The 58,264-nt window shown below is 47.1% G+C and overlaps 1 protein-coding gene across 1 annotated transcript; it reads right to left on the bottom strand.

The window, feature by feature from the left end:
- Nucleotides 6,195-22,003, bottom strand: MEDAG (mesenteric estrogen dependent adipogenesis). The gene is made up of 5 exons (XM_018056618.1): nucleotides 21,546-22,003; nucleotides 11,635-11,744; nucleotides 10,626-10,738; nucleotides 9,890-10,175; nucleotides 6,195-7,439 (listed from the first exon to the last, which is right to left on the bottom strand). Exons 1-5 carry the CDS (start codon nucleotides 21,821-21,823, stop codon nucleotides 7,315-7,317), a joined length of 912 nt encoding a protein of 303 aa, XP_017912107.1. The 5' UTR covers nucleotides 21,824-22,003; the 3' UTR covers nucleotides 6,195-7,314.

The following is a 58,264-nucleotide window of genomic DNA, read 5'->3' as shown; positions in this document are numbered from 1 at the left end:
AATTCATGAAATGAGCTTTCCTGAGCACTGTCATACATTTGGGGAGAGGAGAAAAGGGGATTAGACTGAAAAGAAAGTAATATTGTCCGACTTTAACTGCAGATGTTCGTCTTTGCGCAGTTTTCAGCTTAAGCGAATGAAGGCTAAGTTGTCAGGGATCTTGCAGGCTCTGAGCTAGAGGAAGTAGGCATCGAGCAAGAAGACAAAATCACAAGTCATGTGTGTCAGTGGAACTAGAGCCAGAGTCTCTGAGATAGCGCCATGCTATCAAACGGGTGACCCCGGCCCAGGAATTAGGGGACAGTGGGAAGGTGGAAAGTGTGCTGGGAAAGAGGACTGAGCAGGGATGTGCGGGACCCCATTCTCCTCACCAGGCCATGTTCCTGGCACCAAAAACCGTGTTTTGTACTTGTTGATTTAACTGTTCTTCTGTCCCCGCAGATTGGACTATGTCTCCCCAGGTATGTTAGCATTTTCACAGCATGTAGAGGGTTTTATATTATTGGCAGCTACCTGGTAATCTGGTACATACTAGCTGTTTAGTAATATTGAATGTCTCCAAGTTAGGATATAGCTATTACCTACTTCCTTAGCTGGTAAAGAATCTGCCTGCAATGAGGGAGATCTGCGTTCTATCCCTGGGTTGAGAAGATCCCCTGGAGAAGGGAAAGGCTACGCACTCCAGTATTCTGGCCTAGAGAAGTCCATGGACTGTATAGTCCATGGGGTGGAAAGGAGTCGGACATGACTGAGCGACTTTCACTATCATTGCCCACTTAGGGCTTCCCAGGTGGCGCTAGTAGGTAAAGAACCTGACTGCCAATACAGGAGATGCCAAAGGCTCGGGTTCAATCCCTGGGTCAGGAAGATCCCCTGGAGAAGGGAATGGCTACCCATTCCAATATTGTCGCCTGGAGGAGTCCATGGATGGAGGAGCCTGGAAGGCTACAATCTAGGGGTCGCAAAGAGTCAAATGTGACTGAAGTGACTTAGCATGGGTTACCCACTTCGGTGCAAAGAGAAAACAGTAAATAAGCATTGGAGACTGCAAGCTCCACGTTTAAAAAGCAATTTACGACAATCCCTTATCCTTTCAAGGAGTTATTCTAACACAGACCTTGGATAAACATGTTTACATGCAAGTGCTTAAAAAGTCTTCATTTTTAGCCTAAAAATGAAGTGCTAAACAAGAATTTTCTGAGAGTAGAGTCCCATCTATGTAATGAAATGAATATAACACATTTAGACTCTGAAATTTGTTGCAATGAATGGTGGGACACACAGACTTCTGTCGATGTTATTAGAAGGAATGCATCTAAATTAAGATTTAGTAGTGAAGTCTAAATTAAGCAAGTAACACCCAATAACAGATTACTGTTGGGAAATAGTAGAGCTCCCTAGCATAGTATAATTTAAAAGAGGTATATTTTAAAAATAGAGCAGTGAGTATATAGAATTTTAAAAGTGATTTTTTGTTAATATCTTATGTTTGTCTTCTCCGGGCAGGCTGTGAAACGGGCAAGGGGTGGGGTGGGGTGGGTACACACTGAACTGAGAGCCAGAAGATCTGTCAGTTTTTACCTGGGGGCCTTGGGCTTAAAGCAGATACAGTTCCAAGTCTCAGCTTCCTTATCTGTAAAGTGAGTATACGAGTACCCACCTCGCTGGACTGTAATAATTCTAACGATACTTTATAAATCATAAAGTCATACACACCTATGGTATTGCTGTTTTGTCTTATTACTCTTCTGATCTTCATTCCTTTTTGTAGTCTTTCATTTCTGCTTCAAAATGGATGGTTCTTACAGGTCCATTTCATTGTGAGCAGTACAGTGCTCTTCTTGCCTTTGAATTTGGGTTCCTTGAGGCAACTAGAGACTTCCCTAGTGGCTCAGATGGTAAAGCGTCTGCCAACAATGCGGGAGACCCTGGTTCAAACCCTGGGTTGGGAAGATCTCCTGGAGAAGGAAATAGTAACCCATTCCAGTATTCTTGCCTGGAAAATCCCGTGGACAGAGGAGCCTGGTAGGCTACAGTCCATGGGGTCGCAAAGAGTCAGACACGACTGAGTGCCTTCACTTTCACTTTCACTTTCACTTGAGGCAAATCTGTTCAAGGATTAAGTAGAAATGTTTCCCTTTCTTCTTTCCCTTAACAGATACTAAGCACCGGAAGTGAGCGGTATGATGTGTGTTAGAGGCAGTAAGGGTTATTACTGGAGCTTTGGGGTGGGTGTGTGGGTGGGAGGCAGTGAAAGCAACCTAAAAGGAATTGACTGAGCTGAGCTCCCTTGGAGAGTAAGATCAAACCAGTCCATCCTAAAGGAAATCAGCCCTGAATATTCAGTGGAAGGACTGATGCTGAGGCTGAAGCTCCAATACTTTGGCCACCTGATGCAAAGAGCAGACTCACTGGAAAAGACCCTGGTGCTAGGAAAGATTGAAGGCAGGAGAAGAAGGGGTGACAGAGGTTGAGATGGTTGGATGGCATCACTGACTCAATGGACATGAGTCTGAGCAAGCTCCAGGAGATGGTGAAAGACAGGGAAGCCTGGCGTGCTGCAGTCCATGGTGCTGCAAAAAGTCAGACACAATTGAGTGACTGAACAAGCTTCCAAGGGCACTCAGAAGGCAACCAGGTGAAGAGGGAGTGGCACCCAAAGGCTGAGTGAGGTCCCAGAAGCAGGGACCTTCAAAACCCCTGAGAATTTGGTGTTGCCATTCTATGAAAGAGGAGGGGGAGAGCCTAGCAGAAGGCCCAGCGGCCACTCTGGGAAATTTGGGCTCCACCTGAATGTGAGGAGAATGCACTGAAGTGGATTAGGCAACAGTGTGAAGGGTCAGGTCGGCAGTAAGAGAGGCAAGGTTCCATATCCCCTGCCAAAGTGAGTCAATCACACAGAAACTAAGACATCAAGTCTTCCAATATGCCTTTGAAAGAGTTTTGAATTGATCAAAACCAAATGGGGGCTTCCCAGGTGGTGCTAGTGGTAAAGAACCCACCTGCCAATTCGGGAGACAGAGAGAGACAGGTTAATTCCCTGGGTCGAGAAGATCCCCTGGAGAAGGAAATGGCAACCCACTCGAGTATTCCCTAGAGAATCCCACGGATGGAGGATTCTCCCCGGCTGCAGTCCATGGGGTCACAAAGAGTAAGACGCCACTGAAGTGATTGGCACACAACACAAAACCAGTTGAGAGTAGCTGCATCGAATGGGTTAAATGTTAATTGGTTATTCCCAATTTAAATAATTACAATCAATTTCTGTCTGCCACGCACATGGACAGCAGCAGCATGAGATGAAGAAGTAAGGACAGGGTGGGTGGTGGAGGGAGGAGACAGCAAGGAAAGAACACTTGGATTTTGCCCGTGTAAGAGAAGAAAGCCTAGTGGGGGAAGAGGGAACGGGTCAGGTAAAGAGTTATTACCTGAAAGGAGAGAAGAGTAACCGAGTTCATAGGCTAAGGAGCCGCGAGAGAGAACTTGACCCTCCAGGGAGGGTGGATGGGGCCCCAGCCTGGAGGAAGTAGATGTGCCAGGAAGTGGTCCCCAAACAGAGCATGTCTGCCACCACCTGGGCATCTGGTAAGGACACGGGTTCTGAGTCAGCAAGTCAGGGCAGAGGGTGGGGAGAGGGTGAGATTCTGCTTTTCTAACAAGACCCGCAGGTGGTTCACAGCATTTGAGATGGATAGATCTAGAGCCTTGTCCCTGGGACCAGCATCCTTGGCATCACCTGGGAGCTTGTTAGAAACACAGACACTCAGGCTCCATCCAGACCTCCTGGATCAGGATCTGCAGGATCCCTCAAGAGATTCCAGGGCGCATTCCAGCCTGAGGAGCTCTGCTTCGGTTGACATGAGATTCGAGTTTGGAGAGGGAGTGGGAAAGAGTTGGTGGGAGACTCGGCCGCTGGCTGCTTCCAAAAGCCCAGAAAAGGTCACAGATATTCTTCAGCGATGCCAAGTGCCTTGGGTACCAATATGTTGAGTGGGGTTTTTCTGACTTGCTTGTTAAATTTGGGCTAGAGACTTCCTGTTACTATGTGGTATACAGTGCTTTTATTTTTATTCAAGTCTCTTCATGTAAAAAAATAAATACTGCCATTTCTTTTTAGCTGATTGATTACCTTGTAAAACATTTCCTCAATTTCTGTGATGGACTCTGTGTTATTAAGGGTTCTCTAGAGAAACAGAACCAATAGTATGTGTGTGTACAGAGAGAGAGACTTAGTTTAAGGACTTGGCTCCCACACTTATGGAGCCTGGCAATTCCTAAATCTGCAAAGAAGGCCAGCAGGCCAGAGGCCCAGGATGGCCGGTCACCTGGTTCCTGTCTGCCACCAAGAGGGGTTGTGGTTAAGCAATCCAAGAATGACTGCTGTCTTTCCACTTGAAAAATCCAGAAAAGAAAATCCCATACTAGTCTCTATTAGGACAGTCCAGTTTAACAGGGTAAATTCTAAGCTCTGCTTCTAACTTCCCACTCACCAAACTCACATTTTATTCAAATAAAGCCATAACAGCAAGTTCAGACCTTTAATTCTATCAAAACCTTGTCAATTGTACACACATGTCACCTCCCTCCCGGGCCATCTCTGTGGTCTCTGATTCCTGAGTTTTTGTCTTCTCTGAACTCTTAAGAGTAATTATTCATGCCTTACACTGTTGGTTCTCTCAAGTTTATTCAAACCATGAGTATCAAGTGTGAACATTCATTTAAAATCTGTTGGACCAGCATTTATCCTTCCAAATGAATGTTCTCTTCTTCAAAGTAATCATTTATTATAATGACACTGCTATTGCTTAAAGCATCTTTGAAATGCGTTAGAAACTCCGTTCAGAAATTGATGCACATTCTTTTGAATTTCTTAAATATGGGTATAACTTTGCTCTTTGAAGATAGAGTACTTGAAACAGAAGACGTTTGAGCTGATAATTAAGGTAGGCAATCGAGTTAGGCAGTGTTATCCTTTGGCCAAAATTCAAACTCTAACCATGAGGTAATAAGAGAAAAATTCCCTCCTGTAGATAATGTCTGGATTTGCATTCTTTTGGAACAAATTAATAGCTTCCAAGGTGACTCATTCACTGAGAGCTTCTGTAATCTGTCACTTGGATAAATCAATCATTATGTGTTTATTTTAAAACTAAATTTTACACTTACTGTCATTAATTTTATCACCAAAACTGGATCATAAGCATTTTAGATGCTTTCATTTCTGAATCTGTCCCTGAGCACTGGTACTATTGTTCTTATTAGCTGAGCACCTGTCTGTTACAAGACTGGACGCTCCTTGAAAGCAAGGGCCACGTTTTAGGCACCATTACTCACCAGCCCTCGGCTTCCCTGGTGGCTCAGATGGTAAAGAATCCACCTATAATGCAGGAGACCTGGGTTCAATTCCTAGGACGGGAAGATCCCCTTGAGGAGGGCATGGCAACCCCCTACAGTATTCTTGCCCGGAGAATTCCATGGACAGAGGAGCCTCGCAGGCTAAGTCCATGGGGTTTCAAAGAGTCAGACATGACTGACCAACTAAGCATACACACATATTTCCTTAGAGGCAGTGGATAAAACTTCGCTAAGTGAATATCGAATGAGTGAATGCATTTGGTTCCAAGTCAACTGATAACAAATTTTAATGATAAAAGAAAACTTTTAGATCTTTAGTCCATTTCTGGAGTGATAACTGATGGCTTTTCAAAAAATGGACTTGGTCAATTTTTGTGAATAGAGTTTCTATTCCCTTTGGGAAGCATATACTATTGGATATCCACCTAAGGTTTGTTTGCTCTGGTATAAAACTTATTTGATTGTTAATACTCTTCATTTTGCACTGAATTTGAATAATAAACATTTATCATTTTCTGTTATTAAGGAAGACTCCCCTTTTCTGAAACATCATCACTTTTTTTCCTCCAAATACTTCATAGACTTGTTATTCAAAAAAGGCTCTTCTGTTTAAGAATTTTTCTTTATTTATTTTTGGGTGTGCCCTGCAGCATGTGTGATTCTTGTTCCCTGACCAGAGATCAAACCTGCGCTCCCTGCATTGGAAGCACAGTCTTAACCACTGGACCACTGGGCAAGTCCCCCAAAAGGCTCTTCCTGAGAAAGTAGCTATAAAACCACAGTTCTTACTGTAAGTTCGTAAATTAGAAGGCCAACATACCACCTGCATAGCATGATGGAATGGTCACACATATTGGTCACAAATTTAATCAATTCTATATTAAATGCTAAGGAGACATTTAATTGCACAAATATGGGACATACCATTTCAAATACAAATGAAAGGACAATCGGTGATGCTATCAAAATGTATCATACAGGAACATTCTTTAAAAGGATAAGAAAATTATACTCGGGACCCATAAATCTTTCTCATTAGAAGCCTATGTAGCAATTCATTCATGCAGGTGTTTTTATGTAGATAGGATTGTTTTTTTTTCTTTTTGAAGAACTCCACTGTAGCTATGAGATGAAAAATGTATTGATGTGACTACAATGTATTATGGTAATGTATAGCTTTCTTCTGTTTTGCTTTTAGTGTTAGGATTGCTAAAAGCTTATAAAATACCCAACTGACATTATGTGCTTTTAATAGAGAGGACACGGCCGCATACATTATCCTCCCATCATGTGTGGCGTTGCATCACTTGGCCTCTCTCTACACAGGCCGCTTTGTTAAGAGGGAGACCACGGGGGTTCAGGTTTCAGGCAGCGGGGGCAGGCTTGCAGTCCTACCAGCCTGGCCAGTGCTCCGCCAAGCCTCAGCTCCGATGTTTGTCCTAAGGTCTCATCCTACCAGCAGGATGAGAAACAGACTTGACTTCTGGAGAAAGATGTCCTGGACTTTTTGCTCAGCCACATTTGCAAGACCGTGGCACTGCTAACCTCATACTTGCTGGGTTTAGGTTCAGACAGGGATGTCCCCAAGCAGAGGGCCAAACCTGGAAATAGGAAGCGCCTTGGGGCAAAACCTGGTAAGATGGCTCCGCCTGTGGAGCCCCTAGGATGCCAGGGTATGAGGTGCCAGGGTATGCCAGGGTATGATGCCTGCTGCTTCCCTCTGGCTCTTTGCAGAAGCATTCAAAGGAGAGGAACCTTCCAGCCGTGGGGCCAAAGCCTCCCATCCTGAAGTCAGCTGCATCGGGCTGCCAAGGCATCGCCCTCAGAAATGCAAGGAAGGGGCCTCTGTCGGAGGAGAGGGTCTGGAGGTACCTGCCTCCCCACTCTCTCACTTCCCCTTAGCCCTAGATGCTGGCACAGGCCTGGGGTGTAGGAGGAACTGCGGAACATCCAGCCCAATCAGATAAATGGGTTTGGTGTCTCCTCAGATTCCAGAACGCATGGAAATGGCAATTCTGCCACAAGAGGCTCCATCAGAGATGATCTGGGTGACAGATTGCAGTTAAAAACTTCATCTATTGAACCTGAAAAGAAAGTTAAAAGGGCCTGCATTATTACCATCTCTGGAAAACCAAAACCAAAACCCAACAGTACTTAAAACCCACACAACATCCAACGTAACCATTTCAATGAGAACGGAGAATCCTGGCTTCCCCAGAAAAACTCAAAAGACAGAACACGCTGCTTGCTGTTCACCAAGAGGACGCGGATGGCTACCTGCCTCTCCATGGACTGGGCATGCAGGTATCGTTTCCACTTGATGATAGAAGGCCCACAGGTGGGGACCAGATGCCAAGAACAAAGGTCAGTTTCTGAGAAGGAGACTAACTGATCACCAGGGCAGAGCCAGTGGAGATGCCTGCCTGGCCACTGATGTGTTGTGGCTAGACCACCTCAGGTGCATAATTATGGCTCAGATGAGCCTTGAGAAATCCTCCCTCCCCAGCTCTGGAGTGGAAGGGGGCCCCAGGGCTGGCTCAGAGTAAACTTGCAAGGAAGCACTGCCCAACTTCACACGCCCCTCGGTGTCCCCGGGATAACCAGTGGATGCCTAGGCAGCCTGTAGGACAGAGAGTGAGCAATGGTAAAACAGAGAAAGCCTGCCCAGGCTGCCCCGGTCAGGGGGGAGGCTGGAGGGCGTCCAAGGGAGGACCGGGCATCTGGTGTGCGCACAACCAGGCAAGGTAATCTTCCCCCAAAAGGATGAACATATAAACCTCCCCTTCTTCCCACCACCACACAGGGCTGCAATGGAACAGAACATAAAGGCATCTTTTTAAGGAACACCCAGACAGAGAACATAAAGCAACACGGAGGGAGAGAGGAGGGGGAGCCGGGAAGGCAGGAGGGAGGGGGAGACACACAGAGACAGAGGGAAGCTGCCTCCAGGACAAGAAATAACTGGGAATAAGCTTCCCTGGTGGCTCAAGTGGTAAACAATCCGCCTGCAATGCAGGAGACCTGGGTTCAATCCCTGGGTCAGGAAGATCCTGGAGAAGGGAATGGCAACCCACTCCAGTATTCTTGCCTGGAGAAGTCCACGGACAGAGGAGCCTGGCAGGCTATAGTCTTTGGGGTTGCAAAGAGTCAGACATGACTAAACAATTAATACACACTTCAAGCATTTTTGCTAGAAACATTGGAAGAAAGCAACTGTCATTAAAAACAGTTAGTGAAGCATCTGTATTAAAAAAAAATTTTTTTTTAAACTGCAGGTTCATAGAGACTGGTGGATTTTCTGTCTTGTTTGAGTGTTTTCCTTTGTTGGCAATTAGCCACAAGAGTCCTGGTTCAAGGAAGTTGCCTTTCAGCACAGACTAGCCTGGGACAGAGGGCAGGCTCAGCAGAAGACAAATCCAGACAAGACTTGACTGGTGTCACTGCCTTAGCCACACCACCTGAAAAGTCTTGCCAAATCCTGGGGAGGAGCTGCTGGATAGAAAATCCAGAATGCACCAGATATGACCTGTAGTTTGTTAAGAGAAGAAGTCTCAAGGGTTATTCTTTAGTGGCCTTAGAAATCCTGGAGAACCTTCCAAATATATTTTTTATAATTGTATTGATCTTATTTATTTTCTGGCTGTGCTAAGTCTCTGTTGCTGCAGTGGGCTTTTCTCTAGTTGTGGTGAGTGCAGGCGACTCTCTAGGTATGACGGGAGGGCTTCTCGTTGTAGTGGTTTCTCCCGTTGCAGAACACAGGCTCAGTAATTGTGGCGCAGGGCTTAATTGCTCTGAGGCATGTGGGATCTTCCCAGACCAGGAATGGAGCCCGTGCCTCCTGCACTGGGAGGCAGATTCTTTACCACTGGGCCACCAGGGAAGCCCTCAAACGTTTTTAAAGATGGATGTCTCGACCATGTGTCCTCCTCCCCTAACTAACACATTTCCCTAACATTCTACTGCCCTGAATATGCACATCAGGAAAGCATCATTCTTCTTTAGTTAAATTATTGTTAGAAATACTTCAGAGCATTAACATGTATTTATGTTAACAATATATTTTAAAATTATTTTCTGAGTGTCCTGCACAGTGAAACCACTGAGAGAAAACCTTAAGGAGCCTAAAAGGAAAAGTCACTATATTCTTTTTTAAAAAAATTTATTGGAGTGCAGTTGATTTACAGTGTTGTGTTTACTATATTTCCTTTTGGTAGTAAATGTTTCTCACTTCTTACGTTCTGAAAAATGTGATATTATATTTCCCCTTTATCAAGAGGCCTTTCCTTTTCCATTAATTGATTCTTTTCTCCCATGATATTATTCTACCCTTTAACTGTCGTTCTGGGGGTACTTGAGAACTTTTTTTAAAGGTCAGATTTATTTTTTCATTTTTAAGAATTTTCTGGCCCCTCCACGTGGCATGTGGGATCTTAGTCCCCTGATCAGGGACTGAACCTCTCTCCCTGCCGTGGAAGTGCAGAATCTTAACCACTGGAGCACCGGAGAAGCCCCTACTTGAGAATTTTTAACATACCTCTAGAAGTTACGCTGAATTTTCGATCAGAAAAACTGCTCCTTCGGATTAAAGGTTCACTCATTTTTTCCAGAAATAATTTAATGGTCTCCTTCTTTTCTGGGCTTGTACTTGACAAATTTAGAACTTTTCCATTCACTTTTACAGTGGAATTGCTGAGCCCAAACCAATAGAAGAAATCAAACAATGCATCGGCTTTGAATTCATATGCAAAGCTCAAATCTTCTCCGTTAACAACCTTGTTTCCTGGAGGGAAAAAATTCTTTACTGCCTCTTGAAAATCAAACTGAAAGAGAAAGGAGTATTTAATTAATTACATGCATATAACTATAACATTATATTATAGACATATATTACCATAAAATTATATTATATAATTAACAGCTGTCCAAATGTCCAAAATATCACACCTTTTATTTCTCTTTCTGACATAATTTTAAATAGGTGCCTTTATTTAAAAACAAACAAACAAATCTTTGCCTTTGCATCAAGTTCCATCAAGTTCAAGGTAAAGAAAGACCTTGAACTGCTTGGTCAAACTGATATTTATTCTTACCCCATTTCTCAGAAGTTGCTAGAAACTAAGTTCACTTTACTGGTAGTGATAATGCAGCAGTAGAAAATGTCAGTCTGGATTCAGTTAAGTGAGAGTTAAGCTTTAGGGACTCCACCCTGGCTTGCAATGTCCAGACCCCCTTCTGTGTTGGCAGCCCTGGATTAACACAGGCCAACTCACCTGGAGCCGGTAACTTTCTCCAATCACTGAGGAAATGACCATGTCCATCCCCTGCTCTATCTGTCTTCTTATCTTGGGGTGTCTTGTGTTCACAAGAAACGCGTATGTCCTTTCTAGAAACAAGGAAGCACGTCAAAAACAAGGGACCACTTGTGACCTAGACCTACTTCTTAGAGAATAGTCGGCTTTCCGGTCACCAGCAGGCCAAACGATATCAAGGGCTCAGATGCACTAACAAGCATTCCTTGTTACACTGTGATCTGATCCTGGCCCCTCCTGCAGAGAAGGGCATCTTGACTTTGAATTAGGAAGTGAGCAGGGGATCTGAATGACTCTGAACAAGATGAGCAGAGAGTCAGCTCTATGAATCTGAATGAGCAAGGGCGTGTTTGAGGAAGTCTCTTTGGAATTGGTAGGCCCATTCTTACTCTCTTGAACTCATTTTTAAGAACATTTTAGAAGTAAGTTTAAGAAATTCTAACGCTATCACAGAACTTATGCTCGTTGACTCTCCACATATCACTTTGAGCAGGAGGAAGACGGGCAAATGGAGATACTTTCATATTGGAATTTGAGTTAATTTAGTTGCTATCAGTTTGATTTCCTGGAAGAAACAATAAAGGGGCCTTTGAAATTTGAAGGCCACAGCATGAAACATGAAAGCATCTGCAAGTCATCCCTCACAGGAGCATCTGATACGGGGTAGACAGTATGGTGTATCGTCATCATCATCATCACTCCAGTCATTTTTGCAACCCCTTCAGGCTCAGAGATCACTTCCTGCCAAGACAGGAAGTACGAAAGAAAACTCAGAGACAGATGGCTTCTGCCGCAGGGTCATTTACAGGTTTGCTCTGCAGGCCTCCGCTGATGGCCTAACCCATCTAGCTTCCAGCCTTGCACAAGCTGACACCTTCTCTGCTTTCTCCACATTCAACTTTTGCCTCATCAACAGGCCACAGGCCACAGCCCAGAAAGGCAGAACCAAACCCAAACTTTATATACCTACCTTTCAAGGAGTCCTTTTTGGTCTGTACATGAACAAAAAAGAGCATTGGTTTGCTCAATATGGTTTCCCTGTAGTCTTTATAATCGCAGTAGTTGGTCAGTTCCACATATCTGTGAAAAAAGCAGAGATGATTACAAATGCTATGTAGCCTTCCACTGAAGTCAGGACAGGCATGTACTCGACACGTGCCTGCTATATCCACAGATCTTCCAAGGGAAGTCCTCTAAAATGTATTCTTCAGGAGGCAGCCATATCTTATATTAAATAAGCAATTCCCCCTCCCTGGTTGACTAACAGATCACCCAAAGGTGGCCTGGGCCTGGAGGTACCTGGCACCAGCGCTCAGCTCTCAGGGGCAGCCTTTACCAGATGATGACCCCTACCATCTGTTTGGGCTGTAAGAGCAGTGTGCGTGTGTGTGTGTGTGTGTGTGCGTGTGTGTGTGTGTGTGTGTGCGTGCACGCTCAGTTGTCCCTGACTCTCTGTGACCCCATGGATTGTAGCCCACCAGGCTCCTCTGTCCATGGGATTTTCCAGGCAAAAATACTGGAGTGGGTTGCCATGCCCTTCTCCAGGGTAGCCTTCCGATCCAAGGATCAAACCCTCATCTCTTGTGTTGGCAGCTGGATTCTTTACCACTAGCCACCTGGGAAGGCCCTAAGATAGCGCTACCAGAGCACTATGTATCACTGAATTGAGAATGAATTATGCTTAATAAGTGGACTTCTCAAGGTCTTCTCCAGTGCAGTCATCCTAACTGATGGATCTGAAATTTTCCTTTCCTTCTCTTCTTCTCTTCCCTTTTCTAATCCTGAGATAAACCCAGGCCCCTTCAGAGATGCAATATTCACATGAACTGTTTCACATCTCCCCCGATTGTAAGCTTGTACAGTTTTTAAAAACTAATGTAGGATTTCTCTTCAGGGCCCTATTCAATTTAGCCTCCTTGGTCTTAGTTCATTATTTCAACCCAGGAAGATCTTTTTGCTTTTTGACTGTGTCTTCCAGCATGTCAGTTTCCTCTCCCTACTCTGCACATTTTCCAAGCCTCCTTTCTGTGTCTCTACCTGCATTGTTGATTTAAAAGAAGACAGATATAAACTGGCTTCTTTCAAGAAGATGGCTAATTTTCTAGCCAAACCCAACTTCAGAAGCAGCATGGACACGGGTGGGCTGAGAGGTACACAGTGGGCTGGGGGATGCGTCTGCCCCGGGCCCTCTTCAAGACAGAGAGGCATCCCCACTGATGGGCATCACTGTGAGGCCTGCATGGGGTAAATGGGGGGCTTTTGCTATAGGGCTGTGTGTTGGCTTCTAGTCCCAGGCAGAAACCGCTCCTGCATTTCTGGCTTGTGGTCCTTCCAGAACCTGACCTGAAAAATCACCGCCTTGGGGACCACCTGCAGCTGGGGGGCTCTGGCCACACAGTCTGCAGCCTCCTTCCCCATCAAGCTGGTTAGAGGGGCCAGAGCTGGAGACCCAGACCGAAGCCCGGGCCAAGAGCAGTGGGAGAATTTATCTACCCCCGAGTCAGGAAAACACAGCTTCCGCTTGTTTGCTTCTAGCTCCGTCTCTTCCGGGTGAGATAACACAGATGCAGACTGGGATCTGCATGGCTCTTCCTCTGTGCCTCCCCCACCCCACCCTTCCTGGGCAGAACAGGGTGGAGAGAGCATGGGGTGAGCAGGCCCCTGAAGGGCAGTGTCACCGTTCTCTTTGTCCCAGCTGACCAACTGCCAAAAGGTCCTGGAGAAAGGAAGCAAAGGAGAAGGAAGGAGGAAGGGAATGACCCTTGGCTGGGTTCCTTCTCTCTCATTCATTCATTCGCTAAGCCTGGGTGCTGACCTGTGCCTTACGCAGCTGAGGCGCTCAGGGCCCAGAGAGTGGGGGTAGGGTCGCAGGGCAACAGTACAGGGGTCCCCCTGTGCTCTCCATCCCCTCTGCCATCCATCTATTCCATCTATGTCCCTCAAGGTGATTCCTCTGCTCTCAATAGCCATGGTCTTACAGTCACTCTCTAGGGCATGCATGCGAGTGTGCGTGCGTGCGAGTGTAATACATTCAGAAAGCCTGCAGTCTGGACTACCCAAATGACAGTGCACTGTTTGCCTCTGGCTAAAATCGATTGACCTCTCATTGGAGGTATTGTTTGGCAGGGAAAAGATAAAAATCTCAACTTGGAAACAATCACTGGTTGGGAAAATAATTGGTTTCCCCCAGAATTACGCGGAAGAGGCTTTTTCTGAATGCCACTAGCCCTGATCAAAGAGGAGGGACTTGGAGGAGGGAGGGAAGGGGGAGGTCTTCTGGAGAGTCACATATCATGAGTCACTTCTTCTGGAGCCTGAATTTAATAAGATATCCTGAATAATAAGACGACTCTCAACATCATTTAATCTTCCTTTGATGATTTAGAGGCACTTTTAGGATCTTACCCGGGCTGTCAACAACATCACAGAGCAGTGCCAGTTATCACTGTACCACAGATGTGAGAAAATGCTGCTCACGCAAGAGCTCTGATAACAGAATTTACAGATGAGATTGTGGCAAGATCCCCTGCTTAACGCTCTATTGAAACCAGGTTGCAAAGAAGAAATATCCCCTTAACGTTCATCCATTCCCAGCCTCCCAGATATGGTCCAATTGTTAAACACCTCAGAATCACAGTGGAATAAATAAATGGGAACATCCCTTTTGAATTCAGACAGATGCACAGACACTGCCCTTCAGAGGCCTGCTGGTATGAAATCTGGATATGCAAGTCACTAAGATACAAAAAAGGCTGAGGACCTAATTGTTAAATCTCACAGGTCTTCAAGTACCCGACATTCAACTAACAGTTTTAAGATGAGCCTGAGTAGACTACCTTAGTCTGATGAGACTAGCTATCTCATCTTTCATTATGCGTATTTCTGAACTGCTAATGCAGATACTGCTCCTGCGTCCTGGATATTTATTATATTTGCTGAAGTTATCCCTAGGGACGAGAAGCGAACGTTTGGAGAGAGCTGCTTTAAACTCTGATTTCTTCAGTGCTTTTATCCTGGCCCCAGGATGCTCCTAGGTTGGAACTTTCTACACCTGGCTTTCATCCAGGGATTGAAAGGCAGAACACTGTGATAGCAAAGCATGGTGGTGGTGGTGGGTAGTCGCTCAGTCGTGTCTGACTCTTGCGACCCTGTGGACTGTAGCCCGCCAGGCTCCTCTGTCCATGGGATTCTCCAGGCAAGAATACTGGAGTGGATTGCCATTTCCTTCTCCAGGGGATCCTCCCAACCCAGGGGCTGAACCCAGGTTTCCTGCATTGCAGGCAGATTCTTTACCAACTGAGCTATGAGGGAAGCCGCAGTGGAAAGCATAATGATTCAAAATAAGAAGATTTAAATTGTATCCTGATTGATTGGCTATGTGAACTCAGTCCCAAGAGCCACAGCTCATCATGACCTTGAGTGAGTTACTTAACTCATCTGACCCGGTCCCTCATCTATAAAACGGATATAACAGAATCACTTTCCATTTGATGATGTAGTGAAGTGCCAGTAATATAGACATAAAGACATGGGCTCATAGTAGATGCTCAACAAACATTATTAGTGTCTTTAACTCTGGCCAACTCCTCTGGCCCTAGGGTGAAACTCTATAAGCTTCTGATGCACAGCCAGGGCTGTGTTCATTCAAGTTACCAGGAAAAGAGGACTATATAAGTATCTGAAAAATAAATAAGAGTTTCTCCTTCTTGATCCAATTTCTTTCCTAATCTTTTTAGTTTGGAAAGCTAAAGGGAACTGCTTAATGAAGGCAATATCTGAAAGATGGGACCAAGAAAGAACGTAGAATTTTTGCTTCTAGCAAATCAGGGGTAGGTAAGATCACCCACCCCAAAGATACCTATTCTTCTCCAGTTTCCTTCAGATTTTACATCATCTTGGAATGATTCAAAAGTCACTCCAAATTTTCCTGGCCCCTGAATATTTAAACTGGCTTCCCTCATGGCTCAGCAGTAAAGAATCCGCCTGCTAATGTAGGAGACTTGGGTTCAATCCCTGGGTCGGGAAGATCCCCTGGAAAAGGAAATGGCAAAGCACTTCAGTGTTCTTGCCTGGTGAATCCCGTGGACAGAGGAGCCTGGAGGTACAGTCCATGGGATCACAAGGATTTGGACACAACTTAGCAACTAAACAACAACGGACAATTTAATACTCAAAGACAAATAGAAATTCAAACACATGGCTCACATCTGTGTGTGTGTGTGTTCATTTCTAAAATATGTAGGGAGGAATAGAGAAAAAGAGGAATATATTGGATAGTCCTTGTGTAAAAGGCCCAGAAATTGCTAATAGCTTCCACAGTTCTTTGCTGTGACTAAGCAAAAGCTTACAAGGACATTCTTTCCAGTGTCAACTTGTTAGTTTTATGCAAAACCTCCCCTACACACTCAAAACAGTTCCTTTGGTTCATCATCTCAACCGTCTTCTTCTGCCCGACTCCTATGAAATAAACAAAAATTTCAGATTCATCACTCTAATGTCTGTGGCTCTAATCATTGATATGCATGTTCAATCTTCATTTCTGCAATAAACAGTGACTAAGCAAATATTAGGACAAACCTAGACAGTGTGTTAAAAAGCAAAGACATCACTTTGACAACAAAGGTCCGTATAGTCAAGGCTACAGTCTTTACAGTAGTCATGTACAGATGTCAGAGCTGGATAGCAAAGAAGGCAGAGTGCCGAAGAATTGATGCTTCTGAACTGTGGTGTTGGAGAAGACTCTTGAGAGTCCCTTGGACAGCAAGGAGATTAAATCAGTCAGTCTTAAAGGAAATCAACCCTGAATATTCTTTGGAAGGACTGATCCCGAGGCTGACGCTCCAATACTTTGGCCACGTGATGCAAAGAGCTGACTCACTGGAAAAGATTCTGATGCTGGGAAAGATTGACAGCAGAAGGAGAAGAGGGCAACAGAGGATGAGACTGTTGGATGGCATCACCAATTCAATGGAGATGAGTTTGAGCAAACTCCAGGAGATGGTGAGGGACAATGAAGCCTGGCATGCTGCAGTCCAAGGGGTTAAGAAGAGTTGGACACAATCTGGCGACTGAACAACAAAGCACCTACTATGTGCTTGGCACTGGGGACCTAACCAAGAAAATAGTCTTGCTCTCTAGAAGCATACAGAAGCCCTTAGGAGAGGGCTAAGAAAACATACCATTTCAATATGAAAGGATTCACAACTAAGACCTCATTGCTTATAGTCTGATTATTGGTCCTAGAGCACTGACATCACAGGGGAGCTTGTAAAACTGCAAAATTCTGGGTCCCTCTCCAGTTGTATCTGATCTAAAACCTGTGTTTTAACAAGCTCCTCAGTAGACTTGCAAGCTTATTAAAAGTTTGAGAAGCTTTGGCCTAGGACACAGCCCCTGTTATTCAGAGGCTTACAAACCAGTTAATCATTCAAACACACAGACCAGAGGAATGCACAGTGCTCTGCTTCTTGTGTCCACAGGGCTATGTCCTAGCGATGTGAATAAGAAGAAACAAAGCCAAGAGCCTGGAGTTAGAACCATTTACTGAGCTGAGTCAGGTATAGCAGAAGGGTTGTTCTGTCAGGCCAAATAGATTTCCAATGGGTGGGCCGAGCAGGAGACGGGAGCCCAGGTCGGGGCAGGGAGTCATGGCTTAGCTAAGCCTTGCAGACTGGGGGTAGCTGCATCCAGGCCTGCAGATGTGTGTTTGTAAGGACTAGAGTGTGGCTGGAAGGACAAAGCCAGGCTCCCAGGGAAGAAAGCAGCAATGGCTCGTGGCTTTTTTCTTGTTTTTAAATTGTACCCGGTCTTAAAAAGTATTGCAGCATGCATCCCCTTAGCTGAGGCGCATGGGATCTAGTTCCGTGACCAGGGATCGAACCCAGGCCCCCTGCATTGGGAGCTCAGAGTCTTAGTCACTGGACCACCAGGGACGTTCTGTGGCTCATGGCTTGTGAATCACCCCATCTGGGTTTGATTCCTGCCTCTGTGGCTTCAGCAAGTATTTTAACCTTGTTGAGATGCATATTCTCTCCTATAAAATCTGGCTGACAAGAGGTGCCCCATGAGGAGGCTGAAAGATTAAATAGCATGTAGAAGCATTTGGCATTGGGGCTGCTTGATGAGAACATAAGCTGACATTGATCCCGTGATGAAGATGTGCAACTGACTGTCTTGAGGACTTAACACACTTTAATTCTGAACAACTTATAAAGTTGTTGGCATTATTAGTCCCAGTTTACAGCTGAGGAGACTGAGTCAGAGAGATGAAGTGACTTTCCCCAGTCACTCAGGTAGTAAGCAGCAGGACTAGGCTACAGAGCAAGGCAGCCTGGCCCCGGCGCTCATGCCTGTCCACACTTTGTTCTTGTGGTTCAGTCGCTCAGTCGTGTCTGGCTCTTTGTGACCCCATGGACTGCAGCACACCAGGCTTCCCTGTCCTTCACTATCTCCTGGAGTTTGTTGAAACTCACATCCCCTGAGTCAGTGATGCCATCCAACCATCTCGTCCTCTGTCACCCCCTTCTCCTCCTGCCTTCAATCTTTCCCAGCATCAGGGTCTTTTCCAATGAGCAGCTCTTTGCATCAGGTGTCCACATTTACCCTGAACTGAATTCCATAAAAATCATAGCTCAACACATGAAAGGTTATTACTTCATCAATACCACTATGCGTCCTGTTTAAGGGGCTGCTATCCCAGGCAGGTCATTAAATCCAAGACTCAGACCTGGGGCCAGAGCACAGGATTGGTCGTGTCAGGAGCCCACTGAGCACAACAGTAAGGGTGGCCAGGCTCCATGTAGAGATGCTTCTGAGAAGTGGGCCCGGGCCGCAGACAGCACCCAGGCACCTCCCACCCACGGTGGATGGAGCTGACACTTCCCCCAGTGACAATCTAAGTATGATCCAACCCTGACACATCCTCCCTTGAGTCTTTACCCCCATGCGTCTCCTCCCTGCCTCCCCTGCACTTCCTGCCCGAGGCGGCTCACCTCAAGGGGGTTGAGACCATCACCCAGCTAAGAGGTGCTCAGACCTGAGCAGAAGCAGGTCACAGCGCTACTTTCAGCTGCTTCCTTCATACCGCTGGACTTACTTTCTCTCTTAGGCTGATTATATGTGTACTGGCTGATGTAATCCCAGTCATTTATTTGAGGTTCGGGAAATCTATGAGCGCGCTGCTACGTCCCAGAGGAAGCCAGAATTATTCCAGGTTGGAAGCAGCTAGCTGACAGCCCGGGCTGTAGACAACTCTGCAGAGAGGCCCTGGCCCTGCAGTGCACCGGCACCACACCCGGGGAAATTACTTAATTTGAATCCTAGTTATCTCATCTGTAAAAACGGGAAACAAACAATGGTGCCAACTTTGCCAGCTTTTGTGAGACAATAGCTGTGAAATACTTTGCACCAATGCTGAGACTCAAGTAAACATTAAAGAAAAATGTATTTGCTTTTTTTCCAAGCAGTCTCTTACATGCTAGAGAACCACGGAAAACAAGGGATTAGGGCTCCTGTTTGTCAAATGTTGGCCATTACATCCCACTAACAGGGTGCATTACAGGGAAAAAAAAAAAAAAAGGGAAAGGTGTGTGTATGCGTGTGTGATGGTTAATGGTAATTTACACCTGGTACCCTGAGCAAATTTCATTTGTAACATGGGTGGGAATTCTGAGCTTGATTCTGGGATCTTTAGAAGTGTGCTAGAACTTACTGGGAAAGAGTAAATCATGCAAATTACTCTTCAGTTAAGTTGGCTAGAGATCACCGAAGGAAGGAAGACAGGAAGAAGTGAACGGCAGCTCAAGAGCAACTATTTTGAGACAGAAAGCTGCATCTATCTTCACACCAAAGACAACTGGGTGAATCTGTGCCAGCTTGAGAAGCAGCAACTTCAGACACTGAATTTTGACTGTGCCTCTCACTCCTGATCCAGGAGGGCAAAAGCTCTCACTGCCACCCACAACTGTCTTCCCCTTCGTTCTAGAAGGCTCCCTCTGTTCAGACCAGGTTCTCTCCCAGTCCTCTTTCAGGACTGCACACCCACCTGCCACGGTCTGTCCCCCAAGAGGAAGGCAGGTTGTTCCACCTCCTGAATTATTCTCAGGTACACCTTGTCATTCCCAGGTACAAAAGCCCTTGCGCTATTGCTTAGCCCATAAGAACCTTGTATTTGCTGATTCTTCTTTGCACCCTGGTCTCTGCTACCTGGTCATTGTTTATTCTGGACTCCAAACTGCCAGGGGAACCACTGCTGTTTAATTTTCCCTTATGGAGGAGGTGTTCAAAGCAAGAGTTTAACAACCAGACTTCAATACCAGTTCAAGTTTTGCAGCGCTGTTGGCTGAGATCGGGGGAGTAAGGACTGCCTAAGACCTAACTTATAGCTTCAATTAACTCTGGACATTTTTATTTTTCATACTCTGTTCTCAAATACAATGCTTACCTTCTTTTTTAAATCTCTGCAAATCTGATTTCTAGCTCAGTTCCTACCACCCTGCTTATGGCTTGGAATTTTCAATTCGCTCAGAAAGGGAGAGATTTTTGCTGGGGAATCCTGTATCAGGCGCTCAGTGAAAGCCCTCACTATCATTTGAGAGGAAAAGCAAGGTGTTCCCCAGCAGCTTTGAAGAAGGCATTTTAAATATCTCCTTTGGTTTGCTTGCCCCTCTTGACTTTATTCCCCCCATAGGGTGCCCGGGGCTGCTGTCTCTCCCTGGAGCAAAGGCTTTCTAGCTTAATAGCTGTCTGCTCACTCATCTCAGAATCAACCTGTTCCACTTCCTGATACCCAGCTCCACAGCACAAACGCAAGCTCCCCACCGCGCAGGTGGCTTCTGGAGGCACCAGGTGACCTCTGAAAGCAAGAGACCCCAGCAGAACCCAGGGTGAAACTCCTCCTCCTTTGCCCTCCCAAAGCCCGCCTCAAATGGGCTTCAATCCGCTGCATTCAAGTCCCCTAGGAAGTGCTTCAGGCACTTTTCCACCACACTTAAACATTCAGTGAAAGTGAAGTTGCTCAGTCATGCCGGACTCTTTGCGACCCCATGGACTGTAGCCCACCAGGCTCCTCTGTCCCTGGGACTCTCCAGGCAAGACTACTGGAGTGGGTTGCCATTTTCTTCTCCAGGGGATCTTCCCGACCCAGGGATCAAACCCAGGTCTCCTGCATTGTAGGCAGACGCTTTAACCTCTGAGCCACCAGGGAGTGACCCTCCATCAAGTCGTTGTGGCCCCAGCTCTGTTCCCGGAAGCCACACTCACTGCACTCATCTTCCCAGAACGGAACTGCCCGCTCGACAGCCGACTGCCCGCTCGACAGCCCACATGGTCCCTGGGTTGGACTTCACGGGCTTTGGTTCCTTCTCATACCTGGTTTATTAATTTCTTTTTTGAAAAGGCAGTGAGGCTAAAGATGGGAAACTGTAAACTGCTTGCTCTCACCGGGTCTCCTCTCTGGATCCAGCTGATGGTGCAGAAGAGAACAACCTCTCCTCCCCTCCCCCAGGCTAAAGGGAGGGTGTGAGTCTCTGCTTAGCAAGGGTGTGCCCCCAGTTTGATCTCATTTGACCGGGTTAAGGAGCCAGAAAGGAAGAATCATCAGCCAGTTCCGCGCTCCCCTCCCTGCCCACCCCTTACCACCCTCATGGGCGGCTGGCTTGGACAGCTGTGAAATGGTGCAAAGGGCAGAAAAAGCCAGGGCAGGGGGAGCTCCGCTCCTCTGGGTGATGTTAGCAATGAGAAAAATCTAGAAGTGTGATGGGGGTTAGGGGGTCCAGGCTGGATCTCTGGAAGTGAAGCATGGGGATGGGGATGGGTGTGGGCAGCGTGGAAGCCTCGGCGGGAACCAGGAGGCCGGCCGGGGTGCGCAGCGAGGCCACCCACCTCCTCATGTAGCTGCTCAGGCGGTAGAGCTGCCCGTCAAGGCGCACGAAACCGTCTCCGAAGACGTTGAAGCCCCCGCGCGCGGCGGCGGGCTCCGCGGGCGCGGGCACCACGAGCTGGTCGCCGCGCAGCTGGAAAGCTCCGGGCTGCAGCCGCAGCAGCTGGCCCAGGGGCAGCAGGGCCAGCTCGCAGTCGCACGTCCACAGGCTGCGGAGCTCCCCCGACGAGATGGACGTCAGGCTCGGCCTGGCCGCGGGCGCGCTCTCCAGCCCCGCCATGGCCGGGCTCGTGCTCTCGCTGTTGATGGCCCCCGGGGAGGCGCCGGCGCCCCGACTCGGGCCGCCCGGGACCCCGGGACGCCGCTCAGGTCCCCGCCGGCGAGGAGCGCAGAGCTGCGGCCACCGCGCCGAGAAAACGGCCCCGGCCCCGCGCGGCCCTTTTATACCGCGCCGCGCCCCTCCCGGCCCTCGGGCACGACCCCAGACGCTCCGGGCGGGCGCGTCACAGCATCTCAGGACTTGGCACGCTCCCGCCCGGCCGCGCCCGCTCGCGGCCAAGGGTTTACTCATTGCCCTGGGGTCCGCTGCTCCACGCCTGGGGCTTGGCCCGCCCCTGCCTGGACACTGTGGCGGCGAGGAGGGGTTTGTAGGGGGGGACATACACTGCCAGGGGACACTGCCGCGGGGACAGTGCCAGGAGGGAGGGAAGCGTCCACCGAGGGTGCCGGGTCGGGCCCGAGGTGGAAGCCAGGGCTCGCAGCTCGCCCAAGGGACCACACCTCCGCGCACGGGTTGGAGCGAGGCATGCATCCCTCTCCCGGCGCCCCACCTGGGGCCCTGGGGCCTGGGGCAGTTTCGGATCTCCGTTCTCTACTCCCATGCCCCGCCTCCAAGCAGGAGTCAGATGCCAACCACCGTCTCCTATCCTTGCTTTTTGTTTTTCCCCTTCTAAATTATTCCGTGAATCTCCCCTGCTCAGCCTATCCTTCACCTGGATTCCCTTCCATGTGGAAATCCCACTGGTCATCGTGTCACTTTCCCACAGTGGCTTCGTGAATCCCCCGTGGATTCCATCACTGTTCTGCTTGCTTCTCTGGCACGGCAGACCACGGGGAGCAGTGTGTCCAGAGCAAGGGTGGGGAGGGGGAACCGAAGGGACCCAGGGGTCCTCTCCTCCCTTGCCTCCCCGGAGGCTGAGCCCCTCGAATCCTGGAACACCTCTGGGTGTTCAGTCTGGAGATATTTGGGAGTTAGGTGTGGCTCGTTTTGTGCAAGGCATGAAAGGAGGGCTTTCCCATTCAGTTTAATTGTACAACTATTTCCAAAACATCTACTAGGGGACAGGCAGAAAGCTAAATTCTGAGAAAAGTAGAATGAATAAACATAAGCCCTGCCCTTGCCTCGCGTGTGCCTGTCCTTCAGTCGAATCCGACTCTGCAACCCTGTGGACTGTAGCCCGCCAGGCTCCTCCATCCATGGGGTTCTCCAGGCAAGAATACTGGAGTGGGTTGCCATTTCCTTCTCCAGGGGATCTTCCCGACCCAGGGATCGAAGCCTCATCTCTTATGTCTCCTGCATTGGCAGGCAGGTTCTTTACCACTAGCCTCAACTCACTGTCTAATAGAGAGGTGGACAAGCAAGCATTCCAGCGATTCTATGACACTGAATGAAAATTTCTGTTGAGGATAAGCCTGAATTTATGGGAGGAGAGTCCAGTCTAGCGCTGAGATGCTGGGAAGACTTCCTAAGCACTGTAACTTAGGACTGACTCTCAGCCACTTCCCAAAGTTTGAGTAGAACTTTGAGAATATCTTTAACTTGTCTTTGTGTGCCCCCACCAGGACCCTGCATAGGTTTAATCATGTGAAATGAGGCTTTTCTGTCACATCTCATTGAATCTCAGAATATGAATAAGCTCCATTCATTCCTTGCTCCAGACAAGAGTCCCCATCATCTGTCCTTATGGCTGTGTCTTCCTGAGCAAATCTAATTTGTCCCCATGGACTGTAGCCCACCTGGCTCCTCTGTCCATGGGGATTTCCAGGCAAGAATACTGGAGTGGGTTGCCATTTTCTCCTCCAGGATTTAGGGTGAGAAGGTGAGTTTTGTAAGGGATGAGACCAGAAAGGGAAGGTGGAGCCAGATAGCAATAGGTTGTCTGAATTGTCTAAGAATTCGGATTCTTAGGGTACTGAGGAGACTTTGAGTGCTTTGAAGGAGGGAAGTGGCATAATTATGCCTGAGTTTAAATAGATGCTTTCGGTTATGACCACACAGAAGAGGTTTTGAAACAGGAAGATTGGAGGCAAAGAGACCAGGAGATTGGTGCTGTGGTCTAGGTAAGATTTAATGAAGGCCCGACACAGCAGCTTTGAGAATGGAAATGACAGGATGAACTGGGGACATTTTTAACTAGAGTCAGCAGGATTTCATGAGCTAATCTAGAGAAGACGAAAGTGCGAGGCAAAGGAGTAGAGAGATGCTTTCAGTTTCTCACTTGGGTACCTCGAGGGTGATAACAGTAATGAGGTCAGAGGTTGTGGGAGAAGGAGCAGATGTGGGAGGGAATCTGATCAGTATGTACGGTTGTGAGAGCTGGACAGTAAAGAGGGCGGAGCACCGAAGAATTGACGCCTTCGACCTGTGATGCTAGAGAAGACTCCTGAGAGTCCCTTGGACAGCAGGAAGATCAAACCAGTCAATTTCAAGGGAAATCAACCCTGAATACTCTTTGGAAGGGCTGATGCTGAAGCTGAAACTCCAGTATTTTGGTCCTCTAATCCAAACAGCTGTCTCATTGGAAAAGTCCCTGATGCTGGGAAAGAATGAGTGCAGAAGGAGAAAGGGGCATCAGAGGATGAGATGGCTGGATGGCATCACTGATGCAATGGACCTGAACTTGGGCAAACTTTGGGAGATAGTGAGAAACAGGGAAGCCTGGTGCGTTGCAGACCATGGGGTGGCAGAGTCAGACACAACTGGGTAGCTGAACAACAGCAACAGTAACTGATGAGTATAGGAGGAAACATCCTTATTTGGGGCTACTTATGGAACAGCCACCTGGACAAGTCCAGTAAGCAGTTAGTGAGAGGGATCTGGAGTTTTGGAGAGAAGACATTGTTAATGATTGAAATCTGAAAGCCATTAGCTCAAGGACAGGGATCAAAGCCGGAACAGTGGATGGGAATATCTACCAATAAGTGGGAAGGCAGGAATTTGAACCCAAGCCTTTAGCTCACTTCCACAAATGTGTGTTGAGCACCTGCTACATTCCAGGGCCAGTGGTTTGCTGACGATTCCAAGGTGAATAAATAGAGGAGCGCCCTTTCCTCTGGTCATGGAGAAATGTAGGGATCGGCACAGCTTTTTCTGGCGCCATGTCCAGATTTGTTGCTGAAGCCAAGTTATTTATTTTGCTTGTAGCAGGTCTCTGATGCAGCAACAGCAATAACAGCTCCAGAAGTTGCTTTCCCAATTATCAGGTCAATGAGAGCATGTCTAGGGCAGAGCTCCATCCAGCCCCACATGGACCAAGTTCAATACTACTGATTATCCTTCAACTTTTACTCTCTATGAATGGTTTGGCTTTGTTGAGAGGCGAAGTGTTTTATGTCAGAGATGTATGCACTTGGTTAAGATGAACACAGCAGCTCTCCCAGCTTCCCAGGTGGCTCAGTGGTAAAGAATCTGCCTGCAATGCAGGACACCTGGGTTCAATCCCTAGGTCAGGAACATCCCCTGGAGAAGGAAATAGCACCCTCTCCAGTATTCTTGCCTGGAAAACTCCATGGACAGAGATGCCTAGCAGGCTACAGCCCAGGGAGTCCATCAAAATGCGTTGCAGTAAAATATCAACAATTTATTACCTGAAAAGAAGAATTCAATGAGATTTTTCTTTGTTTTCCCATAGTTCTCTGATTTTCCAATTTTTTTTTTGTATTTTCCAAATGAGTATATATTGTTTTGTACAGAAAAATGATGTGGAACACAATAAAAATATTTTAAAGAGACTTTCCTGATGTGTTATCCAGAGGCTTCATTTCATGCATTTTCAGTAAAACGCCTGCATTTCTTAATGGATAATTTACGCACTATTAGAATGCCAGAGAAAGACCTGAGAGAGTGAACAGAAAAGAATAGCAGTCGTTGTAATGCCAGACGTTGCTAACTAGCGGAGAGTTTGAGACATCTTGCATGCGTTGTTTCCTTTTCATTAAAAAGTTTTAACCAGGCAAACGTTAATCAAGTCTAGCAAAGATATCTTCAGTCTTTTTTATATTGTTGGCTTGTTTGCACAGTTGTGTTCATACGGTAGAGTTTTCATTCTGCTTTTCTCGTTTAAGACCATTTATATGTATATGTGGTGTTGGAGAAGACTCTTGAGAGTCCCTTGGACGGCAAGGAGATCCAACCAGTCCATTCTGAAGGAGATCAGCCCTGGGTGTTCTTTGGAAGGAATGATGCTAAAGCTGAAACTCCAGTACTTTGGCCACCTCATGCGAAGAGCTGACTCATTGGAAAAGACTCTGATGCTGGGAGGGATTGGGGGCAGGAGGAGAAAGGGACGACAGAGGATGAGATGGCTGGATGGCAATCACCGACTTGATGGACGTGAGTCTGAGTGAACTCCGGGAGTTGGTGATGGACAGGGAGGCCTGGCGTGCTGCAATTCATGGGGTGGCAAAGAGTTGGACACGACTGAGCGACTGAACTGAACTGAACTGAACTGATACGTATATGTATGTGTATATATATATATATATATATCATGTTTCAAAAATTGTTTTTGTAAATATGATTTTAAGCCACTGTTTTTTTCATCAAGTGGATATATTATAGTTTGTCTCGACATTTCTTTGCTGTTAATCTCTTATGTTATTTCCAGTTTTTTCTTATAAACAATGCTGCAATGAACATTCTTGCACACTAAGTTTTTAATCCAAACTCTCAGAAATGGAATTATTGAGATAAGTGATATGACAATACACAAGGCTCTTGAAACACGTACCATTGTTTTCCCAAAGAACTGAACCCAATTGTCTTCTCACCAGCAGTGAATTCTCATGGTTTCAAATCTTTGGTCCTAGGGGTATGATAACTCAGCTATCTATATTTGTAGTTCTTAGATTACAAATGAAGATAAAAGTTTCGATGTGATGTTATCATACAAATTTAGAAGACTGTTCATAGCAGAACAATAACCCATGGGGTCTGTGGCTATGTTTGCAGTTCAAGCAAGACAATCAAGATCTTCCCATCCCCATATGCTCCCTTTGGGGTGACGTCACTGGCTCACAGGAGGTTCAAGTCATCCAGACCCAGAGACCTTGATTCCAATTAACCAAATTCACAGCAGACTGAAAGCTAGTTCTCCACCAGCATAACCCCCATCCTTGGATTTACTGTCAGCATGCAAAGACATGCAAGTTTTCCCCTCTTAACAAAAAAATAATTTTTGAGCATTTTTATCTCTCTCTTTTTAGCTGCTCTCCCATCTCTCACTTTCCCTCTTTAGTCAAACTTCCTGAAAGGACCATCTAAACTCCTGCCTACCATTCACTCTTCAAGACTTTACCACCAGACCTCCACCCCATCACACCACTGTAACTGACCTTCCTAACTCCCCAGGGATCTCCATGCTGCCAAATCTAACAGATACTTTCTGTCCTAATCTCACTGGACAATAATTTTGCTGCAATTCTTCTGTCCCTTAGCTTGTGAAAAAGTTGCACAGACATTGGATAGTGCAAAGGTTTTAGTTTAAAACTCAGTGCTGACCCTTATTGGCCCTGTCGTCTTCACCTCTCTGGTGCTTGACTTCCTCATTCTTAAAATCCATGCCAGGCAGGAGAAGGCAGAACAGTCACGTGACTCCTAGCTCAGCTGCTGCCGCCTTATCACCTGGATTCCAGTTCCATGTCCAGCTCGCTCTGTGATCCTGAGCATCTGGCTCCTTTCTGCTCCAGTTTCCTCCCCTGTAAATAGTGGGACTTTGTGAGGATTTGATGAACTACTGCCAAGTCATCTCAACAGTGCCTGGCCTTCAATAAGTGCCCTTTAAGAGTTTGCTTTATGCCAAGAGTCACATGAGATGCTGTCACCGCATCTGTTAGCAGAGCACAGATGGTCATGCCAGCTCCCCGTCATCTGCTGGTCTTCCTCCCACTACTCAGGTCACTCCTTTTTCTGGAGTCCCAGGGTTCTGTCCCTGGCCACCTTCTCTTTACCTGGGTGACCTGGTTCAAATCCTGGCTCCAGATCCTCAGCCCCAACTTCACTGATGATTCTCAAATCTCTAGTTCCAGACCAGACTCGTTTTCAGATTCCCTGACCAACATCCCCAACTCCTTGCTAAACTCTCCCGGGGGTTTTCCACTGGCACTTCTAACTCATCAACTTCCTCCCCCTCTCCAGACCTGCTCTTTCTCCCCTGTTCCTCATTCCAGGAAGCATCGCCATCCTTCAGTTCAAGACTTCAGAGCCATCCCACCCTCTTGCTCCCTTCCTTCCCACACACCCTCCTGCACTGTCCCTCTGCCCTGTCCTCCCCGCTGACTGGCTGCCTCCGTCTGCAGGCTCTGCTGCAAATCCCAGGAATCTCCTGCTGTCTCCCCAGGCCCGCTGCGGTTGTTCATTTAGCTTTGCATCACTCTCCCCTGGACTAGTTGAGTAACTGCCACACTGGCCTCAGCCCCCGTCCCCCTCCACCTTATGGCATTCAGATGAATTGTGTTGCTTCCCCTGCATCAGGGAGGGGCTCCCATCCAATGGGACTGGTGTCCCCCAGAAGGATGGCTGTGTGAGGCCAGAGCAAGAGGGTAACATCAATAAGCCCGAGAGAGAACACAGGAGGTAACTAAAGGGCTGACACCTTGACCTTGGACTAAAGAACTGTGCGAAAAACCAATGTCTGTTGTTTCAGCTCCCCCAGTCCATGGGATCTTGTAGGGCAACCCGAGCAGACTGAGACCCTGCCTCAGCCTCAGGTCTGGGCCCCCTGCTCTAGGCTGGTGGGGTTGGGCTTGCTGCTCCCCAGAGCACAGGATGGCTTTCCATCAATGCTGAGCTCAGGCTTAAACATCACCTCCTCAGGGCAGGTTACGTGTGCTTCCTCCTCATCCCCAGGACAAATGATACCCGCTGTGCGTGCCCCTACACCAGGCATTGTGCTACTGATTTCCTTGTCTGTCTCTTCCACTAAGCCCTTGAGAGAGAGAGACAGGAAAAAAAACAAAAAACTGTATCCAATGCCTTTTTCATTCCTAGCACAGTGTGGTTTCACAGAACACATCCAATTCATTTTTACTGAATGAATGAATAGGCGAATGAAAGGCAGCATCATGGCATTATACATAGAGTTCTCAGAGTGGTACCTGACTCTGAATACGTACTATTGAGTGTTTGCTCAATAAATGGACAAAAAAAAAAAAAATGCTGAACATGCTTTGAATCACTTTTTCTTCTATCGTATCTGTTGAAGTCTTATGAGAGCTAAAGTAAGAACATATGGGAAAATAAAAGCCCAGATTTGCAAAGAGATTTACTCATGCAAAGCGGTTCAAACTCACAGTTATTGCACTGATTCTTGACCACTTTAGTCATGGCTGAGCCAGAATGGAAAATTTTACCTCCTTCACTGTGCTGACCTCACTGGGCTCTGACTGTGCTCATCTCTGAGTTCACTGTCTGCCCAAATAAACACTCCCTTTTCACGGCAGAGTTCACAGGGAAGCCTACCCAGGCCAGTTGGTTCATCCTGTTATGTTCTTTGGAGCTTTGGTTAAAACCTCTTTAATTGCTGGTGGGGCACTCAGTGATGTGGGCAATGAGGCAAATGTGGGTTAGGATGTTTTAGCGGCCGGAAGCATCTAGCACAGGAGAGAGGCTGGAGGAAGGGAGATGATTGGAGAACAGCACTGTGTTGATGAGAACCAACTGTGGGAACAAAGGGCCAGTTCAATTCTACAGACGCTGATTGAAGGCTTGCCTGGGCTAGGTGTTTGGGAGGCAAAGACGCCTAAGACCTGTTTCCTACTTCCAGGGACCTTGAACCAAGCCAATTCGGAGTATTCAAAGCCTAAAATATTTACATCCGAAGTGGGAATATAATGCTGTACATATGCAGCTTACGTAATGTTGTAAACCAGCATTACCTCAATTAAAAAGAAATACTTATTTTTAGAAAATAATAAAATATTTACTGCCTGGCCCTTTATAGAGAACACATGCTAGTCCCTGCTTGGGGTCCAGACTGGGGTCTGGAGTGAGTTCCCCTCACCAGGGCACCTCCCTCTCCTGGAGGCAACTCTCTGCCCCCCACCTCTCCCACAATCTCTCCAGAGCTACTCCCCACCCCTCAGCCATGGAAAAGACTCCAGACCACTAGAGAATAAAAGCTAGCCCCCAAACCCAGACCCTCAACCCCTCAAGCCCCTCTCTCAAACTAAGAAAAGTAATCTGACTTCATGGCCACTTTCGCCTTCTTTGCTGGTTGGGTCCACGCATTCATTCACCCAGTCATTCATTCATCCCATCAACACTGCTTAAGCCCCTTGGCCCTGGTGCTTACTAGGGTGGGTGAGAGTGAGAAGCAGACCTTCAGCCTCCACAGAGTCCTAGTCTTAGACCCTGATCTCAATGGTCAAGGCACAGACTTGGCTCTTGGGTAGACCTGGGTTAAGACCATGATTCGGCCCCTTGCGAACTCTGCCTGCGTGAAAGTGACTAAACCAGCCAGCCCTGAGGAAGTGAAAGGATGGAGTCGATTTAACCCCTTCTCACTTCTGTGCATAGCCGTTTGCATGGGGCGGCAGGGGTGGGAGGTGGGGGATGGCATGGGGTGGGAGGTGGGGTGGGGGAGCGGTGGGGTGGGGTTGGGGAGGGGCGCACAAGCCCCACCCCAGAGAACTGTCATCCCCATCTCCAGAGACTGAAGAATCCAGCCAGCTACACCTCCGCGCTGATAAAGCCAACACAGATTTAGAGAAAACAACCCCGGGTGTGTTTTCCCTTTTTAAAAAATTTAATACCGGGAAACACTGCACTATTTCTAGGCCCCTTGGTATTTGTTACAATCTCAAGAGCCAAAACGATTTGAGTCAACAACAAAAAATGAGAATTTTCCTCTCACCACTCACCTCTGGGATTCTGAGAAAATGCGGAGCAGAAATAATAAGGATCTTGGCAATGCCGGTCTGACAGCAGTGGGAGCACGGACCCAGCTGCTGGTCCCAACGTCAGGCCTCTGGAATGCCGGGCCCTAGTGCAGTAATCCTTTTAGAAGAAGAAGGGAAAAAAAAAGGCCCAGCACAGAATGTTCAGAAAGAAGTGAAATTTAACAAACAAAGAAAAAAACAAGACATTTTGTGTCTTTGGGAGGCTTTACAGTCAAGGGCTTAGCAGAAACGGGGGTTAGGAAAGCTGAGCCGCATCGCCGTTCCTTAATCCTGTTTTGACCTGTAAATTACTAGAACAGCCCAAGGATGGAGAGAATGGCTACTTCCTTATCACTTTGGACAACTCCACAGCTTTGAAAAACTTGTAATTCATTACCAGTAAGCAATGTGTGCTAAACGCAAAAAAACAGAAGACATTGATCTGATTTTTAAAATTAATACAAGGAAGTCTCCCCTCTGGAATTTCCCCCATCCAGAGGTAAGCACTGAAAGCTGGTCAGTGTGTGATGCCTTTCTTTCTCCTGTGTAAAGCGAGCGAGTAAAACACACTTTTTCACCCAGTGTAGCTGCACTGGTAGTTAAGACTCCCGCCTGGTCTGGAATCAGGCTCTGCCCTCACCAGCTGTGTGGCTTCAGGCATGTGCTCCCCTCTTTCTGCCTCAGTTTCCTCATTCTCTGCCTCAGTTTCCTCTTTTGTGAAGCAGAGTTCTTTACAGCACCCACTTGACAGGGTTGTACTGAGGACGGCATGTGGTGCGTGTGGTCAGTCGCTTCAGTCGTGTCCGACTCTCTGCGACACTATGGATTGTATCCCGCCAGGCTCCTCTGTCCATGGGATTCTCCGGGCAAGAATACTGGAGTGGGTGGCCATGCCCTCCTCCCAGGGATCTTCTCCACCCAGGGATCTTCTCCACATCTCATGCATCTCCTGATTTGCTGGCAGATTCTTTACCCACTGAGCCACCTGGAAAACCCATCAGTTCAGTTCAGTCGCTCAGTCGTGTTCGACTCTTTGCGACCCCATGAATCGCAGCACGCCAGGCCTCCCTGTCCATCACCAACTATAGCAAGGATTAAATGAGTTATTATATGTAAAGAATTAAGACAGTGACTAGCACTGTTGCGTGTGTGTGTATTCATTAATATACACGCATTTATCTTAAATAAAATTACATCAAACTATTCATGGTATTTGGTAGCCCTTCTTTTTACGGGTTAATTATAATGACAACATTATAATTATTGTCAGTATTTTAAGTTGTTTCTCATTTCTCACTATTATAAAAAAAAGGTACTGCCAAGTTTTTGCACTTTTTTGCAACTTGTCTAATACTGCCTAGAATTCATTGCTAGAAACTGAGTCAGATGCTATGTCTTTTCAAAAGGATTTTGATACATAATGCTGAATTATTCTACAACAGGTTTTACCACTTTAAATTCCCAGTAGCATAGTATGAAGATGACTTTTTTCCTAAATTCTTGGAAGTACTGGATATTTTCATCCTATTTCATTTTTTTTCCCCCATAAGGGTGGGGAGTTTTATTGTTTTAATTTTTATTTATTTTGTTACCAGGAAGGTTAAACACTTTTGTTTATATTTACTGGCTACTTCATTTTTCCCCTGGAAAATTGCTATTTATGTCCATGTTAACATATGCATTGATTTTTTACTTATTGGTTTATAAACACTATTTATATATTTAAAATGTTCCTTATATTTTTATCATCTGTCTTTAAATTTTGTTAAATACCAAAGCATATCCGAGTATATTTTTTATCATTCACAAGTTTTTTGTGTGCATGTGTATTTTAAGTACTCAAATCCAGCAATATTTTCCACTATGATTTTTATCCTAAAAGTCAGTTATTAAATCCTTCTCTACTATCATCTCTCAAGTTACAACAATCTATTTTCTCCCAAAATACTTAAAATTTCATTTTTACATTTGAAAATTAAGTTTATATCAAGCAATATGTATGGTTGTAGATAATATGTATGGTTTCTCCTGCAGATTCGGTGATGAGATAGACTGATCATCATCCAACGTGCTTGATTGTTTTGAACATCAGTGTTCTCTTTTCCCAAACCTGAAAATGATGAAATAGCCTCTGCTTGTGATTGTGATTGTGTGTATTTCGAAAAGTATTGAGTGACATAGTGGTGCACATAATTATAACCAAATTCAACTTGAAGATGCTAAAGGCATGAGGCACAGAAGAAAGGTTTGAGACTTTCTTTCGAGACTTTGAGGAGAAGTGAGACATCTTCAGCTCTAAGATTCCCTGATTCTGAATGACCAATAAGCTTACAAAAGCCCAGAGCAGAGAGGCATTTGGGATTTTATAGCATAAATATATGACTTAAATATGTGAATTGACACTTTATGCCTTTAGATATCACAGTACTGACTTTATGTGCTGCCTAAAAGCAAACAAACAAAATTCAAGCTTTATAATTTAAAGAATTAGAAGTAGTTATTACTACATGGGCTTCATGGTGGCTCAGATGGTAAAGAATCTGCCTGCAATGCAGGAGAACCAAGTTCCATCTCTGGGTCAGGAAGATGCTCTGAGAAGGAAATGGCAGCCCACCCCAGTATCTTGCCTGGAAAATCCCATGGACAGAGGAGCCTGGTGGACTACAGTCCATGGGGTCACAAAGAGTCAGACACGACTGAGTGACTAACACTTTTCACTTTCTTATTATTACATATTTCAGCTAAAAAAAAAAAAAACCACCAAAAAGCTTCCATTTGATTCTCTATAAACCTCATGGCAAATTTATTAGTGTTATGCAAGACTGTCACTTTTGTTGCTCAATATTTGCAAACTCTCACCTTGTTATTTTCTCTAAATCAGAATATGTATACTCAGTCACTCAATCATGTCTGACTCTATGCGACCCCATGGACTGCACCCGGCCAGGCCCCTCTGTCCATGGAATTCTCCAGGCAAGAATACTAGAGGGGGTTTTCATTTCCTTCTCCAAATCAGAATAGTGCAGATAAGGGATAGGTCAGAAGTCTTTGGTGGGGCCATCCCTTTCAGCCTTTGTGTTCTGGGCTCTGTTCAGAGCTGCCTCCACCCACACCTGGTAACTTTGCACCACGATTCTTCCCAAGAGAAAGGGGGAGGGAGTAGTGTGGGAGGAGCGGGGGAGGGGGAGCCCACAGCCACCCACCTTTCTGCTTTATCCTTGGTCCTTAACAGGAATAAATCATGCCATTGACGGCTGACGTGGACTCCGCTTCAGAGGCACATTACCCAAGAGGAAACAGCACAAGTTCATGAGTAAACAGTTACAAAACCATTTTAAGCGTTTCTGAAAGGCTTCTGAGAACCCGCTGAATAATCCTCAGTCATCCATCTCTTTTATTGTTCGTTTGCTCAGGTTCCTGCAGGACACTACCAGGAACATGAGGCACTTTGGGTGGTTTTCAAGGATGTGAACTAAGCCTCTCTCGTTTTCTCAGATGGAGGTAGTAAATTTAGCAATAAGAGGTACACGAGGGCTGTGTTGCACCCTCGTTATGCAGCTGTGATTGAATTTGGGGTAAGAAATTTTGGTGCTCTGGAAAGCACCACACGCTCTTCATTTGGTTTTTCCTTCTGTGCTATCGAACACTTTTCTGAAATCTTTTTCTGATAAGAAAAGCAAGAAGTGTGACAACACTTTTTTAATGAGCCCAAGTTTGTCCTCCTTATATATAAACAGTACAAAAAAAAACCCAGCTACCATTTCCTGCATGCCGGGTATACACCTGTAAGGAGTCTGCCTGCAGTGCAGGAGACCAGGGTTTGATTTCTGGGTTAGGAAGATCCCCTGGAGAAGGAAATGGCAACCCACTCCAATATTCTTGCCTGGAAAATCCCATGGACAGAGGAGCCTGGCAGGCTACAATTCAAGGGGTTGCAAACAGGCGGACAAGACTGAGCAACTTCACTTCACTTCACATTTGACTGCCGCACATCCTGTTAAGGTAAATATTATCACTGTTTTCTAGGTGAGGAAATGAATTTCAGAAGGATTAAGTAACCGGCCTGAATTGTCGGGGGATTTGAACCCAGTCTCCCTCTAAAGGCTTTTCTCTTCCCACTCACTACTTAGGGCTGACTTTCCTAAACTTGACCTACGAAATGGCATTTAACAAACAGCTTTCTCTTTTCTCCACTCTCACGCAGGACAGGAAAAGGGGAAAAAAACCTTGCTGATAAATCATGAAACGATTTTCATCATCGATTCTGTGATTTAATGCTCTGAGGTTTCTATTAGATATTAAGGAATTACATTTCTTGGTTGTGTCTTTTTCCTGTTCCATACTCTGTCCTTGGGGAATTACAGTTCAGGCTGTTTTCCTGACTACTTGGTGAATGCCTCATTTCCGCAGGGTAATCTTCCTTCTACTTTCCTGTTACTCTAAAATCTGACAGAGTTTCAAATCCGTGTATCACCTTCTCCCATTAAGTATGGATTTCTGATCTACTGTGACATACACTAAAATAGGAAAAGTCCATCTCCATGGTTCCCGGAGAGTCGTATGAACGGACATTCTAACAAACTGTCAGAGACTCAGACTTTGAGGAGACTGTAGTTCAGTATTTGTGAAATCTTCGGCTGCACAGAGCTCTTACAACATACAACCGCTGACGTTTCTTTCTACCCGAGAGGTATGTACTCCCGAGTTCAATGAGGCAGAAACCATGGATATGAGCCACAGAAAAGAGATTTTAAAACACAAAGATTCCTCTCTAGCAAATCATTGCAGGCTTTTAAATAATCTCATAACAATTTGAAATTTTTGAAAAAGAATAAGACTTCAACAATTTTCTCTTTTTTTCGTGTGGGAGGTGCTGGCACAAAGAGTATTTCATTTGAACATGTAGCCTCATGACTAGTACATAGTAGGCATTTGATAAATGTTTGTTGGGGAAAAGGAATGAATAATTAAGACAAAGATTATTACTCTTTTTTAAAATTTATTTTTAATGGAAGGACAATTGCTTTACAATATTGTGTTGGTTTCTGCTGTACAATCAACATGGTTCAGCCATAGGTATATATGTCTCCTCCCTCTTGAGCCTCCCTCCCACCTCCCCCCATATCACTCTTGAATAAAGATTATTACTGTTTATACTATTTCAGTTTTGTTCTTCAATTTATTTGTTCAACGTTTATTCTACCCAGTTGACAAGTATGGTAAAAGAGGCTGAGAATACAGCACACTGCCTGTCCTCACATAAGTTTTAAACGTAACCATCTGTTTAACCTAGGGCAATGCCTTCATGGTCCTTTTCTTCATATGGGATGAGAAGAATTACAGCTTCTCTGAATCCATTGTGAGAGCGAAGCAGGATAAGATGATTCCTAAGCTGTTTAGTTGTCTATTAATGTATCATCAATAAAAGCTATCAGAATGCAAGTAACAGAAGATTTCACTCAAAATGGCTTAACCCATCAAGGAAATTTGTTAGCTCAAGCAACTGAAAATATTAGAGGTAATATCGGCTTCACACAAGGTTTGATCCAGTAGCTCAACAATGTCACATCCAGTTTCTTTCCAGTTCTTCACTTTGCCCTTTTTCATGTCAAATTCTACGGCTTACTCCCTGATGGTCTCCTGTAGGTTCCAGCAGCTCTCAGGCATGGTACTTCCTCATTCTGGTTCAAAGAGAAGAGAAAGCACCCCTGCCCAGCCTTTCCAAATAATAAAAATAAGATTCATTCTGATTGGGCCTCCTTAAGTCACATGCCCACTCTGTAACCAACCTCTGTGTCCAGAGGGATGGAAGGCACTGATTGGCTAAACTTAGACTACACGCCCCAAACCTGAAGCTGGATGTGAAATTGGCTTACCCTGAACTTCATGGAATCTCCCGTTAAAAGTGGTGGGCTCCTGGGTGGAGAATGAAAATGGAGGGAAATGGATAATGAATATGCAGCCAACTAACTGCTCTGCTAGATGAATGCGAAGCAAGAGTCAGTCAACAATGCTGCCTGAAATCCATTTTATAGTCCCAGGTGAACTTAAAAAAAAAAAAAAAATCCCAATATTTGGAAAAACGAGAGGCATGAATAAAGTGTATGATGTATATAAAGGTTATAGAAACATAAATAGGACTCTGATAAGTAAGATAATTAACAGATTCACTGACATAGTTCACTATTTTACTACAAATAATAGCCATATAGTTACAAAATCTTACTTTTTTGTTACGTGATACACTTTACACAGCGCTTCATACCATTATCCAGTTTAACAAAACACTCCACAGCGAAGCACTTTGGAAAGAATAAAATGCTTAACATATGTAAGGAATTCTTCTCTTTCTTTGAAAACTGCTCTGGGTGGTTCGCCTATTGTTTGGTTAAGAGAATTATACAATTTTGAGACAGGCTTCCTTATCTCGGGTAGACTGAAAGGCAATTAAACAATTATTCATGTCAAAATCTGAGGTAAGGAGAAGACTGCTTCAAAGGGTCCACTTGACAAAGTGACAAGCTTTTGAGCAGAAACAGAAAGCTGTATATAATTTCCTTCTGGAATATCCACTCCATATGGCCCAAAGCAAGAATTTTAAACTCCTCCGTGGAGAAAGAGACAGAAATAAAAACATTAACTTTTTCGCTCCGACTTCTCTCAGCCATTTTCTGAAGAGCCTTTGGAAACCATCCATTCTTGTAAACAGAAATCAACTGAGAGTCTCCAAGGAGGTTTTTTTTTTTTTTGTTCCCTCTCTCTGTGTAGGGCTTGTTCAGTCATGAATCAATGTCTTGTTCTGAGAGGAAGGTGTCAGCAACAAAAATTGGTTGTAAAAAGGGCATTAAACTTTAGTATGCTCTTCATGGTGCCTCCTATTTCCGGTGGCCAAGGACAGAAACCTCGGAAGACACAGGGAGGGGAAGTTCCGCACCCACAACCCACCAGTCAGGATGCCAGGAGTCCAGCTTCACGGCAGAAGACTGTAAAGTCAGTAGCCAACCCATCTGAGGAGGGCACGGCAACCCACTCCAGTATTCTTGCCTAGAGAATCCCACGGACAGATGGGATTCTGCCTGTTTGTCAGACAGACCTACAGACCACAGGGCTACAGTCCATAGCGTTGCAAAGAGTTGGACATGACTGAAGTAACTTAGCACACATGGGCAGTGCCAGGCAGGGCTAAGTCGGGAGTGTTCGGTGGGCTGAGGGGGTGGAGGCCGTGAACGCTGTCCCCACACCGTGATGATACCCTCCTTGAGCTCCCTTCATCCCTTGCCTCCTCCAGGTCATCAACTTGGGAATCATGACAGCTTCAGTGCCTTAGCTATCACTCAGACCGCTGTGTGTTGGGGAGGGTGGGAGGGCGCAGGGTCGGGGGCGATGATAGCACAGAGCAGAGTTTGGTTTGAGAAATCTGGAGGAAAAGAATGAAAGTTCTCATCACTGCCTCCTCATTAGAGCAGGACAGGGAAGCCTGGCGTGCTGCAGTCCACGGGGTTGCGAAGAGTTGAACGTGACTGAGCAACTGAACAACAACTGCTTCCCCACCTCCCTTATGCTGCCCTTGAAATCTACTTCATCAGAGCAGAAATGATGCTGTGCAGAGCTCCCTCAAGAGCTGTAAGCCCATGCCTCTGCCACACCTGCATCGGCGTCTCCACCCTCATTGGAATGAATTCCCTCTGCGTGGAACTGAGACCCACCAGCCTGCTCACCTCTGGAATCTTTCTCGTCACATCCTTGGGGAGGGGAAGGGGCCAGGATTGAAGAGGGATCTGGACCAAGTCGGGACCTCGGTCTTTAACTAAATTTAACCTTGATTCTGAGGACAGATATTTCCATTTGAAAGGATGTCTCAAAGAGAGCATTTGGTGTGCCTAGCAAACCATGGTGTAATTTGTGGCTTTTAACATTAGTCACCTCCCTGCTAGGGAAAAGGTTTGAAGTCCAGAAATAAGGATATTGCAGAAATGGACAAAACCACAGGGGAAAGGGTGGAGGAGCAGCTGCTGCCTTGCTTAAAGGTCACGAAGCTTTATTTGTACTTTAATACCCAGAGTCTAAGCGAGATAGACTGAGAGGTTACGATCCAAGTGAAAATTAGCTGAGGGCAACTGTGCCTTTTGGATTCTCTGAGTTGTGCTTGGCTGTAGGAGAATGCAAACCCTCTTAGCTATCTCTCTGTCCATGAGCATAGATGAGGAAGGAAAAAGCATTAATAAGAATAAACAGAAAGAAAAAGTGCTAATTATTGGCATGGAATGTCAAGAAAAAATGGTGGCCTTCCTTTCCATAGGGATTCTTAGGACAGATGTATGAGTTAGGTACAGATGCACGTGGAAACGGTTTTCTTCCCCTGAGAATCTGATTCTGTGTTGTATGTAACCCCTAGTTCTCTGGGCCACCAGAGTCTGAGTCATTCTAGGGATGCAGGATGCAGGAACCATGCTAGAGGCAACCCACTGGCTGTTAGCCCCCAACCCAGACACACTGTGGGAGCCCTGACCTCCTTCCTCCTAGCAGAGTCTCTGAGAGGTCACATCTTCTCCTTGTGATTAATACAGATTTCCTGTCTGTTTCCAGCCTATGACTTAGCGGCCTTAATCTGTCCCCTCTTGTGTTGCTGATGATCACGCCTGTATCTGTCTCAAGCTGATGGCTCTTCAGCCATTGATGTTGGCATTCCTTCAGGGGATGTTCACAGAAGAGGAGGTGCTGAGTGTTTCTGATAAAAAGAGGGTCCCTGCTTTCTCAGTTTCTGGTCGAATTTCCCCTGGTGGAGATACACAGGTTCTCCCACGGTTGAAGGATATATATGAGGACACTTTCTCCTGACACGTCTCCAAACAATAGTCACCATGAGTTCCAGGACGGATGCTGAGAATGATAACCAATCTGTACCAAGTGCCTTTATGCACGAGATGCCATGCCAACTGCTTTACATGCGTTAACTCTGTTGACCTTTGCTTCAAGCCTGTGAGGTAGGAACTGTCATGTTCCTATTCTACATGTTGGCAGAGACCCAGCACCTCAACTCTCTGACCTCAAGGTGACAGGGTAGGAGGTGGCCTGGTCTGCTTTTGCTTCATTGTTGTAACCAACCCTCACTTTCACCGTTGTGTCACGTCAGGTGCCCTTGGGTCATTAAGGCCATGAGTCTCCAGTGGACATCAGGCTTCATCACATTACATGTGTTGATAGCTCTGGTGTTCTTTTAGTTACAATGCAATTAAGAAAATATGAATAAAGTCTTAAGAAAGAGAAGATGCAATCTGAGCAATAACAAAAGCTGAGATAGTTGTTAGGGAACCATTGACTGAAACCACCTACCTTGGCCAGGCATGATGATAACCACGTGATGAGTTATCTCACAACAGGAGGTCCCGATAAGGAACACTGTGCTGAAACCAACCGGGAGAATGCAGGAGGGGCTGAAGAGGGAGGAGGCACCAGCCCATAATGTGTCCTACTGACCTCCCAGAATCCTTTGCGCCAGTGTCCATCATGACTGAACAGTGCATGTGCCACCAGGAAGGACCCTGAGTCAGATCAATATGGACGCAGCAAGATGATCAGACACAATCTGGAAACTAACCCCATCATCATAAAACCTGAGACTGCGAGCCACACAGCAGAGCAGCCCTCCTGGGTTCCCTCACCCTCCTGCTCTCCATTTGGGCGCCCCTTCCCAATATAGTCTTTTGCTTTGTCAGTATGTGCATTTCCTTGGACAATTCATTTTGAAATGTTAGATAAGAGCCCACTCTCAGGCCCTGCAAAGGGTCTCCCTGCAACATGCTGCTGCTGCTGCTTAGTCGCTTCAGTCGTGTCCGACTCTGTGCGACCCCATAGACAGCAGCCCATGAGGCTCCCCCATCCCTGGGATTCTCCAGGCCAGAACACTGGAGTGGGTTGCCATTTCCTTCTCCAATGCATGAAAGTGAAAAGTGAAAGTGAAATCGCTCACTCGTGTCCGACTCTTAGCGACCCCATGGACTGCGGCCCACCATACTGGGTATTTAAATATAATCATTTTCTGTTCTGTGAGGACTCAATCCTCATTACAGCCCTAGGAAGTAGGAACCATTATTATTCCCGTTTTATAGGCACAGAGAGGTTAACTGACTGGCCCAAGATTGCACAGCTCTTCATTGGAGAAGCCAGCATTCAAATCCAGCAATAATGGGAGTCCTTGCAAATGCCAAGTTCAACAAAGCTTTCAGTCATGCTTGCTTCTTATCTCACTTTAGAAAAGAACACACCAAAAAGATCAGAATTAAGATGAGAAGCAGCTAAGAGGAAGGACTCAAATCCAGGGAGGGCTGCAGAGTTCAGGTTTTCTGAGTGGTCCCTCCTCTTGGTTCATCAGAGAATGCGATACTGCACATAAATTGTAACAAAACTGGAAGAGACAAGTGTCCTAAGAAGGACGCAAATACAGCCCTGTGGGGGCTTAGGTAACACAACGCTCCCTGCCTGCTCCTGACCACAGGAGACACCACTGAGTTAGGCCTCAAACAATCACTGGGATCTAGTATCTCCATGGATGGAGACAGGAAAGATGGCTGGGAACACTCTGGAGAAGGAGGGCTTCTGGTGCAAGTGACCTGGGATCCAGAAGTGGTTACTGAGACCCATGGACCAAGGAAGAAGTAATGGATGATTCCAGAAGAGAAGATGCCTGGATTTATGAGAATGACCAGCAGATGAAGGTTGGCAATGTTTCTAGCCCACACAGGACCTTCGAAAGCCCTTGGTAGTGGCCCAGCGGGGGTCTACTTCAATCTGTCTGCAGGGACCCTGTGTACCTGTTTGTCAGGATGTCCTGGTTTACACCTGCTGTCTTGGCATCCCACCTCCCATCCACTTTCAGGGACGAAGAATCATATGGCTACTCGGTATCTGGCAAGTTCAGAGAGCCTATTGGTAGAGCCCAACACTTAGGTGCATTGAAAGTGCTCAAGAAACTGTGTTTTTTAAAAACCTGTGTCACAAACACTAGCTAAGCATTGTAAAGAAGATGGGTCTGAGATAGCAAACTTGTAAGTGATTGCAACCAAAAATAGTTTTGAAAGCTAGAGTCAATTGTTCTTCCTACACCTTATTTGGTCTGGGCCCAACTTAATACAAAATAATCTCAGTTGGTATCTATCACAAAGATATACAGGAAAAGCCAGCCTTTGATAAATAAATAGCCTTCTGTCTATCTGTAGCCAGTTGAAGCAAGGAAAAAGCTTACCAAAGCCTTATAACACATATTGGCACAATCTGATAGTGCTAACTTTTATCCAGAAACCTTTGAGCTTAAAACAACTGTATTCCAAGAAGTTAATTAAAACCACATAGAGTTGTCAGGGAGCTTAAAAATCAAATACACAGTTACTTTGAAACAATGAGACTTACTAATTGTGGTAGACCAGTTGGCCAGTTTTTGCAGAGGAGCCAGACTATTTGTAGATGAGCTAAAACACTTTCAGGAAAGAAAGAAAATTGCAGCGTGTTCACAGAGCAGAGGGCAGGACAAGGAGGGGGCAATTCTAATCGTCCTTTCAACTTGGACATGGAATCTGTCTACAGGGATTCCCATGGGGGTACATGTAGGCTTTTTTTTTTTTTTAGCCTTATTTAGTTGATTGATGCTGTGTTGTTGCTGGGGTTTATTACTATGTGAAGTTGAAAAGCTTGATGTTAATGCATCTTAAACTTCAAGTCTCGCCACAAACACTCCTGTTTTGAACTTGGCTGTGCTGGGCAGGGTGCTTTGATCCGGTGGCTGTCCGGCTTGTGTGTTTCTGCTGTTCCCCAAGCACGTGATGTGACAGCTGAGGCCATGAACCCGCTTTCTCTCCGGCTGTCTTCTGATTCTTTGGTTGCTTGTTCATTGGAAGGTGAGTAAATGATAACAAAAATATTAATAAAGCCCCCCTTAAAGTCTTATATTTAAAAGAACATGTAACCAAAACCACAAATAAAGCCACTCGAATTCATTTACACTATGAGTAGGGAACAATGACTTTGGACCTGCCCTAATTTTGGATTCCAGGAGATTCCAAACATTTCATAAAATATGACCAGCCGCATGAAATCACAAGGTATGTACTATGGGAATGATATTCATAGCGAGATGTTGTTTTCAACAGTTCCTGCTGGCAAAGCCAGACTTCTCATCACCAACTTTAACCTTGTCAAATAAAACCATTCCAGGTAGAGAGATTGGCAAGACGTCAAGGTATATTGGAAGCTTAAAATTTGACTTTCCACGGTAGGGGGAAATCATATATTCATTTATGCTCTGTTATGGCATATATTATGTATTTTTAAGGAAAGAAAAGGCTGATCACCTCCTTTTTATGTGTATTATCTAAACGAACTCAATATTAGGTGTCAGTGAAATGCCAGATGACAAGTGAGATCACCTACATGAAAACGTGCAGTTGCACTCTTCTAAATGAGTGTCTCTTTTATCCTAATAAATGTTATTAAATATATGCAGAAAAGGTTCTTTCATAAATAAAATCCAACTTATTTTCAGATGCTGAGGATCTGAGAAGACCCTCAGGGGAGGGAAAAAAAAAAAAAAACTTGCAAACTTATTTTATTCCCAGATAATTCCTGTACATGTTAAATGTAGTAGGTGCAAACAATGGCATCAAATACTCTAACAGATATCACTCAGGGAAAGCAAGAAAGCATATGCTCTAATTCATTCAGTAGTTATTTTCATAGTCAAGGAAGGCTGAAGACGCTAAGCTTCATCCCAGCACAAGCCATCTTTATTCAGGATCAGACAGAACACCTGGGTGCCAAGTTCAATTCCAGATCATCAAACACAAATGCATAGATGCCTGGGCTATGACCATGGGCCAGGTACCGTGAAATCCTGGGTATGTTAATGAACCATACCATAGGGGCTAGAGTGGTGGCCCCAAGGGGATTGGATAGGATCTTTTCTGGAAGAATGGTCTTTGCAAAGGTAATCGGTAATTACGCTGGGAATCTTTAGATGAGGTCATCTTGGATTAGCTTGTGCTTAGTTGCTTAGCTGTGTCTGACTCTGCGACCCCATGGATCATAGCCCACTAGATTAGCTATGTGTTCCCTAAATCCAGTGACAATGATTTTATAAGCAACACACAGGGACTTCCCTGGTGGTCCAGTAGTTAAGAATCCACCTGGCAAAGCAGTAGACGGGTTTGATCCCTGGTCTGCATGCATTGGGGGCAGCTAAGCCAGGACCCTCTGGAGCCTGTGTGCCACATCTAGACAGTCTGTGCTCTGCGATGAAGGATCCCACATGACCCAACCAAGATCCTGCGTGCTGTAGCTAAGACTCAACACAGCCAAGTCAATAAATATTTTTTAAAAAACTGAAATGATAGACTTTAAAAAGAGAGAGAGAAACACAGAGGAGAGACAGGCAGCAAGAAGCAGGAGGCATGGAAAGACGGAGGCAGAGACTGGAGTCTGGGAACATCTGGAGCCAAGCCTCCCACAGGAGTGTGACCAGGCTCTTCCATTTTGGACGTCTGCCCTCTGGAACTGTGAGGGGATAAATGTTGTTTCAAGCCATCAAGTTTGTGGTCATTGTTATAGCAGTCCTGGGAGACAGATACAAGCACCCTCCCAACATTTGGAGCTTGAGGACAAATTTCAGGGCAGGGAAAGTGAAAGTGAAGTCACTCAGTTATGTCCGACTCTTTGTGACCCCACAGACTGTAGCCTACCAGGCTTCTCCATCCATGGGGTTTTCCAGGCAAGAATACTGGAGTGGGTTGCCATTTCCTTCTCCAGGGGATCTTCCCGACTGAGGGATTGAACCCGGGTCTCCCACATTGTAGGCAGATGCTTTTACCGTCTGAGCAACCAGGAAGTCCACTCAGGGCAGGGAGAGGATAGAAAAAAATTATTTTAAAAGTGGCTTTTTCACTGCAAAGAAAACAACAGGCAGAAAAATAGAAAAATTAATTGTATGTGTGATTTTTTAAAAAAATCCAAGCCAGGTCAAGACCCACACACGTATTTTTGGATCCTCCAGCCCCAAATGCTGGAGTCCTGGGCTGTCGGGCTTGGCATGTGGCCTGGGTTTTCTGCCTTTCCACGCGGAGCCAGACTCATCTTTACAAGAGGCCCTGAAGAGTAGGCTTGAGTAGGAAATACTTTCTTGTACGTGCTTATTTATAGACAGCATATGTGGAATAAGGGACTTGGAAATTCATGTGCATGTGTGAAGATCCTCAGCGAAGGCCTGGGTGCACCCTCAGCAGGGGTTCAGCTGTACTGGGGGTGTCTGGCACACTGGTGAGTTGGATTGAACCAGAGACCAAAGCAGTGCTATGAAAATTCTTGCTAGAAAATTCCTCCTTCGGCAGGATTTTTACCCAGAGGCCCAGGCATTGACTTCCCACGTCTGTAAACTTCAGAGTTTGTCTATGAAATGCTGCATGTGTGCATGCACAGTTCTGAGAGAGAGTTCAGGGCTTATTATTGATACTACCCTTTCGAAAGTCTCTGTGATCATGCCTCCCCTCCCCACCCCCCAAATGTAAAAAACCAGAGGAAGACTTAGTTAGCAAGACCCATGAGAACAGCCTCAACGGTCAGAGAAATTCTAGTTCCAAAGACACAGCTTCTACTCGGCAGGGCTCCTGGAGCAAGGTTGGGTTCGAGGTGATGCAAGCAGTGACTGGAATGCTGGCGTGTAGAGGTCCGAGTGGCCTCGCTTCAGGACCCCGTCAGGGGCCGACGCAGCAGGGAAGGCCATTGTCCTTCTCCCCCTGCCAAGCACCCTACAAAGGCCTGGCACACCGAGCCTTTGGTAACCGCCACGGAGACTGGCTGCACCTACAGAGCAGAGCACACAGGCGATGGCCCTGGAGACCCTAGAGATGGTGGGAGAGCTTCAGGGGGGCTGAGTGTCCTGCCACAGCTGAGGGCACAATGGAGCGAGTGGCATTCAGGTGGCCGTATTCAGGAGGCCGTGTGCTGCAAACTCACGGCCACCTGCAGGTGTGGCTGTGTTCAGGTGACATACTTCTATGACACAGGATTTGAACCTCACAACACTATATAAATATATTTAGGTTGATCAGTGCTCATTATACTGGGGACAAGTTTTAATGCTTAGTCATTTTTGGAAAAAAAAAAAAAAAAAATCCCCTAGATTCCTGCTAAAATTCTTGTGACCAAGATAGCGATGTCCATGCTTTTTCCCTAATGGGCCTAGAGTACCATTAGCCCTGAGCATCACAGAGAAAGAACTGGAGGCACATCTCTGGAAACCATGATTGGGTGGTATTTTCAGACTTCTGGTCGACCTCTGCTATGTGACCTATGGACTAGGAAGGTGTTCTACCCACTGGGGCTGATCCTGCTAACCTCTCTGTCCCAGGTTTGTCCAGAGCCTTTTTCCATTGAGATAAACAGGAAAATCAGACCCTTTCTCAAAACACTAGACAAAAAAAAAAAAAAGGCAAAAACCCCACAAATGCATAGTTTTTGTTTTGTTTTTTATGGCCTCAACAAGGCAGGTAAAGACGAGAGAATACATATTTATATAGAACGTTTTTTGACAAAATAGAAAAGGAGCTTTGAGAGTTCTCATTTTATGATTTGCTTAAGAAACAAAAAAGCTAAAGCCTCAGCCACAGTCTCTATTGAAAAAGAACAGAAAAGAAGGAAAAAAAAATCAGAGAAGAGGAACTAGTTGGAAAGTGGAGTGAATGCTGGCTTCCCTGGGCCCACTCAAGCCTGTCACCATGGAGACTCCTGAAGGTTCCAGGAATGACTCACGCAATTCACTGGTGGAGACTTTGAAATGGAAGCAACACCGCAGCACAAAGGCAAACTTAGTCTGCAGCCCTTGAAGAAGAAGCCTTTGACTTCTGACTGATGCGCAGAATGCAGAATTTATGCCCTTTGCTTCTTTTGGGTTCTCATTATGGCAGGGGGCGGGGGGCGGGGGGTGGGTGGGTTCTTGCCTCCAAGAGCAAAGGTCAAGAAAATACTTTGGCCTGGTTGCCTGGGATGGGGTTTTGGCACCACTGTGGGGGGAGCAGGGATGTAAAACCCAAGTGTGTGAGTGCTGGGAAGGTGAGGCTGCCGTGCGGGGGGCTGAGGCCAGGGGCAGGTGCCCCGGGAGGGTGGCAGGGTGCTTTTCAGAAGCTCCAGGCTGGGGACAGGCAGTGTAGGCGCTGTGGGGCTGCCGAAGCTTGGTTCCAGGGCTGCCCCTGTGGCTGCGGGACACTCAGTCATGTTAGGTGCTTCAGAATTCAGGGATGCAGGCGCAGGCCGAGTGGCCGTGGACTTCACCTCCACCTTAGCAAGGATGTAAAGACAGAGAGCCCCAGGAGGAAGCTCAAAGGAAGCCAGTCTCTGTGCAGAGTTTTGTCTGCTGAACACTCCTGAAATCACCTCGGGGCAACTGTGGCACCGGGAAAGCACCAGCCTGGGGTTCTGGGGAACCACACAGAATGACCTGCCTGTGCTCAGAGGGCTTCTCCCTCAAGGGCCTGCTTGCCTGTGTAGCAGATCCTCTTGCAAAAACAGGCTACCCTGGGGTCACGTGAGACGTGTGTGCTCAGTTGTGCCTGACTCTGCGACCCCAAGGACTGTAGCCTGCCAGGATCTTCTATTCACGGGATTCTCCAGGCAAGAATACTGAAGTGGGTTGCCATTTCCTCCTCCAGGGGATCTTCCCAACCCAGGGATCAAACCCACATCTCTGGCATTTCCTACATTGTCAGGTAGGTTCTTCCCCACTGAGCCACTTGAGAAACCCACCCTGGGGGCCACATCAGTTCCCAAACTGGGGGTGGGATCAGGACCAGTGTCCCCTTCAGGGGAACATCCAGGGGTTCCAGCCCCTGCAGGCACATTGGTCAGGCTGGCTGTCCCCTCCATCCCACACTGCTCTCTGGTTACAACCAAGTCCCTCAGCCACAGAGGAAAAAGTAAGGAGGGAGAAAACCTTCTGGGGTCAGGCCCAGGCCTTGTCTTACACTGAACAAAAGCACTGGGACTCTGGGTTGCCCCGACCACACTTTCATGTACCTTTCACCAGAATTCCCGGGTCTGAGATGCATGGAAATGGTGTCCCTTTCTTCCCTTGAAGCGGAAAACCACAAGGAAGACGTGTATTTGTCCCCCTCCACCCTGAATCGCCCTGGCCTGGGGTACCACACCTGCCGAACCAGGAGAATGAGGGAGAAATACAGGTCTGAGCAGAGACTCGTCTCCACGATTTATTCTGATTTCCCGACAAGTGAGTTAATTGGATGGGCCCCCGTGACAGACATTCCATACTCAGATTCCTAGCTTTCTGCCAAAACAACATATTGTGTGCTGCTATATTTTCCGAGTCGGAACTGGGAGCTGACGTGGCTCCTGAGCAGCTTCATGTGGGAGAAGGGAGGCAGGATGCGCAGAACAAAGACGGCTGCTTCAGACGTGACGGGCGGCCTGGCAAGGAGAGCCGGGGGCCTGTCCCCTGCCCTTTGCACTGGCACCTGCTCCCTTGGCTGTGTCCTTGTGGCTCTGCCTTTGCAGGGTTCAAGTTCAAAGAGGGACACAGAACAGAGGCTGGCTGGCGAGCCTCCCCACCTGGGGCCTCGCTGCAGCCTGGGAAGGACCCAGGTTGTCTGGCAGGGCCTTCGTGGGTGTGGCCGACACTTGGGGAGGGCAGGTCCCTGCCACGTGGTTCGGGCCTGTGTCTCCATTCAGTGTGCCCATGCAAGGCCCCTAGATTTTCCCAAAAGCATGGTGTCCCCCAGCTGCCACTTCCCCAGGGAGGCAGGGTCCTGGACGCACAGAGTGAAGGGCCAGGGCAGGCTCAGGGCCGCGTCTAGTGGGTTCCTCTCCCTTTCAGCAAAAGTGTAATGGCTTCCTCCTATGATGAGATAGTACCTCCCCTCTGAAACATCTCTCTTCATTTTCTGGTGTTTTCCATCCCTCCCCGCATTCCTCCATCCGTATGCCGGGGTCCTCAGCTCCCACCAGTCCTGGCCCCTGCCCCAACCCCAGCACCATCATGGAGCACCAAAGCAGTAATGCCAAGGCCCCAGCTCTCCTCCCAGCGCTCAGGCTCCCCTCCACCCTTCAGCCTCGGTGGCAGCTGCTGTCAGTGCTAAACAGGCAGAGAGAGACTGCTGCCTTCCTAGGAGATGGGGGTCTGTAGACTTTGTTCACCATTCGGGCCCCAGAGTGCTCAGCAGGGAGCAAGCAAATGCCACCTTGGAGTGCCCTTACTGGAGACAGAAGGCGCATGCATGACTCCACCCCAAAGAGCCCCCAGGGCCCCCTCCCAGAGCCCCCCCAGTGTGAGCCTGAGCTGTGTGGACTCCCCAAACCTCTGCTGCTACTGTTCTCACCTCCATGACCTCAGACCGCGCTCAGCCCCCAGGAGCACCTACTGGCGTCGTGTCCGGGCTCTAGTGACACTCCTCTCTGGGGGTTCTTCCCCCCCACCGCTCTGGAAGCAACATCTTGAAGTCCCTGGGTTGTTGCCAGTGCTTCTTTTGGCTTTTTCATCACACTGGAAACCTCTCGAGGATGGAACCACGTCCTCCGTTTCTCTGATGGCTCCCAGGAAACTCTTTTTGTGGGGTCCCCCCGCCACCTCTCTGAGATGCACCCGGGCAGGTCTCTTCCCTGTCCCCCCTTCCACTGGACTTCTGGTTTGGGGTCTCAGTCCTCTGATGGTCCCTTCTCCCCTCTGAAGCTGCAGTCTCTCTGGGCTACATCAGCCATGCACAGCCACCACCGTGGCCTCCAAGTCTGACAGTCCCAACCGAGAATGCAGACCCACATCTTAACTTCCAGCTGGATGGCTCTGCCTCAAAGCTCTGACTGCTGCTGCTGCTGCTAAGTCGCTTCAGTCATGTCCAACTCTGTGCGACCCCATAGAGGGCAGCCCACCAGGCTCCCCTGTCTCTGGGATTCTCCAGACAAGAACACTGGAGTGGGTTGCCATTTCCTTCTCCAAAGCTCTGGGGTGACTCTGATGAATCAGAGTTTGTCATGCACTAAGCAAATTATGTGTCTCTCAACCTGGTCTTTCTCTGGTCTCACCTGTCTTGATTAATGACTCCATGACCCACCCAGTCACCCAGACACTTGGAATCCCCCTAGATCCCCCCACCCCAACCATCACCGTCGCTACTGCACCCAGCTCAACACCTCAGCTGCTCTTTCCACACTCACCACAGGTCAGGACCAGAGATGGGTGCTAACTTAGCCCATTTCCTTTTCTTCTCACCAGAAGGCTATCTATCAAGCACCATTTTCATCCCTCATACAGATGAGGACACCAAGATTTAGAGAAGTGAAGAAATCTGCCCCAAGGCACGCAAATGGCAAGTAGCAGCTTTGAGACTCAGATGAGCAGAACCCGGCGGAGACATATACATTTTCCTACATTCAGCCAGAACCTGTCCTTCTCGGGAGAGGACCCGCGAGGCAGAGGGCAGTCTTTCTATAAAAGGCAAATGGGGCCTTCCCTGGAGGTCCAGTGGTTAAGACTCCGCCTTCCAATGCGGGAAAAGGAGGTTCAATCCTTGGTCAAGGGACTAAGGTCCCACATGCTGCAGGGTGTGGCCAAAATGTTTTTAACGGGGGAGGTAGGTGGGCAAATGGTGTTTCCCAGCACCTGGTGACCAGACCCAAGCTCAGCAGAGCCTTCTAGCTCCCTCACCACACATGGTACCTGCGAGGGAACGGGCTCCAGAGCCACCAACAGTTACCACCTTCTGCTAACTGCCCATAGAGTTTAAAATTCTTGTGTGAGTTATGATTATTCTGGCAAGAATGGTCAGTTGTGCTGAATTTCCACTGAGAATAAAAAGCCAGGCTTAAAGTTGCAGCATGAAAGATCTAAATTTGAAAAAAAAAAAAAAAAAAAAAACCCTAGATGTGGAGAGCTGGTGGACTGTGTATTCTCTTGTAAGGGGGTCTATGGGACCCCTCTCTCTCTTTTTAAGTCCTTTTAAATGGCTCAGAGGGCCTCCCTGCTGGCTCAGTGGTAAAGAATCCACCTGCCAAAGCAAGAGACACAGGTTCCATCCCTGGGTCGGGAAGACCCCCTGGAGAAGGAAACGGGAACCCACTCCAGTATTCTTGCCTGGGAAATCCCATGCACAGAGGAGCCTGGCGGGCTACAGTCCACGGTCAGTCACAAAGAGTCAGACACGACTTAACAACTAAACAACCACAGCAACAGACAGCTCAGAGGCTTGGTATAACTGGAATGAGTTTAGAGGAACCAAAATAAAGATAGCCCTGCCACTAGACACGATCAGTTGTTTTTTTTAAAAAAAATTCATTTTATTGAACTATAGCTGATTTACAATGTTGCGTTAATTTCTGCGGTAGAGCAAAGTGATTAATATATATATACATCTTTTTCATATTTCTTTCTATTATAGTTCATTACAGGAACCTGAATATAGTTCCCTGTGCTGTACAGTAGGACCTTGTTGTTTATCCATTCTATATGTAATAGCTTGCATCTCCTAATCTCAAACTCCCAGTGCATCCCTCTCCCACCTCTTCTCCCCTTGGCAACCTCAGGTCTGACCTGTACATCTCTGAGTCTCTTTCTCTTGCATATGTTCATTTGTGTCATACTGTAGATTCCACATGTAAGTGATGTCACACGGCATTTGTCTTTCTCTTTCTGACTTACTTCACTTACTGTGACAATCTCGAGTTGCGTCCATACTGCTGCAAGCGGCATTATTTCATTCATCTTCATAGCTGAGTAGCATTCCATTTTATGTATATACCCATCTTCTTTATCCACTCATCTGTTGATGGGCGTTTAGGTTGCGCCTACGTCTTGGCTATTGTGAAGAGTGTTGCTATGAACACAGGGGTGCGTGTATCTTTCGAGTCATAGTTTGGCCCGGGTATATGCACAGGCATGGGATTGCGGGACCCATATGGCAACTCCACGTAGCTATCTGAGTACCCTTCACACTATTTTCCACAGTGGCTGCGGCAATTTACGTTCCTACTGACGGTGCAGGAGGGTTTCCCTTTTCACCAGAGGTTGCTGCTGGCCTGTAGGCATATTTGCCTTGGCACACATAGTGTTTCATGAAAATCCTGATTTCTGGCTTCTTTTGAAAAATCAGTTGGTATGCCAACCCCAGCCTCTCTCCCTCTATTGGCAAAAGCCTGGCTGGAGCAGGGTCAGCCGGCCTCCCTGGGAGGGTCCTGCACACTCCAGGTGGCCTTGGCCCCCAGCCAGCTTAGCTACTGATGTCACCTTCCTGACCTCCCCAGAGCTATGAGTAGGTGACCTCAGGTGGCAGTAGGAAGGCCAGCCTTTCAAAGGTGCACTTTCCACTTGGCCAAAATCTGAGCTATGCCAAACTTTGTTAGGCAGAGTGTGGACCACAAGCCAAATTCCTTTTGCCTTGAAGGGTCTGGTTTCCATACTCCTGTTTTTTCACTCCAGGCTTCCCAGGTGGCTCAGTAGGATTCTGCCTGCCAATGCATGAGATGAACGAGACACAGTTTTGATCTCTGGTTCAGGAAGATGCCCTAGAGAAGGAAATGGCAACTCACTTCCAGTATTCTTGCCTGGAAAATTCCACGGACAGAGGAGCCCAGTGGGCTGCATTCCCTGGGGTTGCAAAGAGTCAGACATGACTGAGCGACTGAACACACACCACACACACACACACACACACACACACACACACACACACACACATTTTATTGCTCCAGAAAAACACAGCTACAAGTGATCTTACCTACCTTCTGGGGAAATCAAAAGGTTTCATCAGGTATTAAAGCACAAGCTTCTTTCTCAGAATCACCAACTTGGCTGCACAGGATCACACGATGATTTCTGCCTAATGAAAAATCCAGAGCAGGAGGCTGGGGTCTGACAGATAGAGCCCGTTTGGCTATTTACTCCGGTGCTAATCACAGTCATGTTTACAGGAAAATGCCCTCATCGGCCTCCAGCAGCTCCAGCCACTCAGCCATGTGAGAGCTGTCTTCAAAGTCAATTGCCTGTCATTCTGCTGATTTATGTTGAGCAACTGCAAGGCCCCCTCAAGGTATTTGTAGCGGCTTGATGATTCCCAGCTTATAAAGTGGCAGTGGGCAGAATATTTCGGTTCAAATTCCCATCAGGACAGACTTTTAAATCCCCGGCTCTGCTGCTCATATTTGCAATGTGAGCACTTTAGATAAGCAGAAACCGCCGCGCCCTAAATGCTGAGGGGAAAGTGCAACCTGGGTGTCTTCAAATAGAGCCTGAACCCAAATCTTCTTTCAGACTTTGGCTGGAAAGGGATTCTAACAGTCTTTTAAAATCGTGATCGCATATGCCTTTTCCCAAAAAATCCTGACAACGGAGGCTGGTGGAGAGCTATCAGATAAGGTTAGAGGAGTCTGAATGCCTTTCCCTTCCCTCCCACCTGCATTCTTACATTGCAACCAGCAGAATCTGACTTCTTTGGAATAGCTTGCCCTCTGACAGAAGCAAAATAAAAATATTACTGAAAAGGGTGACCTAGGGCTTCTCAGGTGGCACTAGTGGTAAAGAACGTGCCTGCCACTTCAGGAGACGAAAGAGACATGAGTTTGATCCCTGGGTTGGGAAGATCGCCTGGTGGAGGGTATGGGAACCCACTCCAGTATTCTTGCCTGGAGAATCTCATGGACAGAGGATCCCAGAAGGCTACAGTCCGTATGGTCACAAAGAGTTGGACACAACCAAAGCAACTGAACACACACACATTAAATGTCTAACTCATTCGTTTCTGGTTTAGCTTCCATTTTAATAGAGACGAGCCTCCCTTCTGATCCCATTCTCTCTCAACCTCTCTTCCACGCCATAGAAAGTGCTAGAAGGATCCAGACCCGGGGAGCCGGCCTTCCTCTGCTAATGCTGGGAGGTGAGATAGCAGGTTCTTACTGAAACTCACCCAGCATCCTGCAGGGAAACCTTCCAAGCTTTGTCCCAGCAGGAAGTCATCAAGAGGTGAAAATGGATGCATCTTTTATGTTCTCCCATCTTGCGTTTGGAAGTCAGACACCCATGATTTATGGATTGCCTACGGCTTATATTGCCTGTATTTCGGCATTGCTAGTTCGCTGGGATAATAAAGTTTCACAATGTTAGGGCTGCAGGGAGATTTAGAGATCCTGTTCTCTGGGTAAAGAAACAAGTCTGGCGATGTCCCCTAAATCAGTAGAGCCCCAGGATCCTTAAAAACTCACACATGTGAGAGACTGAGTCATCTGAATTGAGCCCAATCCAAAGGGTGCTCCATTGATTCATCTCCCTGTCATCCTGCTCCAGCTCCCACTTAGAGAAAGTGTGCATTTCTTCCATTTGGAAAAAGACAGCTCATCCGTATCACGTCTTTACCATCATTCTTCTCTTTATATCCCAAGTATCTCTTCCCATGTTTCCATGACCTGCCCGATGTAGCCAGTTCCAAACTAGCTCCCTGCTTTTGTGCCTAGATGGATGCTTTTCTGAAGCTTGTTCCAGACCAGTTTTCAGAGCCTCATCTTGGTCAGGTCCTGCTGCCTGGCTGGGAATTGTTATGCCTTGGAAGTGCCACTGGGTGGCAATATTTCAGAGTATTCCTGAGTCGGCGACGTGGCTCTGGGCTGGGCTGGTGGTTTGTCTTGTGCAGAACAAACCCAGTCAGTCTGGCCGTGTGAATAGGCAGAGTGAAGAGGCTTAGCCTGATGCTTGAGAAATTGAGGATGAGATATTCCGGAGCTGAGGGCACAGGTATGAGTGCTGTCTGTACTTTCAGAGCTTGCTCGAGCCACAATACTGACTCCTGCCCTCCTTCTAACAAAGGACCTTCAAATCCCAAGGCTATTTGGGAGGTGTCCTCGAAAAGAATGACCATAACCCTCTGCCCTCCCTGTTATGATTTTTCAACAAATCATCAGAAAACATGAAACATGTTTTCATCCATGAAAACAGCAACCAAAGGGGAAAGGCGGCCTTTGTGAGCGTTGTGTGTTTGCTGGACAGGAGGGTAATAGCTTAATCCTTCTAATGGCCTTGGTCGCTGCAGGATATTAGCTGTTAGAAGAGTCTGCTGCAAGGGGGGCCCTGGGGAAGGTAGGGCCGGCCATCTGCTGATTACAACACACCCGAGGAACAGAAAGAACGTTTAGAGAGACACTGTCTGTCTCCTCAGACACACATAATTGCTTTGTCATTTAAAAGGTACATGTAGCGCTTGAGTTTTAGCATCCAAATTATTTGCATGCTCAGACTCTAAATGCAAGGGCGCTGACTGGAGACACTCCCAGGAACTGTTTGTTTCCACCCCTCTCGCTTTCTGAACAGAGCTTCTCTGGGGACGACAAGGAATGTGGGCTAAAACGCTTGAGCATTTACATCATAGGCTGGATTCTGTGGAAGTCAAACCAAATGTTTTTATTATAAACAAGTCAGCCTGAGACCGACTGTGAAGGGCCCGTTTGATTTCCAGGCCTCTCGCCTCAGCCCCGGCCTCCTCACAGGAAAGAGTCCCTGCATGCCTGGTGTCCTTTAGTTCCTGTCTCATTTCTTTCAGTTACATTTCACTTTCCCCCCCAGACTCGAGAGGAAACAAAAGGAAAGGAGCTCACCTTGAGTGTCAGGAAGTGTCAGGAAGTGTCAGGAAGTGTCAGGAGAAGGCAGGTCTTCTCTGGGAAAGCTGGGCCCAGGCAGCCTCGCCACCCAGGTGGTCTAGGCCAGGATGGAGACGTGAGCAGCTAGGTCTCGGGCTTCTCCTCCCAGCCAGACCCTGCTCAACACAGGGACACCCGTTGTCACATCTAAGAATTTTATACCTCAACTCAGTGGGAAGGAAGATGTGGGGGATGTGAGTGGTGATGGTGGTGTTTAGTCGTGAAGTCATGTCCAACTCTCTTGTGACCTCCATGGACTGTAGCCCGCCAGGCTCCTCTGTCCATGGGATTCTCCAGGCAAGAATACTGGAGTGGGTTGCCATGCCCTCCTCCAGGGGGGTCTTCCTGACCTAGGGATCAAACCTGCCTCTCCTGCCCGGAGGATGTAGTTGGTATCAAATGCATCCTGTCATTGCACAGAATCAGTCATTTGCTCTCTGCATCCAGAGAATGTAAAACCATAGGGAGAAATAGCTCCAGAACAGTGAGGAGCAAGTGCTGCCCGTGTGAGGGGCATGAGCTGTCCTACAAATGTCCCAGGCAGTAGGGGATGCAGGCGTCCAAGGAAGGACGTGGTTGCTGTGATGATGAAATCATGGAAACCTCAAAGGAGAGGTGAGACTGGAGTTGCACCTTGAAGGAAGAGTAGATTTAGCCAACAGAGGGAAGGAGGAGGGTATTCCTAATGGAGGCCTTGCACGAACACGGTGTAGAGAGCAGGAACATTCAAGAATAAGAAGGTACCCTGTGTGGTTGCAGCTGAAGGGTCTGAGAAGCACACTAGGAGAAAGGGCAGGAGAAGTAGGTACAGGTCATATCTGGAATCTCTGCAGTTGGTATTTTTAGACTGCAAGGAACAGAGTCACTTAATTTACCTGAAGTGAAGGAGTTGAATCTAAGATGTGACGGGTAAGGACAGGAGGGCAGGACACAGCCCTGCCTCCAAGGAAAGCAGGACAGCCACGGTGCTGAGCTCCACAAGACAGGAGAAGGGTGTGGGAACAGAGTGTCTGAAGGTCCAGTTTATTCACAGAAAAATTGAGGGATAGTGTGTCCAACAGGGTCTCCCAGGTGGTGCTGGTGGAAACAAACCCGCCTGTCAGTTCAGGAGATACAAGAAACAGGAGTTCAATCCTTGGGTCAGGAAGATCCCTGGCAACCCACTCCAGTATTCTTGCCTGGAGAACCTCATGGACAGAGGAGCCTGGTAGGCCACAGTCCATAGGGTCACAATGAGTTGGACACGACTGAAGTGACTTAGGTCACACACAAGTGCAACAGATCAGAAGATGATTTCCACTGAAACGATAGGTATTACTCACACTTCCTAAGAGGACGGGCACACCACACCACACAGGGCCTCACGGGGAAGCACCACGGCTGGAGGGGTTACAGCAGGGAGCAGGGGCAGGAGCCTGTATTGTGGCGTATGCAGAAAGAGCAGGTGAGGAGGGGTGAGTGAATTTGGGATTGGCTAGTCTGAGTCATTTCAGCAGCCCCTGGGCTGTAGAGTTGTCCCTAGGTGTGAGGTCCCTGGGTGTCCTGGGGTGGTTGGGGCAGGGAACTAGTGGCCGGGGCAGAGTGTGAAAGCCATAAAGAATTGATGGGGCCTGGGCTCTGGGTTGGTTGGTTTGCATTTGGAAAGCATGTTCTTGGATGGGCTGTTTGGCAGCTCTAGTTCTTGGCTAAGCGTAGCAGAGGCGGTCCCTGCAGGGCCTGCAAAGCCCCAGATATCAAAGCATCAGGATATAGAAAATTAGACATGCATGGTTATGACACCAGGGGATCATTCAGGACCTCATGTGGCTGAGCAGTTCGGTCATCCTGCCACCTCTGTGGCTGCCACTGCAGAGCTCCAGACTGCCTGACTCAGGCCCAGCCCGTTATTGACTCTCCTCCACTGCCCTGTCTGGACTCAGACTCCCGGGAAAGGACCAGATTGGTCCAGTGACCTCTGTCCAGCACAACTGTTTCCATTGGGCAGATCTTTCTGCCAGGCCACACATGCTGGCTGCTCACGAGTCTAGTACCCTTTCACACGCTAAGGGGGCCTCATGTCTCGGCAAGCTGTGCTTACAGCCCACTGATGGTTGGGGAGCTCAGGGTGGACAGGGTCACCCTAAGGGGTCCCAGAAGGAGAAAATACACCCAGCCAGCACCTCACTCAGCTTTTACTGTTTAAAACTTCTGAAAGGCCAGGTGTGAATCTGAGCCACCACCACAGAGGCACCCGAGGATTTTAAACATGGGGATGACAACGAGAGCAGTGTTTTTATACAGAAGATGACACTGGCAAAAAAAAAAAGTGGGAATGGATTGGAGAGAGAAGACGCTGAAAAGTGGAAGACTCAGGAGAATCTTCGCATGATCTTCAGAGATTTAGGCGCCTGGAGTGGGTGGCGAGTGTGGGAGCAAAGAGGAAGGAGCAGTTCCCAGAGTCAAGGCTGAAGGAAGCACTGATGGAACTGAGTCACCGACAAGCCAAGGAAGAGGAGGGAGAAGGCCCACCCCAGGGCCACGTCGGGACTTAGGCCCTGGAGGATGGAGGGAAAATGCCTCCCTGACAAAAACAGCAGCCACGGGAAGGGAAGAGATACAAGGAGACTTGTCTAGGTCTGTGAACCGGTGATGGACGCTGATATTCCCAGTGGCTCCTGAGTAGGACGCAGTGCAAGGACTTACCTGGTGGTCCGGTGGCTGAGACTCCGTGCTCCCCACTCAGGGGACCCAGGTTCCAGCTCCGGTCAGGGACCTGGATCCCACATGCTGCAACGAAGAGTTCACAGGCCACAGTGAAAGATCCTGCATGCTGTAATGATGAGCCGAGATCCTGCATGCTACATGTAAGTCAAATAAGCACATAATAAATATATAAAGAAAGAAACAGTGGGGCCTTCACAGTGAG

Source organism: Capra hircus, chromosome 12 (genome assembly GCF_001704415.2).
Source record: "Capra hircus breed San Clemente chromosome 12, ASM170441v1, whole genome shotgun sequence".
Taxonomy (NCBI): domain Eukaryota; kingdom Metazoa; phylum Chordata; class Mammalia; order Artiodactyla; family Bovidae; genus Capra; species Capra hircus.
The sequence above is the reverse complement of the archived record's forward strand: the minus strand, read 5'-3'. Positions and strand labels throughout refer to the sequence as shown.

Coding starts and splice junctions, on each gene's coding strand:
- MEDAG (XM_018056618.1), bottom strand. CDS start 21,823: ATGGCGGGGCTGGAGAGCGCGCCCGCGGCCAGGCCGAGCCTGACGTCC. Junction 10,739..11,634: donor CAAAAAGGACTCCTTGAAAG/GTAGGTATATAA, acceptor CCTTGTTTCTAG/AAAGGACATACGCGTTTCTT. Junction 10,176..10,625: donor GAGAAAGTTACCGGCTCCAG/GTGAGTTGGCCT, acceptor TTTCTCTTTCAG/TTTGATTTTCAAGAGGCAGT.